This window comes from Aulonocara sp. 'chitande type north' Nkhata Bay, linkage group LG6, assembly GCF_057382095.1.
Source record: "Aulonocara sp. 'chitande type north' Nkhata Bay isolate Kocher_YH1m ecotype deep benthic linkage group LG6, A_spYH_male_GT1.1, whole genome shotgun sequence".
In the NCBI taxonomy this organism is placed as follows: domain Eukaryota; kingdom Metazoa; phylum Chordata; class Actinopteri; order Cichliformes; family Cichlidae; genus Aulonocara; species Aulonocara sp. 'chitande type north' Nkhata Bay.
In genome coordinates, this window is record NC_141349.1 from 41391741 (window position 1) to 41451761 (window position 60021).

Genomic DNA, 60021 nt, shown 5'->3' on the forward strand with positions numbered 1-60021 from the left:
AAATGGCATTTGTTCAGTATATTTACTTGTTTCTTATAAAATAATTAAAATGAAAACGGAAAAAAACCCTCTCAGTTCTAATAACATCTCCCAGAGCTGGTGGGCCATCCGTGGGTCTCGGGCCCGGGGACACGAGGCCTGTAGGGCCTCTCTCCCTCGGTCATCCACAGAAACTCAGTCAGAGCAGCGGAGGGCGGGGCGGGGCCGGGCGGGCCGAGCAGCCGCTGACTGACACAAATTAATCACAAGGTGGAAAATCAGAACAAGAAGTGCGGGGCTCGGCGTGTGCGGGACAAACACCGTGGACAAAGTGCGCGGGGCCTGCGGACTCTGAGTCTGGACACCCTCTTCGCCCCGTGAACGAGGCGACAAAATAAAGTCACGTGATCCAAAATGGGCAGTCCTCTGACGGTGCTGAAAAAAGCCATTTTCTGGCGCTGCTGCAAATTCTGTCCAAGTCCCAAATAACTGAGCCGCCCTGCGCCGCGAGGACGCGGACCCTCGGAGGAGAGACCAGGTAGGACCGCGCGTCGCGGATCGCTTTTGTTTATCGCGCTCATCGCGGCTCAGTTTGCGGAGGCGCAACGCGAGGCGCACGGTGTCACATTCGAGTCTCCCTTGTTCGCCTCCTGGTACAGCAGCCCTGTCAGTGGATTTAAGATGGCTGCTTTGTGTACCAGTGTGCTTTTCTGCGGCTCGGTGCCCCCCTCCGAGCCGCCGCTTTCGCCCGCGGTGCTGGGTTGAGGTGCGGGCTCGGACGGCGGAGCTCCGCGGGGAGGGGAAACGCTCTTTGTTGGGCTGGAGGAGATGAGCTGGTGCACGAGATGAGGCCACACAGGGGCGATCGAATAGCCCGCTGCCTGCCGTGTGCCCCTCACAGTCTGCGCTGAGCTGCTCGGCTCCTGCTCGTCCCTGAACCCAGCACCGGGATTTGTGGGCTTTCGTCGGCTCCGTTTGTTGTGGTTTCGCGAGCCGCTGACGCGGTGCAGACAATGTGTGAGGAGATCCGGGCACAATGTGGGGGATGACCTGCAGTCTCCAGCAGTAAGCGCTCATAAAAACCCCCTCACGTTCTCTGCTTCTTCTGCAGATCAGCCCAGATGGATAAAATGCAGCCTAACCGGATCAAAATCACAGATCTGAACCCACACCTCACATGCCCTCTGTGCGCCGGCTACCTGATTGATGCTACGACCATCGTAGAGTGCCTGCACTCCTGTAAGTTCCTCACATGAATGCACCACCTTACATGCATGCACACCGTTTCCATCAGACCTCTGCTCATGATGATGTTGAAGGGAGGTGAACAGGCGTGATGTTGAGTCACACACTCCACCTCAATTAGGCCTGTAGGAGGTCCACTTCAGGGACCACACTTGCACAGCAGCACATGACTGCATCTTCTGGGTTGTGTTGAAACTGCTTGTGCTGGATGTTCATGTTAAACGTGGGCAAAGTTTCAACTGACGGTCAAGGAATCCCTGTGAGCCAAAACGCCAGGCTTCACACTGACAGACCTTTCTAATCTTGGATCTGTGTGATGTCACAGAGAGGGGATATCCCTAATATGGGTTTCAGGAACCCATCAGAGCTAATCTACGGAGAGCCATCAACTCCTTATTAATGCTGCTGTTCTGAAAATTGCTGCAGGTAGCCTCAATGAATAAGAGCAAATGGAGCTAAATGGCTAAAATAGGTTCTTACACCTGCTTCGAGAACACGGGTGGGAAGCCGGTTTCATTCAGAGAGCCGTACTTACTTAAATGATACAAAGGACTACGCAGAGCTGAAGCACTGTGCGCCACATTTGCTAAACTCCACCACTTTGGTAGACATAAGGATAAGAATGAGTCCCACAACTTTCTGACAGGTTGGTCGCTCTGTGACCGTCTCGAGTACCACGACATAAAAGAATCCACTGAAAAGCTGAATCAGTGTTTCCTTTTTATTTATATTCACCATCTGAGTAATAGACTAGGCCTGGTTTAGGTTTTCTTTCCGTATGTTTGAGGCCGGTTTGAGACAGAGGGCTGGCCTCCTCTGGGACTTATTTTGCTTTTGTAAAGCCATCATTTTCTTTGTTTTTGTAAACGTGGTATCAGTTGTGTAAATGAATTTCAATGACTGCCCCTTTTCATTTAATTTTGCCTTTAAAAACACTCTCGTCATACTAGATATTCAGTCCAGGCTCATGTTCTCTGGATGCTGTTTGTTTATAAGCAATAATTAAATCAGACATTAAAAAAAAGTAATTAAGAGGTTTCCGTGTGTGGATAAGAAGGAGCTGCTTGTGGTGGTTGATGGAGACGCTATCAGGAGGCTGCTGCTCGCTTCGTGCCTGAAATCAAAATGGCAGATGCCATAAAGCTGCTCATGGTGCTGTGATGTCACTAAAATTTACAGAAAGGTATTTTACTGCAATCAAAACCCATAAAAGAAACTCTTGATCATTGTCCTTATTTCTATTGTCACAGACACGAGAACCAGCGTTAAAACAAAAACCAAAGAAAAGCCGACTGCAAGCGCAAGCGCACGGTTCCCACCCACCTGTGCAAGAGTAGCCAATCAAAAGAAAGATGGCTGGAAGGCAAACCGGCTTGTTTCAGACAGAGGAAGGGGAACTGAGGGGATGCATGAAGGCTCAGAATAGGTAGATAGGGATTATTATGAATTGTGGTTCATGCAAAGCTGCTGTAGTAGAGTCAAAGAGCTAAACTATGAAGCAGAAATGTCTCGTTTCATTGTATGGCATCAAAAGCAGTCAAGAACCTGTGTTGACACCTTATCACTGAGTAAATGAATAAAGAGAACGCCATCGGCACCAGGGAAGCGTGTCCTGGTATAGAGCGTCAGCCTGTTGCTATGCAGAAAACAGCACAAGCATAAAAACAATAATCATCATAAATTATTGTTATTTATTTACCCAGTCCTTTAGTCTCATCAGGAAGTGTCCCAAATCCTGGAAGTGACCCAGGAATGTCAGCTTAGCAGCTTTAATAAGACCTCTCTTGAATTCTCCAGATAGTAAGGAAAGGTGCTTCAATGCGTCCTTTGTTACCTCCTTTAGCAGAGGACACACCGGACCATCCTTTATGAAAGGGGAGGTGTTCACAGTTCATAGATGAGGCACCATCCAACAAACAGTCGGCGTGACTGACAGGTGCTGCAGAGCATCTATAAGTTTATACGTTTGTTTCCCAGTTCCTGACTTTATCAACTGGTGCTAATCTTGGTTGAGGTGTTGCCTCACATGAAGTACATGTCTTTATATGAGCTCTGTCAAACTAGTTTGGAAGTTTTATTAAAGATGTCAAAGTGTGTTTAAGGTTCTGGATAATTAAGCTTGAATGCCTGTTGTCGTATCGCAGCCTTTCTAATTATCATGAAATCTTTTCTTTTTGTCTTTTGGCTCGCTGGAGGAAGTGATGGATGGAGTGATTTAGACAAAGATGAGGAAAAGAAAGATTACTCTGAAATGTGTTTTATTTTATAGGTTTTATGTTCTGTTTTTTTATAATGAAGAGATATTTTTCACTGGTGGCTCTGCTTTAGATGACCTGCATGAGGCAGCGTGGTGAGAAAACAGGGGGTAGTGTGATGTGTGTTTTGTAGCAGCAGACATCCTCCATCAGGCTGGTTAGCAGTCCGGTGTGAGCGCAGATGGATTCTCTGAGCATCCAGCTTCTGTGCCTGAGTCCTTCGCACTTCTGCTTGACCTCGTCACACTGAGGTCACGGAAACAGAGGCTGGACTGCATCAACGCAGGGAATTTTCCTTTGTTAATGAATTTTAGGGCAAAGTCTGCAAACATTTAAGCATATTTTCAAAATCAGATGTCCTGTTGAACGTGCACATTACATTTTAAAGTAAATTGAATTCATATTATGCTTCCAGATGGCTGTCGAGTGGCGAGATCTTTTATTTACTTTATCGCGCACATACACCTGTGGAGATGTTGGGTTAATTTTGGGTGCTGTGGACACCAAACACACACAAACACACAGCTCTATGTAAGTGCTTTTTCACTCGAGCACTCACTGAATTTGGTTCAGGATCTTCCCAAAGGACACTTCTGTGTGCAGACTGAAGGAGTCGGGGATTGAACCACAGACCCATGGGGCCTGTTCAATCTCCTGAGCCTTAGCTGTTAAAGAGGCCTCTAATGACACAAAAACCCCTTTAAAATAGACAAACGCATAAAAGAAGCGACATTACTAAAACTGTATGCTTTGCACAGAGTCTTCATCCTGAGGGTAAAGGAGGAGAGTGTTCTGGTCTTTCTGCTGCTCGTCCTCTAACAGCTTGTTCTCTCTCCACATGTAGTTTGTAAAACATGCATCGTTGCCTTCCTCGAGACAAATAAGTTCTGTCCTCGATGTGACGTCCAGGTCCACAAGACGTGTCCACAGCTCAGCATCAGGTAATCCAGTCTGCTTCATGTCAGTTTTTTTTCCTAACCTCTCCAAATTCATGATGTTTCATATCTGACACGAATGTTTTTCTTTTCTGTTTTTCATTCCAGAGCAGACAAAACTCTGCAAGACATCGTTTATAAGCTCGTTCCGGGGTTATTCAAAGGTAATGACCACAGTTTTGGGAGGCGGCGAAGGCTTAGTCATATCTTTGTCATAGATTTCAGTTTCACGATGCGCGTGGCTTTCCCGCAGATGAGATGAAACGGAGGCGGGACTTCTACGCAGAGAATCGTGTGCTGGAACCGGGGGAAGTGGTGGAGACGTTCAACATAGCAGAGGATGAAATTATCAGTCTGTCCATACAGTTCTACGAGAGGAACAAGTGAGTCAGTCATTTCCTCCTTATTTTTATTTTACTCGAGAATAAGAGCGAGAACCGTTAATCTGTGGTCTGTCGCACTAAAAGCTACTGCTGAGAGAACAGCGAGTTCGCCTGCGTGTGTCCTCTGTTATATTTGCTCTTATTTAGCTATTTATGTGCATGTATAGATGGAGAAGATTTACTTCATCCTCAAATTTTGTCAATTATTTTTGTTACAGCAGCCAGAAGTGGAAAAACAACTTGGCTCAATAAAAACGTAGATTTAAAATAAAAAATCTATCTATAGATATCTAGATAGAGAGAGAGATACAGATATATATCACTTATTAAATATTATAATTCATGTATAATGGGCAGCTTAGTAAGTAAAATCTTCCTTTAATGAGATAAATGAGAAAAGCCTGTGAGTGGTGCAGAGGGCGTCTCAGGTCATTTGTCATCTATGGGTATGCACAGACATTTGGATGAGCTCTGTTCAGCTGAATCCAAACAGTGTGCTGATTCAAACTGAAATCATTCACCAATGAAGGAGGAAAATTCCCCCAGCAGCTCATATGGACTCAGTCAGACAGCTGCGAGTTCAATATTCAGGCCACACAAGCAGCCAGACCAGACTTCCACCGCTCTTCCTTCACAAACTGGACATTCCCTCCACATTCCTGCTTACTGCTCAAATTAATATCTGTTTGCCCAGAAGTCCCAAAACCAGGTACGGTCAGATCAGTGCAGGCTCAGCTACGTTTCACTGCAACCGAGTGGTTCTTTTTGTCCAAACACCGCATGTTCTCCACGATGACAGCTGGATGAAATGGTTTATATTTCCTCATCTAAGATTTCCATTTAGCTTTAGCTCTGAAATCCTGTGTCCTGCTCTGCAGCTCCTCCAGGGTTGCAGGCCTCGCTCCCATCAGCGCAGTCAGCTGAAGACTCTCCATTGCTGAGAGCGTAAAAAGAAGGAAAACCACACGTAGGCATGCAGAACCTGATTTGACAAGACTTTTAAAACAAGTAGTCATTTCACCTCTACATAAAACACAATCTACCACAAAATATGACTTTATCTGTGAATAACGTTGTTAAAATCAGAAATAAAATGAGTTGAGTGAACAGAACAATGCAAACAGTTATGTAGAAGTCCATAAAATACTTTAAAATACTATACAGTATTTATATGAATCCCACAGCTGTTAGTTAATATTAAAATAACAATATTATCAGAACAGTTTTTTTCTTCTCGCTTCAATGTGTTTGTAACTGGAAGCTTTTGATCATGAAGCGAACAGAAGCAGCTTCCAGCCGGGTCCCAGATTTGTCCAGGCACAATTTATCTGCAGCTCTACGTGGAGTTTTGTTTTTGTTCCACCAGCTGCAGTCTGATTCCTGCGAAAAACTCGTAAATATCATTAAAATGTAAAGAAATTTAATTATTGTTTAACTGCTTTTTAATTTCCCCCTGCAGAAATAATGAGAGGCAGCATTCAGAGATGGAAGGAGACAAGGTAAAGCAAAGATGTTTAAAAGCGGCAGCTGAAGTTAGCCGGTGTAATTATGGTTTTCTGGTCCTCATCCTGGATTAATGCATCCCTCTCTGCTCTTCTCTTTGTTCTCAGTCCAACGGTAAACGCTTCCTGCAGTGCCCGGCAGCCATGTCCGTCATGCACTTAGCGAAGTTCCTCCGCAGCAAGATGGATATACCCAACAACTATCGGGTAATTGGACACACCGCAGCCCCGCACAGTAACGTTTGCAGTATCGATTCTGCAGACAACTTCAAGGCTGAGGTGCAAAAATATAAACGCTTTGTTGTTCCACAGTAGCTGCTACAACGGCGAGGTCATATTGGGTTGCATTTGTGGGCTATAAAAGAGTTCTGGCAATCATCGCGCTGATATGTGAGCTTTCGGTGCAACGTGATAACGAGCAGACGCTTACCTGAAGTGACACTGCTCCGAAAACTGCAAAATTATTAATGCTGCTTTCATTTTTTTATGGAAGCAGTAGATCAAATGAAGTCAAAGGAAACCCACAAGCGAATTACAACCCAGCTTCACACGATTCAACTTTTTTTCGGGGTGGTCTACATGTATGTAGATCCCTTAGCTCAGATTAGCACAGTATATCTGGCTATTCAGAGCCCTGCTTTATAGGTGTGGAGGAGTTGTTCCTCACTCGTGTGGGTTTAGTATTCCAGGTATGTGCCACTTGATAATAAAGTCAGGCGGCTTGAAAGACATTTTTAAAAACACATTTTCTCCACAAAAAGCTGCTTTGATTTCTGCTTGAAGAGGAAGATGAGCCAGGCTGAAGGATTTCACACACAAGTCAAATATGTGCAACTTAATCCTATTTGTATGAAACGGTACGTGATTAAAACTGTAGAGCGACGTGGAAAAAAACAAAGCTGCGCCTCAACCTCTTTGTTTTCAGAAACACGGGTGAAGTAAACCGTCAGGAGCATAAACTGGCCTAGACACAGATTCACGTAAAGCTTGGAGTCTGTTTAAATCCAGAATTATCTTATTTGTACGCAGGGAAACAAACCTTTCGCCGTGGTCGTTTATGTCGGTACAAACTTCAAACAGCTCGCCTGGCAGAGGACGTTTTCCCCCGCTAACGTGTTAAATGGGTTTCACGGTGTGTTACAGGTGGAGGTGCTGTATGGGGACGAACCCTTAAAGGACTACTACACACTAATGGATATCGCTTACTTCTACGAGTGGAGACGAGTGAGTGAAACCTTTCATGTCTTTGACTTTGAAACAAACATCAGCAGCTTGATTTGAAATGAGGAGAGTACAAAATGTATTTATTTTTTTTTATTTTTTTAAGGGTCTGTTTGGATTCAATCAATATATATATATTTAAAAAATGCATTTAGGCTTGTAGACATGGTCGAGACAGTCTGCTGAAATACAACTCGAGTATCAGGATTAGGGCTGCCACGATTAGTCGACTAGTAACGATTACGTCGACTATTAAAATCGTCGATGACTAATTTAATAGTCGACACGTCGTTTGAAGCTTTGTAAGATCCCAAAAGACGCAGGAATAAGTAGCAGGATTTAAGAGTGTAATAACGGACTGAAACAGAAGATGGCAGCACAGCATGTACAAGGATGCCAGCTGCCGTTAAACCCCGAAGAAGAAGTAAGTAAGTAAAAGTAAAGTAAAACTTTATTTATATAGCACCTTTCAAGATAAAAATCACAAAGTGCTTCACAGAAGCTAAAACCTAAAAATAAAAATCAACTAAAAGCAAGTTTAAAAAGATGGGTTTTTAGCTGTTTTTTAAAAGCGACCACTGAGTCCACAGATCTCAGGCTCAAAGGGAGAGAGTTCCACAATCTGGGGGCCACAGTTCCAAAAGCTTTGTCGCCTTTTGTTTTCAGCCTCGTGTGCTGGACAGCAAGCAAGCCCTGGTCACATGACCTCAGGGACCTGCTGGGAATGTATGGATGCAAAAGTTCACTTATATACGTTGGTGCTTGTCCATGCAGGGCCCTGAAAGTCAAGGTCAAAACCTTAAACTGGATCCTGAATTTAACGGGGAGCCAGTGCAGCTGAATCAGCAGGGGTGTGACATGGGAAAACTTGGAGGACTTGGTCAGAAGCTTTGCAGCAGCATTCTGAACAACTTGCAGACGATCCAAAGAGGCTTTACATAAACAAGTAAACAAAGAATTACAGTAGTCCAGACGAGATGAAACAAATGCATGAATGACAATTTCTAATTCGGAGCGCGATACAATGGGACTCAGCTTAGCAATGTTTCTCAAATGATTAAAAACAGGAGCGAACCAAAGAAGCTGTGTCCCAGAATTCATAGCGCGGCCCAGCTAAGTTGTCAACAATGGCGGCAGCTAGTTAGTTTTAATATTACTCTTATTATTCTTTCTGGGTCACAAAATAAACGTTTAACATATTTTCAGGCGAGAATGTAGCTGTGTAAACCTCAAATATCGGCTCAGTTTATCAGGACACCGCATATTTTCAAAAGCGCTCCGACGTTTTCAGAGACGTCTGTTACCCACCGCTAGCTCGATAGCTAGCCGGGGGCAAGGCTCACTAGAGCCGTGAGAACACCGGACTCCCGGCAAACAGTTTTCAAACCCACCGCCGTCTTTCGCTACTCAGGTTAAACATGATATATAAGTCACTTAGATAACTTAAAAATGTTGTTGTTTGCCTTTTTTTTAAGTATTTTATTTGTTCCTGATTAAATCGGTTTGGCTGAGATTAAAGTTATAGTTTTTACACAGCTGAATAAACGTCAAGCAGATTAAACTCCATCGAAACAATCTGCAAATGTCATTAAAATTTAATAAACTCTCATCTTGTCTTTATTTTTAGTTAGCACATACCTTAAAAACTTAAAGCTGTAAGCTAATGATAGTTATATAAGAGCAGATGCTGCTGGTGCAATAAGCTGTATGTTTTACATCCAATGGATGATGATCTGATTAGTCGACTAATCGCAAAAATAATCGGTGACTAGTCGACTATCAAAATAATCGTTTGTGGCAGCCCTAATCAGGATAAGGAGGAAAGGTGATTTAAGTGACTTTGGATGTGTTGTGGTTGTTGGTGCCGGGCGGGTTGGTCTGAGTAGAAACGGCTGATCTTCTAGAATTTCCCCTCCCAGCAATCTCCAGGGTTTACAAAGAATGGTCTGAAAAACAGAAACTGCCAGCAGTCGTCTGACCTGTGGCTTTAACAGGGTGTTTTTGCCCAGAGGAGAATAAGCAGAATTGGGGGAAAAAAAGATTTCCCAGAGGTAACCGAAGCCGCTGTATCCACTGTCCTCACTTCAAAGTCACCAGACTTGTTTTGTTAATCTGGGACTTTTTGGTTTGAACAAATCCTCACTCACTACTTTCGCTAACTACTTTTACTCCCCTGTCCCGTAAGTTAAAGTTCTTGAATCCAAAGGTGTCTGGTGATTTGAGGAGAGGACTATACCAGCTTCATTTCCCCGACTGCAAGGGAAAAATTGTAGAAATGTTTTAAATGTAGTTTAAATTGTATGCATTAATCTTACAATTTAAACAAGTCTGCATCTCCCAACAAAGGGCTGTGCCGACGGCCGTCTGCTGTCTGTAATAACTGACTCTACCAAAGAGTACCTCGCATAATCCCATTTAAAAAAAAATCCAAGTAAATCCTTTGAGAAATTAAAAAAACAAGGCAGACTAAAGTCTGATGTGATGGATTACTGTCCTGAATAAACTTCAAGTCCTTACAGGCTGAACTGGTATAAACTGTAAAGCAAAACCAGGAACTGCTGGGAAGGAAACAGACGCTCCTAAAAGAACAAGCTCAAACAGGATGACTGTGTGGCCACGATGACTGTGCTTCATCAGGCTGACGTTGTTAAAACGGCTTGGGTCGAGTGGTTTGGAGAGAAAGTTAGAGAGGCAAGGCTGAGGTGGTTTGGACACGTCCAGAGGAGGGCTGGACAAAGGATGCTGAAGATGGAGCTTCCTTGAGCAGGGAAAGAGTAAGAGCACAAAGATTCATGGATGGAGGGCATGCAGAGGGGAGGCCCGGGATCAGGTGAGATGGAGGGAGATGATCTGCTGTAGTGACGCCCGAGGCAAAGCTTTTCCCAGCGACAGCAACAGTTTACTACTTTAATCAGATGCAGTGAAATCTGACTGAGCTGTTTTCAAACACATATCGCAGCCCTCCACGCTTCAAGCGACTGTGTCAGACTCGCTCACATCAAATGCTTAAGCCACCAGTTTCCCAGGTGGGGTCACAAAGCGAGCAGACACCCTCACCCCCTCGTTCCCAGTAGAGGGGAAGATCTGATGTCCAAATCTCTCTTTCAGGGTTTATTTTCCCGCACATTAAACGTTTTGGTCTTCTACCAAAGAAATGATCACTTGATGACCTCATCGAGCACAGCAACGGCATCCAGATTAAAAATTGCAACATCGCAAAAGAGGGACTTCAATTAGAGATTTGTTCTATTATGTCTTTACTAACTGTGAAACCTGCATCTCAGTTAGCATGGTTTATCCTGCTTTTCACTGCAACTAGGACCATCGTTTACAAAGTGAACTTTATGATGATTTTTAAGACAGTAAAGTCTTCAGCAAAGTGTTTCCAGAGGGAGCAAACATCTTTTTGCAACTACAGATATCACCCCCTGCTGGTCGTTAGAAAGAATGACAATCTGAGGCGTTTTTAGATATTGACGTCACTTTCTTTGAATCCAGAAGCTGTGTACATCTTTTATATACAGTCTGTAATTGTAGGCTGGAATATACAACAGTCATTTATCTGTGTTGACTGTCTTTGTGAGCAGCTGGGTGAAGCATTGCTTTGAATTTATCTTTGAAATGATCAGATCAGTCAGCCCTCTGCTGATGGAGGTAGTAAAAGATGCACTTGTTTTTTTGGGTTAGTATTTTGAGGATTTCAGCTTTTATTTCAGCTGCTGCGTCATTGATCCTGTCCTAAACAAAAGTGGTGCCCAGATTAGCAGAGTAGCTGTTGGGTTCCTAGCTATCAGAGGACAAATACCCTTTTGTTGGTTTAGTGTTTATTGTACGTGTGGGACTAGTTTAAAAATGGACTCTGTGTTTTTAAGGGATTTCTTAAGGTCCTGTACACTCCTGTAAACACATTTTCGCTCTGTCTCTCTGCGTCCGTGCAGACTGGACCCATCCCTCTGCAGTATCTGGTCAAACCCACCCGGAAACGCCGGAGGCCGTCCCAGTCTGCTGCTCAGGGCCACTCCGACGGCGTCAACACCAGCCCAACGTCGGAGAGCGACTCTCAGAGCGACAAAGTCCACAGTCCCGCTGCCGCTCAGCCGGCCCGAGCCTCCTCTCAATCCAGCCCGGCGTCCCACAACCTCTCTCCCGCCATCCAAAGCTCCAACGGTACCACTGTGACCAACAACGCTCAGCGACACGCCCTCTCCTCCAAACAGGCCGCTCGGAAGGTGACTGTCAACGGCACGAGCTCCGGGGCCAGCAAAGAGGAGGCGAGGGGGGGCGACAAAAGCGGCCTGCCTCCCACGACCTAACGCGCGCGCACACGGCGGCGAGGAGGACACTGTTTGAATTGCTTCCTTGTTTCTTTGTGCAGAGCAAAGACAGCTCGGGCCTTCGTCCTTCTGGAAATGCGGGAGGCAGATTTGTGTTATCTTCCAGCAGGACAGACTGAAACGTGCAGCCAAATAGACACTTGTATGTATGTGCGTGTGCGTGCGTGTTTATGTGTGTTAGACTAGAACAGTGCACACATACAAACTGTACAGTATGTATCAAATGTGAGCATGTGTGCGTACATATGTATAAACTTATCTTTTATACAAGATATTGTAATCGTTTTGTATTGTACACGCAGTGGGTCTGTTTCATTTCCATAAGCATCGATTTGGCCTCCGTGAAACTTGAGACAAAATGCTGAAAGGCATTGCAGTGCGGCTCACTGCTGAAGCTGGATGTAAAGACGAGGAAGAGAAACTCTTGCTTTAAACAGTCAGACGTGTCAATAACTGCTGTATAAGTGTCCAGTATAAGCAACAGCTCATCAGGTAACACATGCTCATTAAATTGTTGATGCACTTTGTTACGGTCACTTCACACAAACCGACAAGTATTTTCCCGACAGGAGAAGCATTAATATTTACAGAAGCACTACCAAGCTGTTTGTCAGCGTTCTTTCCTTCATGGCAGTCGAAGAACTCAAAAGGGATTTTTGAATATTTGGCCATGTATGTTGTAGTTCCATGCATTCCAAGCATTCCTTTGATTTTTTTTTTTTTCTTCTTTCCGTTCAACAATGATGCTTTGTTTTTGTTTTTTTCCAATTACAAAAAAGCAGCCATATGTGCATGTTTTAGGTCAATAAAATGTTTACTTACTAGGTTTTTCTGACCCGAGTGTCCTGTTTATGCTCCAAACAAATGTTTGCTTGACATCCATCCCGCCGACTCGTTCTCATCGTCCTCCTGAGAAGAATCAGACCGCCTTCCTTCATTTTAACGTGGTGTGAATTAAATGTTTGGCACAGCTGCATTATAAACAACTACAGCTGTATTTTATAATCTGAGATGTAACAGTGCTCATTAATTTTTTTTTTTTTTCAAAATATTTAGGGCGACTTCTAATTAAATTCACAACATGGTGCAAAGTGGCAGGACAGTTTTTTGTTTGTTTTGTTTGCTGTATTTAATCATTGCTTTGAATGCAGGTCCTTTCTGTGTCTGAGTGGGTACTCTGGCTTCCTCCCACAGTCCAGAGACGAGCAGTTCGTGGGGTTAGGCCAGGGGTGGGCAACTCCAGGCCTCGAGGGCCGGTGTTCCTGCAGGTTTTAGATGTGTCCTTGAACCAACACAGCTGATTTAAATGGCTAAATTACCTCCTCAACATGTCCTGAAGTTCTCCAGAGGCCTGGTAATGAACTAATCATGTGATTCAGATGTGTTGACCCAAGGTGAGATCTAAAACCTGCAGGACACCGGCCCTCGAGGCCTGGAATTGCCCACCCCTGGGTTAGGCTCACTGGTGATTATAAATTGCCCGCAGGTGTGAATGTGAGTGTGATGTCTCGTTGTGTTAACCCTGAGGTTAACAGGAGAAGATGAATGGATGGATGACAGCTGTGGAAATGAAAGCAACACTCGATCATCTCAGTATAACACAAGGTCAGTTACACTTTAGGAACGACAGTCTGTCCAGTAGGAAGGATCAACTTTTGTGAGTCTTTGTCACTATTGGTAGCAGGAGACAATGTCTGAGCATGCTCCTGGATGGACAGTGCTATTTGGTAGCATCAGATGCATAACATCTGAGAAGTACTCAGTTAAATTCAGGACTGGGGACCTGATCCCATTCTCCTGGAGTCTGATCAGAAACGTGTATGAGCAGCTTGCTGTAGGTCACTTTGTAAAGCTCTGGTAGTGCTCCTCGTGAGCAGATACCAGTCCTGCTACTGGGTTGAAGCTCTTCTACATCGCTCCTCGCATCTGTTTACTGGTATCTCCTTCATTGTCTTGAAACTGTGCTGGAGACATCAAACCCCATGATGGCTCGTTTAGATGTGCTATCATGGAGCAGCTGGAAAACCTGTGCAACCCGAATTGAGTGCAGGTACTGTCTCATGCTACAAGTAGTCAGAAGGACCCCAGCAAAATGCAAAACCAGAGAAAAATTAGGAGGGATGACCAGATGGCAGTGATCTGTGAGCCTTAAGTGGCTCATCTTGTTCTTGCCTCTTCAGTGGAATGTGTTCTAACTGGAGAAACTGATATCCTGAAGGGGCAGGACATGGGGCCAGAGCTGCTTTAGCAAAAGTCCTGTTAAACAGATTTCCCAGCTAGAGCCATGAGAATGACATTTGTATTATTATTTAAAACCTTAACAAAGACATCAGCTCAGAGTACAGACTGCCCTGTTTATTTTTACTTTACATACACCATTCAAAAGTTCAGTGGAAAGAAGAGAGTGACTTGTCTCTGTGGAGTGAGCAGTGTGGGCTAATGACTGTCACAGCCTGCCACCAACTCTAATTTCATCTCATGGACATAAAACTGGAGCTTCAAAATCAAGGCCAGCATAGCACTGCATCCCAACTTCTTCATGGAGCGCCTGCCGGGTTGTTTCCGCAGGAATCTTCGATTCGCTAAATACCCCCAGTATAAACTGCTCGCTGTTTTACCGTAAAGTCATCCTAATGTGACTGCAACAGTGTCTTTGTCATGAAAGTCGAACTGATGAAAACACTGATGGGAAACGCACCCCCCTCCACCCTCAGGACTCTGCTGGTTCATGTAGCGGAGCAGACACAATGAAGTGCTCCTTGTGCGTGCCGTCGCAGTAGGGCGGGTTGCGTGTGTGTTTGCATCCACACAACCAAACCGAGGCGTCTTTCTCTGGGACAAAGCGTAGCGGGAAGAGGCCCTGGGCTTGGGTTTTGTGGCTTCCATCACAGAAAGGCTGAAAGAAATCAAAAATTAAACGCTCATTTAAACAAGAAACAATGTGTAATGTGTAAAACTGTTTTAAATTTTTATATGCTACAGAAAAAAGCTTTCAGCGTTATAAATGGATCGGATTGTTTTGGAATTATGAAACCAATAGATCTGAAAATAATCTGAAACTTTACTCTTTAAAATGTTATAATTTATTTTTTCTTAATTTATTAAACAAAAAACAAAGCAACATTTATGTTTACGATGCTGAGAAAATGACTGAATAAAACACCCGTGAAGCTGCCATAGGCTCCAGCGTGAACCCTGAATTTGACCAACAAAAGAAAGCGAATGATTGTGTAGGGCAGGGGTGTCCAACTCCAGTCCGTGAGAGCTTCTGTCTTGTAGCTTTTAGATGCATCCCTACTCCAACAAAGCTGGATCAAATTATTGGATTACCTCTTCAGCATGCTATCACGTTTGGCAACAGCCTGGTAACAAGCCATTCATTTGATTCAGGTGTGTCGCAACAAGGATGCATCTAAAAGCGGCAGGACCTGGAGTTGGGCACCCCTGGTGTAGGGATTCACCTGCTTCCTGCTGTGCCCACAGGTGCACCACGAGTAACGCTTCCCACCAACCAGCTCCACCTTGAAAGGCTTCTTAGCTGGGATGACTGGTTCAGGAGGACGTGTGGACAGCTTGACCTGAGGAAGAGGCAAACTTCTTTTAAAATACATTAAGCCAGTTTATTAGGAATACCATCCAATGTGGTGGGGGCTTGATTTTCACTGTCTCTGTGTTAGTTTGTTTCCTCCTCATCAGCCTTGGCTTCAGCTATCCTTCCTGGGTACACTTATGCATTCACACATATAAAATCTCCACTTACATAAACAAGCAAGCTCTCATACTGATATTACTGAAGTTCATAGAAGGCTACAGGCCTTGAGGGTACATACAATACTGCTCAAAATTCATATTAAACCTACAGTTCCCCACGTGATTTCTATGTTAGTGTAAGAATGCCTGTAGACTAATTAAAATCTAACCAATGAGGCCTCTAACCTCCATTAAAGCAGCTGGAGGAGCTGCGATGTCAAACATCTGTTTTCTATTTCCAGTTTGGGGAAAATAAAAATACAAACTTGGCTCTGTGTGAGTTGGTTAGCTTAAATGTGGTACAGTTTCTCCAGTGCATTACTTTTTAATGTGTGTGAAAACAAATGGCCCGTTAACAGGGCAGCAGCAGTCTGCTTCACATTTAGAGAGGCTAACATGTGCAGCGATTACCTTGGAGACTGCCGTAGCGGCTAACCAAGGGTGCCTGAAGGTGAAACTGATCCATTTGGGCTCTAATTTGGTCACCACCGTGTTCATGTTTCCTCTGACAGCTGAAGGAAGATCAGCTTCTGACACCAGCTGACCAGCAACAATTTAAGAATCACGCGACAAACGTTGGAGACAAGTACCGCAAGCAAGGAGAGTCAAACGGAGACAGAAAAGCAAAACATAAACTCGGAGACGCAAGACAGCTAACTGAAGCTGCTAGCGTCCTCAACAGTCACGTGTTAATAGCTCAACCAATCACCGGGCACATGTCGGAGAAAGGCAGACTGAATGGAACTGATTTGGACATATGGAGGACCAAAATTGAAGTATAATGTATAGATTTATACATTATTTTACCAATATTTATAAGTCACAAGCTTTGAAAATATGAGCTATGCTGTAAGTATGTAACAAAATTTTAAAAACAGCAGAGAATAGGATGTATTTTTTACTCTCTTGAATGAAATCCTTCTGTGATTCAATGAAACACAGAAAAAGATGAAATACGACAATAACACGTACAAACAACTAAATTTCTTTAGGGACAGAAGAAAGAAGCTAACACAATCAATAATATCAATTTAACCTATATACAAAATAAAGACTAAAAAAATACATGCTACTATTAATAAATTGCGTCCCATTTTTTTTACTATTTTTTTCTTTTATTTTTTAAGTACACGTCAAAAGCAAACTAGACAATGTAAAATTAAACTAATAATAATACCAATAATTATAAAATAATCCCAAATTTTATTTGAAAATGTCAGATAAATAGTTTGCAAAATATAGTTCAGCAGATCATGTAGAGAAACTTTACACGAAATACACAATTGAGTCAAAACCTGGAGCGGAAGAGCAACTAATCTGTTTCTAAACGAAACTTTTTAAAACTATTCCTACAGAGATGCAGCTTCAGATTCCAGAAGATAGTTTATTGAAATACAGTTTCAAAAGCCTCTCCACAGGTTAACCCTTAACAAACGACTTGAACAAAGGTGCCATACACAGAAAGGCCTTCAGGGGGCGCAGGTGCTCTCCGTCTCCAACTATACTCAGGGCTTTATGTAGAAACTCTTGGGACAATATCAGCACACACACACATCTTAGACAAATACTGATCATTTGCTCTCGAAACAACCTGTGTTGTGAGACAAATGTGTAAATTTCTAAAGTATATGAAGCGTCTATGTGACCAAAAATAATGTTTTAGTACGAAATGTGTGATATTCCCATGTTTAATGTTTACTATGAGATAACTTTCCTTTGGCTGAACTGGTCTAATACACTGATTAACTGAAGATTATTGAGTAAATCATAATAATGGTACTCTTCAAAAATAATATTTCAAATAAAATGGGTCAAAGGGCAAAATATTAACGATTATACTTTCCACACAAAACACTTCAGAGTGCAGGTCAAAGTGGATATGCTAAAAAATATTTAACAAAGCTTTAGATAGAATAAACAAGGCTGACTGATTATTATTTTCTTATTTTGAGGATTAGCTCAAAGCCAAAGCAGATAAATAGAATATAGCTGCCTTTTTCAAAATTATTTCATAGTGTCAGATTTCATGTGAAACTAAACAAGCAAAATATCATATTTACCAAGTTTATTGCATTTGACCTCAAATAACAACACAGAAATTATATTTAACATACAATGCTGTTTCTATCTGACAAAAGCAGGGGCGGACCAAGAAAAATATTCTTAGGGTGGCATGGAAATCTAATGGGGTGGCAAAATCAAAACTTTTTTTAAAAAAAAAAAAAACCAAAATAAACAACACATATGCAGATTCAAATGCAGTAAGTATACACGTTTCATATAAATATAGTCTTAATTATTTTCTGTAGCCCACATGATTAAATATTTCAGTTACTTAAAACGTGATTTTATGTACTGTATAACCTTTATAATAAATAAATATATTTATAAATATATTGCTGCACCACATTTACACACACAAGTCTAACTTAAGTTTCACTGTTTTTTGTTAGACAAAAATCAAATTGTTACATGGTTAAATTTTTAAAATTGTTTGCGCTATGGTGCTAATGGTGGTGGTGGTGGGGGGGGACACTATGCAATGTATTCAGTTTTAGAATAGCCAGGCTCAAAGTGTTAATGCTATCTGTTAATAAACAACACTGTCATATGCAAAACTAGGGTGGCACTATGGGTGGCAAGAGATCATTTTAGGGTGGCACAAGCCACCCCATGCCACCCTTTTTGATCCACCCCTGGACAAAAGCAGTAATCTGACTGTGACTCAGTACCACACTGGATAAACTGAATACAGCACTGATGAAATTAGCTATTGTGATTGGTCCGTTCAATGAGTAATTCAGTGGAGTTAAAGATCTTCACACAAGAAAAAAGTCTCCATAAAAAGAAGAAAAACATTTGTAATTTTTATTTGGACAGCACCAAAAGCAGATTTACAAAAACACATAGTGCACATGGTTTAACCTTCTCCTGCCTACCCGTTACGTTTTATCATGTGCATACAAGAATACATTTTAAAGCCAACACACTAGACTTTCAAAGGTTACCAAAACTTTAGTAGAAACTCCTCTAAGGGGCCGACTCAGGAGGTCTGGAGTCACGCAGGAGGTGTTGGAAATGCTGCCTCAGGTGATGTCATTGTGACATTAACACAAAGTTTTCCCACAAAGCATTTTAATGGAATATATACTTGTCTGAAAGGTTAACATACAAAAGCAGTTTATAACAACAAAAACTCCATCTGATTTACCCAAAACAAACAAAGCAGCATTACATGATTTTAATATAAAAAAAATATGATTTTTTTAACATGATAAAACTATTGGATAACATGATTATGATGCATCATTTCCTGTAAAAAGACATCATTTAAAGATGCCTTTCAGATACTTCACTACATCCTGGTAGATGACTTTGAGGTGCGAGCCATCGCAGTATGGAGCGTTTTTGGTTTGCTTGCAGGCGCACAGCAGGACTGTCCTGTCTTTCTCGGGGGTGAAGCGAAAAGGAGAGATACTCGGAGCTTTTTTCGTGTGAGTGCCGTCGCAGAAAGGCTGAAAAAGAGGGAAAAAAAGCGGGTTGAAGACACAAACTTGAAACTTACTTTTATTAGCCTAAAAATGACAGGATGCATGTGCCGCAGACGTATGGCAGTAAGCAATCACTGTGGATGAACCCGGCTATAAGCTGCTAATAAGACAGACTGAAAGGTCTCCTGCTGTCGCTCCTCAGCTGACACATTAGGACTTTGAAACTGTGGACTGAAATTGGTTGTTGCTGGTGAGCAGTCTTCATCACCAGTGATGATCCCTGATACAGAACTGAGGTCAGTTTTAAGTAAAAGTTAACATTTTTGCTCTCTGTGAGGTTAGAGGTCACATGGTCCTCCACTGAGGGGTCCAGAGGTGCCCGAGAGACGGGCCAAATTCAACCCAGATAAATCGAAGTGATCACATCTGTGCATGGTTAGGTTTTTCATGCCGTTTAAACATCAGTCAGGTGTTTATCATAAAGGAAAGGATCACGTGTAAACCAGAGGGTCTTTTCTTTCTTTTCCTGGACACACTGAAATGAAAGCACAAAGCCCAGACACCGACGATGGATTAGAGTTAATCCAGTTTCCTTTATGTTACTGGGACCTCATCAAGCACCAGTTGGTCTCAACCAGCACGGTGCTTCTTAAAGCGTGGCTTTCAGACGGGTGGGAACGTAAACAGGAGTAAATGAGGCGAAACTTTACGTGATTGATGAGCTGCATTAGCTTTTACCCCAGATGACCCTCCAGCCCCAAGTGTCTCTGAAACCTGAGCCTCACCTGCTTCTTGCTGTGGCCACAAGCGCACCAGGCGTAGTGTTTTCCAGCAGACAGCTTCACCCTGTAGGGAAGCCGGGCGGCAGGGACTGCCTGGGTCGACTCCAGACAGCACTGAACCTGGGGCACAAAGTGAGACACAAACTTAACTTATCGTCCACACTAATGGATACCACAACATCCTGCAGTGACACATCCTGTGTGGTATAAGCCAAAACACAACTCCAGGCTCTCAGAGGGCTGTTTGAATAACAATCAGAGTGATGGAGTGCTGCCTCACATGACCCGAGGCATTCGCAATCACACAAACTCCTTCAGGTTTACTTTGAGAACACAAATTAAAAACGTATGTTAAACTTGTTTTGCTTACATCACAACATTACACTGTAATCGCTGTGATGTCACTGTTTTGGTTCCACTGGATAAAAAAACTCAAACAAATGAATAATAATGTAAAAACTTTGAATAAGTGGGTCTACATTTTTACACTCAAGCTTAACTCCACAAAGAAAAAGAGGAAGTGGGACTGGGAAGTCAGATTAGTGCTTTCTGATTATAGTTTAAGTTTTTTAACCTCTGGAGCTGAAAAATGAAGCCAACCCAGACTGTCACAAACTGCAGTTCCTCTGAAGTCCTCTAAAAGATGGACAGTCACCATGGCATCGCCTGTTTTGAAGTCTCCAGCGGAGCGGTTGCTTTCAGACGGTAAAGGTCACCAGAAATGACTAAATGTGATGGTAAATGGTAAATGGCCTGTATTTATATAGCGCTTTACTAGTCCCTAAGGATCCCAAAGCGCTTTACATATCCAGTCATCCACCCATTCACACACACATTCACACACTGGTGATGGCAGCTACATTGTAGCCACAGCCACCCTGGGGCGCACTGACAGAGGCGAGGCTGCCGGACACTGGCGCCACCGGGCCCTCTGACCACCACCAGTAGGCAACGGGTGAAGTGTCTTGCCCAAGGACACAACGACCGAGACTGTCCAAGCCGGGGCTCGAACCGGCAACCTTCCGATTGCAAGGCAAACTCCAAACTCTTGAGCCACGATCGCCCAGCGTGATGTCATCAGCATGACCTGAAACTAACCTCTGAGTCGATAAACTCAATATGAGAGAGCTTATTAAGGTCATAGAGCAAAGAGTCGCTCTCAGATAACCAGGGTCTCCCCCTGGCTTTTTGGAAAGCTGAGTTCATCTTTAGTGTCACACGCAGGCCTGATTACAGCCAGACCAGCTGAATCCAGAAATCACTTAAACAGAACCAGAAGTGAAGCAGGAGAAAAGCTCTCATAGAGCAACACATCATGCCACGATCTACAGAAACAGAAGAAACAAAGCCATTGACATGTATCAGTGTGGAAAGGGTTACAAAGCCATTTCTGACAGAGTCCAGTGAATCACAGACTCATCCAGGAGGTCACAGGAGAAACCAGAACAACATCTGTGGAACCGACTTGCCTCAGTGAAGTTTGGTATTCAACAACAAGAAAGAGACTGGGTGAAAAGGAGGGCTCCACAGAGAAAACCACTGCTGACCGAAAAAAAACATCTCGACCACCCACAAGAGTCTTGGGAAAAAAAATTGTGCGGACTGACGAGATAAAAGCAGAACTTTTTGGAAGGTTTGGGTCCTGTGACATCTGGGATAAATAGCATTTCATTAGAAATGGTAAATGGCCTGTATTTGTATAGCGCTTTACTAGTCCCTAAGGACCCCAAAGCGCTTTACAGAACCAGTCATCCACCCATTCACACACTGGTGATGGCAGCTACATTGTAGCCACAGCCACCCTGGGGCGCACTGACAGAAACCTGACGGACACTGGCGCCACCACCAGTAGGCAACGGGTGAAGTGTCTTGCCCAAGGACACAACGACCGAGACTGTCCAAGCCGGGGCTCGAACCGGCAACCTTCCGATTACAAGGCGAACTCGAGCCACAATTGCCCCATTAGAAGAACATCAAACCAACAGTCAAACACGGTGGTGGAAGTGTGAAGGTCTGGGGATGCTCTGCTGTTCCAGGACGACTCGCTGTGGCTGCTGGAAGCATGAATTCTGCTCTCTACCAGGAAATCCTGAAGGAGAATGAATGAAGCAGGACAACCATCCAAAAACCACACCAGTAGGTCCACCTCTGGGTGGTCTAGTCAAAGTCTGGCCATATATCTGATTAAGGTTATCCTAAATCATCTCATGCTGGAAACCCCCAAAAGTGTCTGAATTAAATCAATTCAGCAAAGATTGGTGGGCCAATTTAGGGGGCGGTTACTCCTTTACACAGGGCAGGTGAGTTTGGAAGAAATCCTCATTTAATAAGTGCATTTTGTTTTTACTCTCGTTATCTTTGACTAATATTAAAATGTGTTTGATCTGAAACTTTAAGTGTGACAAAAATGCGAAACACTAAGACGTCGAGAAGGGAACGACTGCTCCGCATCCATCCTGATATTTTATAACTCCAGTGCGTGCACGTGAGGGGGACCAAGCCCTCACGTGCTGTACCTGCAGGTTGACTCTCACAGAGCATCGGGGCTAAAGGTGACTGAAGGAGGGCGCGTCAGGTTGTTTGTTTGCACAGAAAAAAAAGAAGAAAGAAATCGGGAAATGTCGGCAGTCTGCTCCGTGGATGTCCCACCGTGACTCAGCATTCTTTAAATACGGCCGCAGCAGCAACGAGAGCAACACGAACAGCTGATAACACAATAATTAACACGAACACTCGGCAGGCAGACTCACTGTGGGAGAATAAGCAGCCAGGAGGAGCTGAGGTCGTCGGAAGGTCTGCGCACCTCCTCTGCGCATGGCGACTACAAACCGGGCTGTGTTCATGCTGCTGCGGGCCGCTTCTACTCCAGCTCCTGATGCTCCTTTAGAGGAAATCCGCGCACAGCTGGTTCACAAAACTTGAACCGACTTCAGTAAAAGTTACAATATGGCTGACAATGCAGCTGATTGGGCTGTAAAAGCCTCCCCGCGATGAGGACACGCCCCCTGTCTCACCGCTCCTCCTCCTCAACTTCCTCCCACGCGCTGCATCCATCGTTATATCGCTCATAGCTGCAATAAATAATAATGTACACACCAGTCGTTAATGAATGACTGACTGCTTCATTACTCAGATATCAACCCTGAATGCGTGGAAGTCCACTAGCGCATTTTTTTTTAAAAGAACACACATGAATGACTTAAACTAGTGAAGAAATCACATATGTGAAGATGACATCAAAAGCTTTTTATTTCCAAGTGAAAACGAGATTCCACATTAATGAGAGTAAATTTGTTTTTTGTTCTTTTAAAATATATACATTTCAGGGATTTTTTCTGCACTTAAATAATTTTCATTAAAAACGTGTTTTTAATGTGGGGGACATCAGTCATATAACCATAATTTATATTTTCGTTTATCTATGGGCAGAAAAAATAGAAAAAGTAAGCACGTAAGTAGTAAGCTAACACAGACTTGGATCATTCATGTTTAGTGACCCCCCACATCCTGATGGGCTTTCCTCAACTTAAAGCAAGAAAGTCAGTATTAGTAAATATTTTATTAACGTTCACAAACCATTATGTTACATGACCCTTATGAAGTCTAAAGCTTGCCTTATTAAACAGATATAAAAAAGGTTATTCAGTATGTCAAAATGACATAATAACTTTATATAATTGTTTTCACGGTCTGATAATAGCATCATGATGATGCAGTGCTTATGTTGGTGTGTATGTGCATGTTCTCCCTATAAATATGATACGTATTATGAGATTAATAAAGGATGAATCCTCACATAGACCCAATGAAAGGGGAAACATTTTCAGACTAAGAGTAATAAATAAATAAAATAAAAAAGTTTTAAAAGCCACGCAGAGGTCACCAGACTTACTTTCCAAACGTTGCCTGAGGTGAAAAAAAATTCAATATTTTTGAACAACGTAAACGTCATTAAATTGGAGCCTAAAATCACGTGGTGCTGATGAAACCACGCAAGGTTCGATTTCCGATCCCTTTTTATTTCTTGTTTGCTTTTCTGGTAAAACTTTACAGACTCGGTGTCCTTTCACAACGCCGACGATAAACAAACCTTCCCGTGAGGTCCGGTAGAGTCTCAGTGATGCTGGACATCACGACTGGTTCAGAAAGCAACAGCTTGGAGTCTTACTGGTTCAACAGATGACACCACATAAACCTGGGCCCTCATTTTACCACTGGTATTAATCAAATGGCCAACTGGGTGTAACCCCAAACTTCATACCAGGACTGCTGACCCCTTAAGAGTCAAACCCACATCCTTAGATGCTCATGCAGGGCCCTTCTGACTGCAAGCTTAGTCTAATTTTGCCATCAGGACTCATCGAACTGAGGACATGAGGCTCACAGAAACCCTAAAATCCTTTAAAGCACGTCTTGAAAGTCATTTTAATTGTCTTCCCATTTTAACATGAATAAATCAGTTCATTTCTAATAAACCTCCAAAAAAGGTGAACTTTTCATAAACTTTACAGCACGTAAGATAGAAAGCATTTTTCTTCACTTTCTGTATTTCTCATAGTGGTGTAAAGTCAATGTGTTCACTTTACCTGAAGTCGATTCCTTTACGGTGAGTAAAATACACCCACAGTTAAATCACTCGACATCCAAGAGAAAATGTCAAAGAACTCAGTAAAATACATTTATTGACAAAAAAAAGTTGTCTTAATCTGTCCTTTTAATTTTACACACAAAAATATCAAAATACTTTACAGGGATTTTAATCTGAATATTGTCAAATTTGCTTCAATCGATTCTCTCAAACAAATACACTGTACAATGACAACGTGCTTGTCCTTTTAAATTCAGTGCTCATTTCATTTCCTTTTTTTTTCTCTTCAGGGAACAATGCATTTAAAATTATGCATAGCTATTACTTGGTATTTAGCGATACATTTGAGAGACATCACTGCATTTCATGCAATTCATATCCCGATAGTTAACTTTGCCGTCCATCAGACGTCACTCGGAGCCAGGTGCTTAAATGTTGCAATACATAAAAGATACACAGTACGACATTCATAACATGAATTATCTTTACCCAAACTTCAAAGCTTAAAAGAATGAATGTGTTTTTACACAAACATATTAAAGTATACAACTCGGATCTCAAAAAAACAAACAAACAAACAAAAAAAACATTTTACAATTGGGCCAAAGCGCCCCAGTGCAACATGAGAAAGAAACTGTTTCAGAAATCCCTCGCGCCGCTCTGCAGGCGATCGTGTGGTCGCGCTGGTCATACTTGGTAAATTGCAGACCTCCCAGCAGGAGTCACGTTGGCTCATGTCTTTGTCAACATTCTCCTTCTGTCATTGCTACAGTATTTATCACCAACCATTGAGCTGCGTGAAGCTTCTGATGTCTACATGAGCTGCTAACAACATAAAATAAAATAAAATAAAAATAGATATCACATGTATGGGAGTTCATGTTCAAGACTCCAAACAGAGTGACAAATGAAGGAAGGAGGAGATTAAATAATCCCTTCATTTGAGGGCGAAAAAGGTGAAATGGTGACGAGCCTTTGTTAGTAAAACTGAGCTAAGCGGAGGTGTCGCCTCATAAAGTGGAAGGAAAAGCTTATTAGGGGAGACCAGGGACACCTGTAACACCCAACGCTAATGTATCCAATCAGAAAGCTAGGGCGACGACACGCCGGCAGGATTAACGAGCTCGTGTCCAAATTGTTGCCTTTTGTCTATTTTAATGCTGCGCAGAAAGAGGAAACGCAGATCGTTCAGTCATGCTACATTAGAGCATCATTTTGACACAGAAGGAATGAAAGCTAGAAGATGAAGTTTTAAAAGTCTTCTCAAAAAACATATCAAACGTCTAGTTTCTGCTCGTCTACACCACAGACGATAAACTGGTGCAGTTTTAATTGAAACTGCAACATATGTCATGTTTTTGATGCAACTATTTTGTGAGTTGTGAAAGAAAATGTAAAAAACCCAAAATGCCACAGCTGCCCCCGGTCGCCCTGCAGCCTCCCTGTTTCCTACATCGATTCTGTTTCTGCAGCACTTTCATTACGAGCGGTTCAAACTGCTGTGCAGATTCTCTACAAGTCCTTTTTCTCAGGTCTCTGAAGCACAAACAACTCAAAAACATTCCAACACAAAACGCACAATAGAAAATGCTTTGACACTTTAGTCACCACTATACGCTTCACACGTTTTTCCACTGTCGAAATTATCAGTCAGCTATCAAAAGTATATAAATGGGCTTAGGAAGAGTGCTTTCGTCGGACAACGCGACCCTCCGTGTACCCGCAATAAAAAAAAAACACGTTATCAAAGAAAGACGAGAAGAGAGTGAGCCTTTGGGCTCGTGGTTTCCTCTGTAAATCTAACATCATTAAGGCATTATCTATCCAGTATTGCTAAAAGAACAGCTAGTTGGTGGACATGAAAGGAATATCTATGTATGACAGTAAAAGACTGACACTTCAGGACAGGAGTGCAAAATACTCAGAAAAATCAAAAACCTGTTAGTCCCTAGCGACCTATGAAGTACCGAGCATCCTTTAGAAGGTACTGTGTTGATGGCTAATTTGCTCTGTTAGCTACTAACATGCAAAGTGCACACTTGTTTAGGAAAAAACTATTAATTTCTTACTTACAATTTCCAAATGTTTGGTTTCGTCCGCTTAATCTCGACAGCAACTAGAAGGATATAAAAGTCTTGAGAAACTCTGGTGGTGGTCTGGAACAAAACCCGGCGCTCGCCCGCAGACGATGGCGGCTTTCTGGACACGCAGGTGCTGTGTCATTTTTACATTTACATGAGTTAATACCTTAGAGCAAACACCAAGATATCTTTTTGGTGGGCATTTTATATCCAGTGAAGGCTATTGTGGTAATGAGTCTGCACAAAAGTCAACAATGAAAAATACAAAGTCTGAGGTAATAACTAGCTTAATGTCGAAATGCCACTAACCACACATCAAAAATGATTGTATGTTGACCCTTTACATAATAAGTGCCCGTGAGAGGCTTCACATATAGAAGATCTGGATGAAATTGAGTGGGGTGAACACAAAGGGAAGACACAATATCGAGGAAGACAGTTGAGGTTGCAGGAAGTGGCAGAAGTCCGCTTTTTTTTTTTTTCTTGCTTTTTTTCCTCGCTGACGCACTGAATGGAAACTCTGGAGGGAATTCATGAACAGTCAGTGCTTGGGAGGTCAGAGAAGAGAGACTCAGACCTTCGGTTCATGAACTCTGCCTTCATCAGCAGCCCCATTGGTCTAGCTAACAAATTAGTGCAATTTAAGAAGAGACCACTGTATTCATGCTCTCTGAAAGCTGCCTACACACAAAAAAAACCCTATGAGAAGAACCTCTGATATCAAGAATTTCAAAACACGAAAAACTTCACCTTGACATTAAAGTCCATCCTGTTGTACATTCATAAAAGAGGGCTTAAGATAAAGACGACAGAGAAGGAGAAAGTCCTGGAAATTTGACCTCTTCAAGGCGGCACGTCATGCCTGATGTTTTCATCGGAGCTGCTCGCGTGTTGTGGAGAAACATCAGCCATTCTTGTCTCCACCTTTCTCTCCAGTAGCCTGAAAACACAGAGAGCAGAGGGTTTCCAGCACATCTTCACCTTCATCTGAAGTATAACAGGACGTCCAGATATGGGCGAAATAAATGTGGACTTGAGGCCACTACACCCCGAGCGCGTAGCTACATGAAATTCAGAGTTTTTCAGATGCGAGCTTGTTGCGTAAGCGCCTTCACACACTGAAAAGTCTGTATGAGGTTTCGTGGTTTGATCCAGGAGCTGAATCTGTATCACGGCCGCTTTCATATGTATTTCATGATGTCAGCGGGTCAGTTCGAGTTGGGATCACGTCTGAGGAGGCAGAGAAATGATTTCAGAGAGCCGACTGACCGGAGCAGCATGGAGCTGTGTGTTAAACTGTACTATTTAACCACACGTAGTAAAGTATATACAGCACCAGTGCACGTTTTGAGCTGCACTGCTAAATGGAGTGCTTTGATTGGTCAGATCTTTTTATTCACATATGAAAAATCGAGCTTTGATATAAATGCAGAAAATTTGTGAGTGTGAATGTAGGGTAGGAATAGGACAAATATTTGTAAAGACAAAATATTCGCGCGGATTTTAAGGACTTGTGGGACGTGTTACCGAGGTGGGTGGAACATTTTAGATTTCAGCTTCTCTTCATTAGCTCCAGAGCTGGATCTAAACGGCTCCATCTTATCTTAAAGACCTCGTGGTATCGTATCACCCCAACAGAGCACTTTGCCCTCAGACTGCAGCTTACGTGTAGCTCTTTCTAAAAGGAGGATCTGAGGTAGAGCCTTCAGCTTTCAGGCACTCTTCTGAGGAACCAGCTACCAGTTTCCTATGAAGCTTGAAAAGGAAAGCGACTGGACTTCTTCAAGTTCTGCTCCGTAAATTACCTGGATGACTGAGAACCTACACAGACACAGCTCCCAGTTTGGATTTAGGAGACAGGCACCCTGTCTACTTTTAAGACCAGGCTTGAACCTTTTTGATAAAGCAGATCGTTAGAGCTGCATCAGGTGACCCTGAACCTTCCCTTAGATATGCTACAATACGCTAAGGCTGCTGGAGGACTTTCCCACGATGCACTGAGTGTTTCTCCTCTTCTGCCCATGTGTTTATATGGCACTACTTCATGTCATTAACTTTTATCTACTCTCTTGTCAATGATTGATAAAAACTCTTGGAAGTGAGCTGTTGAGTTTCTTGGTTCCTGGAGTTTTTCAGGAGGACAATCACGAGTATTACTCACTCCGGGTTTGTGAAGCGTGTTCTCCTGCAGCCCGAAGAGCCCGCCTCCTTGGCCTCCCTGCAGGGGGGAGGCTGTAGCTGAGGACAGCAGGTTGGGTGACTGGGCAATCATGGGTGAGTTGGGGGTGGAGGTGAGAGCTCCTGTCAGCGTGAGGCGCTGCAGCTCCCGCTGACACTGCTGCTGCAACATCTGGCACACCAAGGCCTGCTGCTCCTGGAGGAGGATGAGAGGAGAGCGGCTTTAAGGGACGAGCAGAGAAAAGGCGCTGATGGGGGTTTGTGTGGGGGCTGACAGTGCTGGGAGTCTGTAAACGCCGAGCAGAAGCGGCAGACCGTCACCAGGGGGCAGTGTTGGACACAATGCTACTCTTGTTCACCTGTGTGTATTTGCCGGTCATGTAGCTCCTGCTGGGAATGACAGCGTGGACAAAGAGCGTCTCTATGTTCAAACTGACTGTTAAAAACAATGAAAACTGTCCCCTGGAGCCACTGCGTGTTTGTGAGCTTTGATGGGGTTTTGCATCTTCTCCTCAATGACCTCCGCTGTTACTCCCTTTCCTGTTTGAGCCATCTGGCCTTCATCACCCTTGAGTTACATGCTTTTAGGCCTTGTAGAGGAGAGCCTCACAAGTGTTTTTCCTTTGAACTGCATTCAAGGATTTCCAGGAAATGCCAGTTTCTGTTTAAGTTTGGGGATATTTGTATAAAACAATCGTACTTTGAACAATCACGCTGCCATAACTGAGCAGCACTCCTCTGTCAGGTTTCCTGGCACCCTCATCTGCTCTGGGTTCTTTAAAGCAGCTTCCATCAAAAATAGCAGAACAGAGCACCCCGACACTTAGAAGAAGTGAAATGCTGAGGCATGTCTGGAAGAGTCCAGCTCAGGTGTCTGGGCGAGGATGCACCTGCGCTTGTCGAATTCAGGGTCAAGTAGTCTAAGCTAACTTAAGAGCAGTGGAGAGCACCCGGGGACAGGAGTGGCAGCGAGTGATTTTTACAGGGTTCCTGCCAGAAGGACAAACAGCTACAGAGGCGAGTGCACTGCCTCGCTCTGCTGTTACTGGATTGGCGTTAGTAACAGACTGATAACTGATAACACACCTTATCTCAGGGAAACCTGGAGCAGTTCACATTGACCGTACTTCATGTGTGTGAGTGGGAACTCTCACAAGTACGTTTATTTTCAAACTGCACGTGTTTTATTTTATTTTTTAAAAATTGGACATAAAAACTGTAAACAAATGTTCAGTCGTTCTGTTTCACTGTCGCCTCGTCTAACAGAAAAGTGAAAGTATCCAGTTCCCCGCTGTCTTTAGTCTATTATATCAAAGTACTTATAGTTTACAGTCAAACAGGAAACCCACTGGTTCCTATATTTACAGTGCCTGACTGGTTTGCACCCCACCAAGCTTTCCTCACTTTGCATGTCAAATAAGGGCGGCTGGTTCACTTCGACACAAAACATTATTGTTGGTACAATCTCTTTCTTAACTAACATAATTGAATCGGTTAGTATCTCTATATGAGGTCTTGCTAATGGTTAATACCACAGTATTAACCTCCCAACTTCAAAATGTGTTACAGCAAGTTCCTGAGTTACAGACAGTAATAAATTCTTTGTAAAAAGTTAGTTTTTACTGAACAGGATTTCTGAATGAGTCTAAAAATAACGCGTGAGATTGCCCCTGATGTTAGCGCTTATTCAAATAGCCCTGATTTGCTCGGTGTTCCCGTCACGACCAAACATCAGAGAGCTGCTCCGTTTCTGAGGCGTGAGCGAGAAAATATTCTGTTCCTTTTCTGATCCTAAATCAATTTAAGCCCTCGGTTAAAAGCTTTTGCAGCACAGATTTTATCGCTGTGATGGTTCAGTGAGCTAATGAAAGTGTTTATTAATGAGTCGAACCAAGCAGCAAACACCGGAAAAACTGCAGTTCCTCTAATGGCCACTTGATTTCAGCTTACACTCCCAAGTAAGTATGACCGACTTTACAGCATGCGAGTTTTTATTTAAGCATAAAGTTTGCATCTTTAGGGGAATGGCTGCTTTGACTGACAAACTGATGCAATTGGATGAAGCTGCAATAATCAGGCAAATAATATATCTTACTATGTGCTTATACGTACAAACAGACCATCCAAGAAATCTGTGGTTCAGTTTTCACCAGACGAATTCTAGCTTTACTTTGACATTTCTTTATACGTGCCATTTAATTATCAGGTACACGGGTCTGTGCCACGCGCCTCGCTAAACAAGCTTTAGCTGATATGCTTGTTTATCTGTTTCATGACATCATCACACCACGAGTCAGAAACATGTGGATAGAGAAAAATGTCAGAGAAGCTGTGAGAAAATGTAAAAATCAGAGAGAACGACAGAGCGAAGAGGCGAGTGTCCTTACAGGTGTGAAGTTCTGCGAGGTGAGGAACTGCTGCAGCTGCTGCTGCTCGAGAAGAAGCTGCTTCTGCTGCTCTGACAGGAACGGCGACCTGAAACAGATGTTGACATGTGGAAGCACACCTGTCAGAGAGCGCCACCGAGTTTAAATGTTTCTCACAGATTTAGATTTTGGGGTCAGTGGGCAGGCACACATGTTCTCGCTAATCTATTAATAAACAGTGTTTATAATCTCCAACGGAGCAAAGACGTGATCATAAATAACTGACGAAACAAATATAGTGGGTCTTTCTTCCTGCCAATCAACTTCAGCTGGCGGTGGTTCTGCTGCAGCCTCGTCACGCTCGCTGTGGCGGCACATGAACCTGCTCCTCTCCACCTGCTGCAAACCTGGGGGTGGAGTGGTCGTCCATCTCACCACAGCTCCTCAGAGCAGGAGAAGAACCACCGACAGCTGCAGTCCATGACAGTCCGCTACGTCCTACTATGGGGAAGACAAGAACGTGGCCAGCTGGTGGCAGAAACACTAAAATTTAAAAATAGGAGTGAGGGGATTCTGCGCTTCAAAAGGATAGAAAAAGAGAAGAAAAAGAAATCACTGAATGCTAAAAAAATCTGAAACAACCAAAGTTAGTTAATTCATTTAGAGGCTCTTGTTTTCTTCTTCTGTGGTTTTTACAGACAGATTTTTTACGTACGGACTCGCACTCTTGGGAAGCTGAAAGCCTTGAGCCAGCGCCAGGGGGTTGAGGGGTGGAGGTTGGGGTCGCAGGGCCGGGAGCGCGGGCTGAGGAGCGTTCTGCACAGGCGACTGGATCACTCCGTTCAGACTGCCGAGCACGCCGTTCACGGCCAGCTGAGGACTTCCCGCGATAGACGCCATGAGTCCGCCCACCACGGGCAGTGCGGAGCCGCCGGCCTGAGCGATCGCCCCCAAACCGTCGTTCAACCCTCGATTCAAGCCGTTCAGCAGCGGCTGCCCGAAGGAGGCGGGGCTCTGCTGAGGAGGGGGGGTGCTCTGGAAGGAAAGAGACGAGCTGCTTCGGGACGGACTACCGGAGTGCAGCTCCTGGAACAAACACAAGAGAGCAAGCGAGCAGCTTTTTACTGAGTTTACCGTAAAATTGAGAAAATCTACAAAGAGGCTTAAAAAAGACAAATATACTTGCTAATGGTGCCTGACGGGATTGCACGGTGATTTTGAGACACGAAAGGAACTAAAGTTTCTCACCTCAGACGAGGTAACAAAGGAGGTGTCATTCAGGAAGCAGCTTTTGGGCAGGGGACTCTTATTGGTGCTCAGGGGGTCTAAGGAATGAGAGCCACAATCACAGGGTGAAAACTACCAGGTTTGCACTGAACACCATTTTCTGTACTATCAAAACTGTTCCTACGGTTAATTAACATCAATAAATCATCCGTGTGAGCGGGTGGGGCTGCAAAGGGAGGATGAAGGAATGCAGCTTAAAAAAATAAAAGAAGGCGATGGGATTTATGTGCCCTGAAGTTCGCTTATGAAAGTGGACAGAGGAGCTTAATCTGACCTTGGGTGGATGACAGGAAGTTGATCTGGGCGGACGTGTGCATGGAGCCCTGGGTGGAGTGAAGCTGTGGAGGGAAAGGCACGGCCAGCTCCGTGTTGAGCAGCTGCAGTCGCTCCTTCTTGGCCGTCAGGCTGAGGATCTGGTCCTGGAGCCGCTGGTTCTCCTGCTGCAGGGAGTGCAGCGACTGGAGCATCTCCATAACTGAGGGGACAAGAGGACACGCCACACTTCAGTCCAGTGTTTCCCACCATCTTCAAAGAGGCACACACTATTTTAAATTAATTATTAAATAATGGAGCTGGTGATGCTAGTCTGCATTCTGCGCTGCAGCCTCTGTGAGCTCAGTGCAGAATTTGGTTACGGTGGTCTTCCTGCTCAAAGATCTGCACAGTAAAAGAGGGACGACTGCCCTCAACAGGCACATTTTAAACTGAGAGTTTCTGGAGAGGCAGCTGAAACATATCAGACCCTCCCTGGCCTCTGTGATCACCTCCACTGATTCTCTCACTCTGTGGAAGATTTCTCTCTCTGCCATCTGGGGCTCCAGCAGGTGATCGCGCTCTTTTTTCTATTCAGCTATAATGCACCACGTGGGAAACGGCACCACAATACCACAACGCCCCAGCAGCGCATTTCACTATCAGAGTTCAGTATCGCCTCAACATAGCATCAATGTATGACTCACAAATGTCGTCAGATTCCCGGAGAGATGGCTGAAATTATCGGTCCGGATGTGAAAAACAATTGAGCAGGGACCAAGGACGCAAAAAAAGTCCCAGCACTTTATTTTATTTTTTTATTTACAATATAGTAACTCAGGCATAATGCAGCACACACTTACGTAGGTCAGATTGTGGGCGCTACAAAGGTTCCCCGCGCGAGTCTAAATCAGGCATCGCTCGTTTTCAACAGTCCAGCCTGAGGCTGAGCCTTCAGCTTCCAGGCCCCTCTCCTGAGGAACCAGCTCCCAGTTTGGGCTCTGGAGAATGACTCCCTCTCAACTTCAAACTTTTAGTTTTGATAGTTAGAGCTGCATCCAGTGAACCTGAACCATCCCTCAGTCATGCTATTTTAGGCTCAGGCTGCTGGAAGACTTCCCATGATGCACTGGGACTCCCACTTCTCTCTTTCGCTCGCTATTGCATGTCAGTGGGTTTTGAGTTCTCTCGCTTCCTGACCCCATTTTGTAAGTATTTCTGGGTTAGGAACTCCAGCTGTCATCATTACTGTAAGCATTATTACGATTACTGCCTGAGAAGTTTTAGGATTGGCTCGGGTTGGTTGTTTTATCATTTTTAGCGGGCGATGGGTGGATCGGCACGAAAGGGATCCAGGAATATCAGTTAAAATTGGACCTTTCACATCACAAACACAGATGAACACTGGAGGAGTTCTGCTCTCGGTATTATTATCATAATTATTGTATTTACTGTAACAACCAGCTGGTGGTGCTCAAACAAAAAATAAGTACTAGCATTGGATGTTTCCTGCCTCTCTGCTCTCCTCTCACCCCAGCCGGTGGGGGCAGATGGCCGCCCACCCAGAGACCGTTTCTGTCAGCAAGCGCTTGATCAGATTAAACTCGCTTTGCTGGAAGAGCTGCTCAATACAATCAAGGGCACAGAGCAGTTGATGGGCGTACAGTTTTCATGTATTGCGAACAGTTAAACTTGCACATCGACCCAAAGCAAACCTTCTGTTTTTGTGTAGTTAAACATCAACACGCCGATTTACTGGACGTACTGGGATAAACTAGTCACGGCTAAACGATCGGAGATATGTTTGACAAGAGTGGACCCAGCAACCTGCACTGTGCTTTTTTTTAAAGTCCTGCACTGTCTCACAGGTGTTTCCAATTATTCTGGCAGTTCGGGCCCCCGCTTGGGTTGAAGTCGGGCAGAGTTATGCTGGAAAATATTAGAGGTCACAAAACAAAGGCTGGGTCCTGAAACATGCCACATTTTGAGCCTTTTGCACTCAAGTTAAGTCACTTATTTTTATACAACACTTTGCTGTTTAAGTAGAAATGAGTGTGTTTATTTTGAGAGTATGTCACAAGTTACTAGTTAGGCTCAAAAAAAGAAACGCACACAGAAAAATCTGCAAAATAAATGTTACGCTTTCTCATGCAGATAAATATAATTAAGGTGAGGACTGTGGGGGTATTTCCTTTTAGAGAAATACACCTAGCTGAGCGCGATGAGACCAAAAAGAGAAGAGCAGCAACCATGGAAATAAAAAGCCGTGTGCATGCAAGCGTGAGCCAAAAGCACTGACAGTGCTGGGTGTAGGAAGAAAAAAAATGAGCAAATAATAGATTTGAAAGCAAGTGTCAGCTGATGATGTCCCTGGAGAAAAAGTGAGTCAGAGCAAAAGGCGGTGAGCAATCTGGCTCAGCGGAGAGACGAGCAGAAATACAACGGCAGAAACAAAGCAGCTGCTGGAGCAGCTTTCAGAACCGAGAGCACATCTGATCTCTTGCTGAGCTTTTTTTTGTCCTCACACAGGTACATTCATCATCTGACGACAGCACGAGGCACACACAGAGGCCGGCAGCGTCTACGTGTAAGGTTCCCAACATTTCTGGCTTAAAATGAAGTGAAAGGTTCAAGCAAAGAGTCCTTTCTGTTTCTCAGATCTGTTTTTGAAGGATTCTGAGAGGCTCAAAGATCTTAGCACTGAGCAAAGTAGTACTAAAACAACCCTGCAGTTCCTCTGATGGCCACTTGAGGCTCCTGTGTTAAAATGCCCAGTTTACATCTCACTGCAGGAAATGGTCTGTAGACATGGTCCATAACAGCTTCATGCTGGAAGAAACATTTTCTTAAGTCACCTGGTTTGATTTTTTTTAATTGATAAAGTTGGTGGCGTGGCTACTCTGACTGGCCAACAACCGATTCTTACAAATAATACGACTGGCCGTGCGGCTAACTGTACAGCACGCCACACGCCATGTTAACAGACCACTCAAAGAAGCACACGCCTCACAAGTCTGTGCTCCAGCCTGCTGAGTAAAGTTCGAATATTTTACGCACTCCTGCAGTTTATGAGGCAACTTGTACATATCACTCTGTTTATGTCCGTCCTTTATGCACAGAATACACTTGCTGGCCACTTCATTAGGTACACCAGTTCAGCAACTCGATGCATTAAGGTCAAGGCGAGCAGCTGAGGTTCAACCTGAGCATCAGCATGGGGAAGAAATGTGATTAAGGTGACTTTGTTGATACCAGGCAGGCTGGCCTGAGTATTTCAGACTGCTGATCTTCCCTCATAAGCATCTCCAGGGTTCACAAAGACTGATAAAGAAAAGGAAAATATCTGTCCAGCAGCTCCCTGGGAGAAAATGCTTTGTTTACACCAGAGGTCAAAGGAGAACGACCAGACTGCTTTGAGTTGACAGGGAGGCAACAGTAACTCAAATAACTCCTGGTTACAACCAAAGCATGCAGAAGAGCACCTCGGTTGCTCTTCTGCACCTCAGAAAATTAGAAAAACGATTCCTGCTCTGATGAGTCTCGATATTTGCTGTGAATTCAGACGGTAGTCTCAGACTTTGGCGTGAACAACATGAAAATAGGGATCTATCCATGGTTCAGTAACTGAGAACTGTTCTTGACCATGTCCATCCTTTTATGAGCACAGCGATCCCGGTACCGGTCCGTGAGTTGTTTCGTACCGCGCCGCGAGAGTTGAGGCTCGGGTGTGAAATTTACGGTTTTCGGGGTTTTTATCGTTAACTTGGTTTCCCCGGGTCTTTTCCCGTGTTGTAGTTGTGTGTCTTATTTTGAAAGAAATATTTACGTGTTACCATAGCGACCAGAGAGCATTAAGGGGCAGAGAGGAGGATGTTACTCTCAGTGTTGTTGGCGCATTTCAGGAGGACGCTGCTCATAAAGTTACACAGTGAATTCGTGTTTATTATTAGTTTTTTAGTATTTTTTATTTTGTTGTATTTCTCCGCGACACCTTAAAGGCCAGTCCGTGAAAATATTGTTGGACATTAAACCTTTGGGATGTGGTGGAAAGGCTGATTCTCATCATGGATGTGCAGCAACTGCATGAAGTTATCCTGTGAATATGGACCAAAATCTCTGTTTGCATGGCACCTCGCTGAATCTTTGCTACGAAACAAGTTCTGAAGGCAAAAAGGGGTCGAACACAGTACCAGCACAGTAACTGCAGGTCCATCAAGTATATTTGCCATTTCATTCATCTTATAAACACTTTTCAATATCTAGTCCCACTGGCCTTACTTACTGTTGACTCCCATCTCTCCGTTGCTGTGTTTCTCCAGCAGCAGATCAATGTGAGAGCTGGCTGGAGGGACGTTCTCAGGACGGGCTCTGACTCCGGCGCCCAGCCCGTCCCTCTGGTCGAACAGAAGAGGAAGACAGCTCATCGGAGACCTGGGCGTGGAAGAGGATAAAGTCAACAGGAAGTCAGAAGCGACACGTCACAGCTTCTGCAGCCAAGCTGGGAAACTACCAATCATCCTCTGTGGCTGTGGTTTGTGTTTTTATCCACATAGACGCTTTGATTGTTAACCAGCTGGTATTTTCCTGTTGCTGGTAATAAAAATGACAAAGGGAAAAATCAACCAAGTGATGATTTGAACAGATGAATGATGCGTCACCAGTGGTTTGTGCATCTCTACTTGCTGACTCATTTCAGTCAGTAAATCTGAAGTGTAAGAATGATGTATTGTTTTCAGGATTTGACACTAAAAAATAACAATAAAGACAAAAAAGCAAAGACTCACTGCGAGGAAAGACTCTCTCTCGGTGAGTTCCCCTGACATGGGAAGCGACAGTCATCGAGGTCAGACTCTGAGAAAAGGAACAGACATTAATTTCATGTGCGCTCACATTTACTGAAAGGCAGCGTCATCAAAGCGCCGTGTTTACTGCGCAACAACAGCACGTTTAATGTTGGATTTCTGAAAGAGGATTTGAGCCAGAGCAAGGTTTTTTTGTGAAGCTTATCTAAAGCCAACATTCGTTTCTCAAGAAGTGCTTCCTGTCACCTGGCAGTGAGGTCTGGGCTTGGCTCAGTAGTGGCGGCAGTGTCAGGGCTGTGGAGAGACAGCTGGTGAAAGGCTGAGTGGAGGTCAGGCTGTAGGAGGCGCTGGAACCTGGATTCACCTATAAGACAGCGAACGTCAACATCTGGCTGACAAAGAAAGCATGGAGATAATCACGAAAGGATTTTAGTTAAAAAAAAACTACTCAAAACTAATCTTATTGTGAAGAAAACATCCATCTACTGGAAACGTAACACACATCTATCAAAAATAACTCGAGAATGAATTGTGCTTCCAGATTCTTCATGACTTCCACATCTGTCCGCTCATCATTGTTTATGAACACACTCACTTTCTTTCAGCTTGTCCCAGCCGTCATAGGCTACAGGGTACCTGCACAGGTCAACCAGACACACTCGCATTCACACATACGTGCACATTAGAACCCAACATGCATGTCTCTGGACGCGAGGTGAAAGTATCCGCACCGCTGTGCATGATTACGCTGCTGCACTCAGTTTTGGTACAACACTCCACTTCTTTTCTTATAAAGCAGACACACCCTGTTCCACCCTGAACTGTGTATTTCAGTTCGAGCCAAGACAACTAAAAGAGAGACTTTGATGACAACTAAGGGAGTACAAGTGAAGACGTGTGGAAGGACTTTGGTGTCTGTCTGCAGCTGCTTTTGTCTCAGGATCATTCGGGGGCTCTTGCGGTCGGCTTTTGGTGCCGGGTGTCAGCTTTGACTCTGCAGCACCACCTCTCTTTACCCCAGTTGCACCCAGTGACTGTAATGAGTCATTGACCTGCACCCACAGAGATGCTGCAGTGGAGGCAGGCTGGCACCAGCTCTACAAGTAAAAACACCTGCTAGTCAGAGGCTAACTCCTCCGTTGCTGCTTACTGTAAATCGTGATTATGAATTTTCCTATAATCCTCAGGCCTGAAACTTCATGTGTCATTTAATTTTGTTGAAATGTTGTTTGCTGACACAGACGCAAACAGCACACGTCCTCTCTTTGTGACGTACCTGTGTGTTTGACACAGCGTTGACTGGTGGAAGAGACAGCGAGGAGTGGGATGGAAGGAGTCCTGAGGAGAGAGGGGTGCTACACATGCCCCCTCCCAGGGACAAGGAGGTGCTACACACCCCTCCACCCAGGGAAAGGGGGGTACTGCAGACACCCCCGCCCAGTGTGAGAGGGTCCTTGAGACTGGAGTAGATGCCTGAGAGACATAAAAGAAAGAAAGGAATAAGGTGTTTGTCGTTTTCATCTTAGAAGTCGTATGACTGCAGAAAGAGGAACACGTGAGCCAATCAAATGGAAAGTAGGGCAGGAAATGCACTACAGACACGTGCGGCGCACACAAAAACACCATGTAGGACAATATCACTGCCTCGCACAGATTACACAAACGTTCTGGAAGAGATTTAACAAATATTTTAAAAGTGGTGCCAAGAAACAGTCGACTTATTCCGTTCATTCTTAATTCCAGGAGTTTTTTTCGCTGCGCTTCTGATACAGAGATAAGCTGCTGCGTGCAATGGAAACGCACCAAAGTGCAAAGAGATAGCGCTTCAGTTTTTTTCCTTCACCACACACAGGAAGCTAGAGGGCTACCGCACACGCCCACTCGCTCAGACTCACCAGAGCCGAGCAGCGAGTTGCCGCGGCCTGTAGAAAAACTACCAGTGGAGGACGAGGAGGAGGAGAAAGAAGAGGAAGTGGAAGAGGTGGCGGTGGGAGGCAGCGTCGAGGAGAAGGTGGGGTGGGGGATGGAGGACGGGCTCGGATAGAGCGACGAGGTTAAGGCTAGGGGAGGCGGCGCTGTGTGGTGATGGTGGTGGTGGTGCTCCTCCTCCCCCCTCCTCTCTCGGTTCTTGCTCCCCCGCGGGCGCCCCGGGCCGTGGCGGCTCTTCTTGTTGCCACGGTGCCTCCTCTCTCGAGGCAGCGGCGGTGGAAGCGTGACTTTGTCCTCCGGGTCGGCCTCCTCCAGGATGGGCGGCGTGCTCAGCTGGGATGGCTTGCAGAGGGATTTGGAGGGTTTGTAGTCGCTCGACGAGGAGATCTTTCGGATCTTGCTGCTGCTGCCGAGCCCCGACGACGACGTGATGCGCATGATGGACCCGAAGGTGGAGATGGTGACTTTGTTCTCGAAAGGGCTGGAGTTGCCTTCTGGCCTGTCGTGACCTTGCGACCCTGCTAGCGGGCCCTCAGCGGGGGTCAGTGCTGGTGGCTTGTGGTATTTACAGTCCTCCTCCTCCTCTTCCTCCTCCTCGTCTTTTTCCTCTTCCTTTACATCCTCCTCCTCCTCCTCCTCCTCCTCCGCCTGGACTGCCGGTCTCCTGTGACGCTCCTTGCGCTCCTCTCCGCTGTGGTCGTCACCTCCTCGGTCATGTTCACGCTCCAGGCGGGAAGAAGATAAGAACTGATGAAACTCCTGAGCAGACGACAGGGAACCACCTGAAGGAGAAAAACAAAGAGTTAAAGTCAGACACAAACGGCCACACGACCTCCCTCCGTCTCCAGGGTTCAACAGAACCCAGTAAGAGAGGAGAAGCTAACTGGTCATGCACAGGGCAATGACGGTGCTGCCACCAATCCCAGTTAGAAGTTTACCTGTGAAACAAACTGGCTTAAGTGAAAGCTTCACTAATGACAGTGTTTTTTAGTACGAGGCCACTGAAAGAAAACCAACTGGTGCAGGACTCTACAGAGCGAGCGTTTCTCTCATATTCGAGACAGAAATGGATCCGTGCTGAACGTAAATTGAATTTAGGGGCACGTGTGTGGATGAAAAACCCAGCGAGCTTCTGTTTTTCTCAACAACACAACAGCAGCCAAGATGATGCAATCACCCCTGTTACAGTGGGGCAAAAAAGTATTTAGTCAGCCACCGATTGTGCAAGTTCCCCCACTTAAAATGATGACAGAGGTCAGTAATTTGCACCAGAGGTACACTTCAACTGTGAGAGACAGAATGTGAAAAAAAAATCCATGAATCCACATGGTAGGATTTGTAAAGAATTTATTCGTAAATTAGGGTGGAAAATAAGTATTTGGTCACCTCAAACATGGAAAATCTCTGGCTCTCACAGACCTGTAACGTCTTCTGTAAGAAGCTTTTCTGTCCCCCACTCGTTACCTGTATGAATGGCACCTGTTTGAACTCATCATCTGTATAAAAGACACCTGTCCACAGCCTCAAACAGTCAGACTCCAAACTCCGCCATGGCCAAGACCAAAGAGCTTTCGAAGGACACCAGGAAAAGTATTGTAGACCTGCACCAGACTGGGAAGAGTGAATCTACAATAGGCAAGCAGCTTGGTGTGAAAAAATCAACTGTGGGAGCAATCATCAGAAAATGGAAGACATACAAGACCACTGATAATCTCCCTCGATCTGGGGCTCCACGCAAGATCTCATCCCGTGGGGTCAAAATGATCATGAGAACGGTGAGCAAAGATCCCAGAACCACACGGGGGGACCTGGTGAATGACCTGCAGAGAGCTGGGACCAAAGTAACAAAGGTCACCATCAGTAACACACTACAACGGCAGGGAATCAAATCCCGCAGTGCCAGACGTGTTCCGCTGCTGAAGCCAGTGCATGTCCAGGCCCGTCTGAAGTTTGCCAGAGAGCACATGGATGATACAGCAGAGGATTGGGAGAATGTCATGTGGTCAGATGAAACCAAAGTAGAACTTTTTGGTATAAACTCAACTCGTCGTGTTTGGAGGAAGAAGAATACTGAGTTGCATCCCAAGAACACCATACCTACTGTGAAGCATGGGGGTGGAAACATCATGCTATGGGGCTGTTTTTCTGCCAAGGGGACAGGACGACTGATCCGTGTTAAGGACAGAATGAATGGGGCCATGTATCGTGAGATTTTGAGCCAAAACCTCCTTCCATCAGTGAGAACTTTGAAGATGAAACGAGGCTGGGTCTTCCAACATGACAATGATCCAAAACACACCGCCCGGGCAACAAAGGAGTGGCTCCGTAAGAAGCATTTGAAAGTCCTGGAGTGGCCTAGCCAGTCTCCAGACCTCAACCCCATAGAAAATCTGTGGCGGGAGTTGAAAGTCGGTGTTGCTCGGCGACAGCCCCAAAACATCACTGCTCTCGAGAAGATCTGCATGGAGGAATGGGCCAAAATACCAGCTACTGTGTGTGCAAACCTGGTAAAGACCTATAGTAAACCTTTGACCTCTGTTATTGCCAACAAAGGTTATGTTACAAAGTATTGAGTTGTATTTTTGTTATTGACCAAATACTTATTTTCCACCCTGATTTACGAATAAATTCTTTACAAATCCTACCATGTGGATTCATGGATTTTTTTTTCACATTCTGTCTCTCACAGTTGAAGTGTACCTCTGGTGCAAATTACTGACCTCTGTCATCATTTTAAGTGGGGGAACTTGCACAATCGGTGGCTGACTAAATACTTTTTTGCCCCACTGTACATCTTAAAGTGGAGCAGCAGCCTCTCCTCCCACAGAGGCAGCCAGCAGAAGTCCTGCATAACTCCACCTCATCCACAAGTTCCCAGCCGCTCTGTTCGTCCTACAGAACCACAGCACGGCTGGATGAAGATCAAACTAAAACTCTATTTGCTTTACGTTTGTTGGTCTGTATTTGCCGGGGACGATGTAGAGCAGGCAGGAAGACGACGTGGGGCACACTCAAACTTTTACTACAAATGATACTGTAATTATAAAATATCATTCGGCTAGTGTATACAAATAATTCAAACTGTGCTGTCGATGTACCGGGCTGCATGGGCATCGATCACATCTGAACTCGAGAAGAAATCGAGCGCTGACCCTTCATGTGGTACCTGTGTTGAATGGACTGGAGGAGCAGGACGATGAGGAGCAGCTCTTGCCGGTGCTTCCGGTCTTCTTGCTCCGATGACTGTGACCGTGCGAGCTCAGCTTCTTGGACTTTCCCTCGCCGTCCTTGCTGCTGTGGTGACTTGAGGAAATCTGTCCCAACACAGACGGGTCAAAACCATTAAAGCACTGACTGAGACATCGCGGCGTCTCTCAATCACTGTGTGGTGTCCTCGGATACCTTTTCTATGCCGCTGGATGTCACAGCGGAGCTCAGGTTGTCGCTCGACTTTTTGTGGCGCTCCTTTTGCCGAATCTTGTCTTTATGACTCTGAAAAAAACAACAACACACACATACAAATACACAAGCTTGAGCCTAGAATCAAGGCTGCAGAGTCAACACTGGCACATTACACAAACGCAGCGAGTGGAATATAAGCGAATCACATTTGCTACAGTCAACCAGCTTCAACAACAATGTCTGCAGGGATACGCTAACAGCACAGTCAAATCCGTTTGTGCATCACTGTAACTGCATTTGATGAAGATTATTCTGAATAAAAGCGTCTGGCTTTCTGTCACAGCAAAAACTACTGATTTATTTTTTTATATCAGAATATCCCACACAGCCTTTTTTATCATATCAGACTAAAATCAATGATTACAAGCGAGCCTGCGATCAGTATGACTCAGTGCCACTAGCTAAATGATAAGAAATACTGGTCTCTTCTATCTGCTACTGGCTTAAAAGCAGGGTGTTAGATTCAGTTTCACAGTGGGTTATACTGAAAATGGCATCATGTAGCGCCAGACGTTGACTGAAAATATATGCTTCACACAGCCGTCTCACACGCGCTACTGTGTCAGTCTAAAACCTACAACCGAAAAAGTGCAAACAAGTGTATTCCTGCAAAATTCTGTTCATAGCAACAAGACAACCGCACAGCCAACTTTTAACAGCCTGAATCCGCCAGCTGCCGCCAACATCTACGCGACACTAGATCATATATCTAACCAGTCCAAGGTTGCCATAAAACCGAGCTTTCTGCAACAAAACCTGCTTTTACAGCTCAGCTGAGATTTGACTGGAAGAAACACGCTTTTCTTCTTCATCTCTTTTTCAGTTCAACAACTGCGTGAAGCGTCCGCTCCCTGACTGTGGAGCCATATCTCTGCCAGAACATCAAAACGATAACAACGATGACATTCTTTGAAGACCGGAATTGTCTGGTGGCGAAAAAATATGCGGGTCTCTTTTTACACTTGACAAAGAGCTGCTCAGCTGGAACCGTGTGCCGTCAGCACTATCTTTCCTGTCTGCTGAATTCTCTGCTAGCTAGTCTGTTAGCTTGCAGGGGCTTTGAAGGTGCACCTGTCTGCTTAGTTTTGCATGCGTGTGATGGGGTCACGTGCACGTGAGCACCGCACCTTCACAGAGTTAACTCGGCCCAGAGAGATCATGATGTTATTTCATGATATGTATTTTATAATATGGTTTTTTATGTCTTTATGACCAGAGGCAGGGTACGCCTAAATGCGTTAGCTTTTGTTTAGCCAGGCTGTACCTCCAGGTATCTCTCTGAGCTCATAGTTTGTATTCAGATTAGAGTTTGACGTCAAGGGGTCGAGCTTATCACTGCCTGAAATGATGACACCCGGAAATCGGGAGTGATGACTGAACGTTCCCCAGGAGCCAACAGATGGAAGCTGTGAGGTTGAAAGCGTAGGACAACTGGTGTGTCTGGTGTATGTCTGTGTGAGGCGTGCTTACACAGTGTAGCTCAGCTTGCTCACGCCCATGCAATAAAATCTAAATTAGCTCTCTGCTTATTTGATGATTTTATCAGGAAGAAAATGCATTAAAATTCATCCTTTTCTTCTTTGCCAATTCTGCTGTTATTCAATCGTTTCAAAATAAAAGAGTCTGTGTGCCAAGCTGGTCTGGATCAGACTGGCTGGTCTTATTAATCTGACGATGAATAGACAAAGTCTATTTTTAACTCTTACTTTTGGTTTTGTAGTGTACAGTTATCCACTAATATTAGCAAGCTGCAGACACAAACTGCGCAAATACATCCTGTTAATCCTGTTAATTAGTGCTACAAAATTATTAAATCCTAGCATTTCCCAGTTCCAAACAGTAAAACCTTATTATTTGTCTGATAATTCAGTAAAATGCTCCAAAATGATTTCTTTCTAATCACAATCACAACAACATGTCACCTAAAGTCACTTCATATTGTAAAAAGACCCTATAGTAATACAGGGAATACCACAGCAATAGATGACCCCCTATGAGCAAGCACTTGGCAATAGTGGGGAGGAAAAACGCCCTTTCAACAGGAAGGAACATCTGGGTGACGTAAGCTCGGGGAAGGGCAGCCATCGACCAAACGATGCCAACAGAACAAAAATAGTCAGCAGGTGTCTAGTTAGCGGCTCTAGTTAGCTGAGGTGAGGCCTAGCTTGCAGCCAGCGCCTACATGGCGCCTGACTGGTTGTGCCACAATTTTCTCCAGCTAAACAAAAACAAAACTGAGGTAATAGTCTTTGGCGCCAAAGAAAAACGATTACAGGTCACCAGAGAACTTCAATCTATAGATCTAAAAACCACAAACCAGGCGAGAAATTTGGGTGTAGTGATGGATGCAGACCTAAACTTAGAAAAACACATTAAGACAATAACAAAGTCAGCTTACTATCACCTCAAGAATATATCAAGGATAAAAGATCTGATGTCTCAACAGGACCTGGAAAAACTAGTCCATGCATTCATCTTTAGTAGGCTTGATTACTGTAACAGCATCTTTACAGGTCTGCCTAAAAAATCAGTCAGACAACTACAGCTCATTCAGAACTCTGCTGCTCGAGTCCTCACTAAGACCAAAAAAGTGGACCACATCAGTCCAGCTCTGAGGTCCTTACACTGGCTGCCTGTCCGTCAGAGGATAGACTTTAAAGTTCTGATGCTGGCCTATAAAGCTCTGAATGGTTTAGGACCAAAATACATCAATGACCTCCTGACCCAGTATGAACCATCCAGATCCCTCAGGTCATCTGGATCCGGTCTTTTATCAGTTCCCAGAGTCAGAACCAGACACGGAGAAGCTGCATTCAGCTTTTATGCTCCTTATATCTGGAACAAACTCCCAGAAAACCTCAGATCAGCTGAAACACTCAGTTTATTTAAATCCAGGTTGAAGACTCACCTGTTCTCAGCTGCATTTGAATAAAGCACCAAATCCACACTTTAAGCTTAAATTTCAAAACTTACATTTAACTACTGATTTTATCTACTGTTCTGATTTTATCTGTTTTGATTTTATATACTGTTGTTTGTTTGTTAGTTAGTTAGTTAGTTAGTTTATTTGCTTGTTTTATTCAATTTTAAATCATGCTTTTTATTTGTTCTTGTTTCTAATGTCTCTGTAAAGCACTTTGAATCACCTTGTTGTTGAATTGTGCTATACAAATAAACTTGCCTTGCCTTGCCTTACATCTGACTGAGTCCCTTTTTTAACAGCCTCAAGTGGACATTAGAGGAACTGCAGCTTTTGGTAGTTTTCAGCTCTGGAGACTGCCTTCTGATCTGACCACAGCTGTGCTTACCTTCCTCTGTCTGTGGTGGTGGTGCTGTTTTTCCTGTGACGGAGAGCTGGAGCGCCCCCTGGAATGACTGAAGGAGCTACTTGTATTTTCACTAGAACGCAACTTCTTCTGCTGTAAAGTCCAAAAGAAGGAACAGCAAACAAAAAGTTAACAGCTGCTAATTTCAAAGCAACAGTTTGACATTTAAAAGGTTCTCTACAAGCACTTCCAATGACTTAACAGGAGGTTTATCTCCTGAATTATTTATTTTGGTTGGGCGTATTCCAAGAATCATTTAGCTGCCTTGAGCTGAGTTAGAGGAAAAAAACAGCCGGGCACAGAAGCCCTTATCAATCATGTTAGCTGTTAACTGTGCAGTGCAGTAAGAAAGGCTTTTCTGGGGTACAATGTCATTGTGTTCTTTACCATTTTGTTGTAGTGATGCTTGCAGTAGCCACAATACTTCACGTTATCAGCTTCTGGTCCTTCCTCCTCACACAGCAGACCAGCCATCTGAGCACTACAGCGCAGGGTGTCGGAGGGTCGGAAAGGAGATGAAACACGAGAGCCAAGTTAGCACACGTGCACGGACTGAGACGGCAACACCTGGCCGAGTCACCTGAGAGCTTCAGTCACCGATCGTCGCCAGATTGATCGAATGTCACATTAAAATCTGAGCCTGTCAGTGTCTCGGGATTTACTTCTAAATAAATCATCTTTCTCTTGTAGTAGGAAACAAAATAAAGGCAAAAAGCAAGATGAGCAGCATGAAAGGTAAAAGACTGTAAATGAAGAAAAACCAACTGTAGCCCAGAATGTCTGTGTGAGTAAACTAAGGCTGTAGCCAAATACACATAACATATGAGCACGTATTCAATCTTGGCAATTGGAGACGGAATTTCTTTTCTATTCTTGGCCTTATTTTCAAAAATGATATGACACAGGAAACAAGACAAACGTTAACCTGCTTCGATTAGCACACAAAGTAATCACCATTCATGATATCCAAGTTAGGGTGTGAGGCGGGGTCCCTGCGAACGGGTTGCTAACGCAGACAGACGACCATTCACACTCACGTCATTCCTATGGCCAATTTAGCGTCACCAGCTAATATGCATCTCTCTGGACTGTGGAAAGAAGCTTGAGTGCCCAAAAAGGCTAGGACCTCCTTGGTGTTTGCCAACCAGCACAGTCCTGCCCACAATATTAATCATATGCTGAGCAAAAAAAAGTGCCACCAGTGGAGATGTGCCCTAAACTTGCATTCTTTCTAACGGGCAGCAGGGGGCGACCCTTCAGCCTGCAAAAAAAGAGTCCAGTGGTGCAAAATCTATGAAGAGATTACTCGGTGGATCGCCTGATCTGTGACTTCAATAAAGACTTTACTGATGACTTTATGGTCTCACCTGATAGTTTTAGGTCGTATTGAAAATAACACAGTGCTGTTTTTTATGATTTCTTTTTTAAACTTCGTCATAGTTTTTTCAGGTTGTTTCTTTTCCAGGTTTAAACATGGTTAACGGTAACAGTCGGCTAACTAAAAATAACCCTTAATAAAAGTTTTTGCCCTTGAACTGCTTCTTATCACACTCGGTCCTCACACACTGTTCATTCATGTTGATGTCCCCACACTTTCACATAGGCGCACACACACGCACACGCACACACACACACACACACACACACACACACACACACACACACACAATTTAACACTGACCAGGTGACGTGGAACGCTTGTCTGCAGCCCTGTCTGTTGCAGGTCATGCACGCGCCGCAGGCGGCCTTGCTCTCCCTCCCGTGGTCCTCGCAGATATAACAAGTCTGTTGAAAGAGCACAAACGGAGAGTACAGGAGATGCAGGGACTCAAACACATCAGTCATCATTATTATTATCAACAACAGGTGCCGGATTGCTTTTCCATCTGTCGCACAAGCAAAGCAAGCCGTCCCGTCTGACGGCCATTAAAATGAACTATTGTGATTGCGGCGCAGCAGAGATGAAACACTCCTCGACTCGAGTCCAGCTGCAGCTGCAGTGCAGATGATTAGGAAGTTTTTCTTGTCAAGACAACAGATGAGGTTTTCAAACAGAGCACAGCTTCTACAGAGAAACTGTTGACCAGATGTTTGGGGATGTTGTAAAGAAAGTTGACACAGATCGGCCTGCAAACTGCTCTGAATCTGCTTCGAAACAGACGCTACGCTTGGAGTTTTCAGCCTCCCGTTAATCTTTTTCTTTGCACCAAAGTGAGGTGGTTTCTAACGAACTTCAGGGTGCCACGGAGCATACGCTGACACGACAAAAGACTCATATCAGCCCGTCTCCAAAAGACATGTAAGCATACACACTCGAGCCTCCAAAAGCAAACAATCGCATGCACGAACACACACGCCGCTTTTGTACTTCTTGTTCAGCTTTCCTCAGCGAGCAGGCCCGACTGGTGGGGGGTAGAAGAGGCCTAGCAACAGGTGCGGGACAAAGGAACAGCAGGCTCTTTACCTTTTCACTTCGGCCCTCTCTGTTTCACCTTTTTCTCTCCCTTTCTCCTTCTCTCCATATCCTACTCAGCTCTCTGTTTCCCTTCAGAGGATGTCTGCTGTGCAATGAAAGGCCGGAGACATAACTGCACCGGGCATGTAAAAGGAAGAGTGGCTTCTTGAGTTTTCAGTGTCCATTGTAACGTTGTCTAGGAATGCGGGCAGCAAAGTCTGAATGAATGGCCCTGACGGGGGAAGGCTGCATGCAATTTACTGTAGCTGACACAGTAATATGAAACCGGGCCCTCAAACACTCACACATGTACATTTATATGCAGGCATGCACACACACACACACAGAGCATCTAAACGACGCACAATGCAAGATGCTCAGTCCATGAATCAAATATTGATTTCTTTGTAATGTGCTTTGCTTTGAAAGGCTTGCTCTGCTGCACACACTGCAGATGTCTTCTGAACAGTTTTTGTAACTTTGAAAACAACTGCAGTTTCGTGCAATCAAACAACCAAGATGTGATACAAGTTCAGACTTTCATCTTTAATTCAAGGAAGTTAACAAAAGTATTGCATAAGCTCTTGAGGAATTGCATACATTTTTATTGACATTCATCAATTTTCAGAGGATCAAAATTAATTGGACAAATGACAAATTTACAAGTGTTGCAGCTGTTCATTGATCCAGCGAAACGTGGCTGCAAGTAAAGGAGGCCCTGAAAAATAAACCTATCTAAGAGGTAGCAAAAGCTTTAGGAGTGGTCAAAGCAACAATCTGGTGCTTTCTTATTAAAACAGGAATGCAATGGCCAGCTCAGCAACACCAAGCAGCCTGAAAGACCACAGAAGACTAAAGTGGACAAGAAAAACTTCAGACCAAGTCAAGAGCAGGAAGGCCAGATTAAATTTCCCAGGAAACATCTGAAAGAGCCGGCACAGTTCTGGAAAAATTCTTTGGACACATGAAACCAAGAAGAACTTGTACCAGAACGATGGGAGGAGAAAAGAACTCAGAAAGAGAGAAACAGCTCATGATCTGAAGCATATCACATCATCTGTCAAACACGATGGCGGAAGTGTTATGACACTGGCACATACGGCTGCCAGTGGAACCGGGTCACGGGTGTTTATTAATGACGTGACTGCTGATAGAAGCAGCAGGGTGACGTGAAGCGTACAGGGCTGCACTCTCTGCTCAGAAAGCACTTTGCAAAGACAGCAAAATGCAAAAGCAACTCAAGAAATGGGTCATTCTTTGATGGCCAAGTCAGCCACCTGATCTTAACCCAGCAGAGCAGCTTTCCATTTACTGAAGGTAAAACTGAAGCAGAGAGACCCACAAGCAAGCAGCAAGTGAAGGTGGCTGCAGTAAAGGCCTAGCAGAATACCTCAAGGATGTCCACGGATTACACACTTTCATCCAAGTGTAAAAAATTATGCAAAATATTTGCAACAGCCCTTAATGTGAAGATGAAGGTCTGCACTTTAATCACATACACCACTGTGGTGGTGCACAGGGCCAAAGATCCCTTCACTTTTACTTTTGTCTCAATTTTCCATTTGAAAATATAATTTAACTTCAAAGGCAAGTTTATTCTTTTTAATGAATCCACAAAGCCAGTGAGTAACTGGCTTCCTGTAATCCTGTAATATTCCTGTAATCCTCAATACGGACCAAAAGACCCGATTATGGTTTCTGCCAGTATCGGGAAGCCCTAATAAGAGAGTAAAGTTACCAGAGAGCTGATGCATGTTGAAGCTGTACCCGCCTGAAACTAGTCTGTGGTTAAACTGTTTGTGTGCAAAGTAAAAAAGAAAGAAAAACATCATTAGCAGAAAATTTCAAAAGCTAGCGTGAGTCTATGTGTGACACGTCCTCTTATCTTTGAATCTTAACAGCCGATCTGCAGCATTCATTAATTATACATGAAGAACACAGAAAACAAACCTGAGCCGAGTAAAGCAAAACTACCATCACTCTTTCTGTGGTAAGAGATATTTAACAATATAAAACGATGCAAAAAGAAAACACTTTAAACATCCATCTTCATTCAACAAAGGATGAAGATGTCAAAAAGCACCACTGACACCAGGCTCCACCCTCCCTGCACTTTCTGTTCCCTTTTAGACTCATCTTCACTACCTTGCAGCTTCAGCGTTACACCCGCCCCCCTCTCAGTCACACACACTATCTTTAATTCCTCTCCTCTCCACTGCACACCTCCAACAGCTCCCTACAGTCATTACAGGTCACAGTGTCATCTGCAAACATTGTAGTTCACAGAGACAACACTCCTACAACAGATGACTGTTTGGGCTATTAATGTATCACTACTGAAACACTGTAACAACTGTGAGGCATGAAACAGCAGTGCAGAGTGACATCAGCACACAATCACAGTTTACATCTTTCACATACCGCAAAGAGCGATTTAACCCATTCATTAACTAATCAGCGGACAAACAGGCACAGATATCAGCTAAACAGGTACAACTACTTTGTATATAAATAAAACTGCTACTTTGTAACAGCCTGATTGTTTCTTTTTTACCTTTTTTAACTTCTAAATACTGAAAACAACTTCTAAGTATGTTTTCAAGCTTTTTTTAATGTGTGAAACAGTCAGCTAATAAGACTGATCAGATAAAGAAGCTCCTTTCACGAGCTTGTAATAAGCAGAGGAAACGTTTTGCCTTCAAAAGTATAAGACAAACTTTTATGTTTTCACTTTATATTTACTCTGCTATAATCTTGGAGTACTTAGTTGACTTAGATGCCAAAAGTATGAATGAAATGAAATGAAAATGTGCTGTCAGAATTAAAAATGGTGGCCTCACATTCAAAATGACCTTTCTGTGTGACTCAGCATCCGGCGCTGTCGCTGCTCGTCGTCTCTCAAACCCGGGCTTTAAATTTTAAATCTGTAAATGATTCGACTGCATTCTGTTTGTCTTTGCGTAACAGTTTTGAAAACAGGAGAGCGGCTCGGCAATCTAACACGTTTTTCATTTTCTATTTAAAATTATTAAATGTATTTTTTTTTTTAAATCCTTGAATTAAAGCTTATTGAAGAATATTTTTTAATTATTCACATTTTTTTAACTGGTAAAAGTTCAAACCATGAGAAGCTTTTCGTGTTCTTTTTCTATCATCAGTCAAAACTCCAAGAGGAATAAATACTTTTTGATGTGAAAACCAGAAAAACTTTACTTTCACAAATCACTTCAGGGTATTTTTGAATCTTTGCACTTATGGTAAATGTGCTTTGCTGTTTACTAAACATGCCACATCTACTACAGCTCGAAATCTCCCACATTTCCCAGAAAGGCTTTCAGCAGCCTCCAGAGAACAGGCGTGACCTTGCCACGCTGAGCTCCGGGTTAGTACAGGACGTGTAGGTGGAGAGAAGAACGGGGATGTGAAGCAAAACTGGTTTTCCCGTTAAGGAGGAAAGCAGTCGTGCAGTCTCCCACGTGTCGTCTGCTGCATTGCATCATGACTCGTCGAACTTGGTGCTGAGGACGGAGATGACACTTTTTCTCTTTTCCCTCTGTGTGACTGCTCATTCTGAAAGTACTCTCTATGTTTTTGATGACTGCTGACACACCGTGTGACACATGTTGCATAACCTGTTTAGCAGCGTTTCATATATGTAAACACGGATGCAGCTTTCTGTGTATTTATACATTTTACTGTTGAGGATTTTCAGTATTACTGATTACTGGTGCTGACTTCTTCTACCTGTTTAAAGTGTTTGTTTATCAAACGCAGGTTTGTGGGGTCACCTTGTGCCAGTTTCAGGGGTGCGGTGCAGGTGTGCAGCTTTACACGTTATCATAGGTAAGAGGATGTGTTTACATTTTTCTCTGTGATCGGATGAGAAGCTGGAGACCCTAAATCAAACTGTATCAGAAAACCTTTTAAATCTTATTTTGGGTTATTGACAAACTTTTGTTTGTTTGTTTTAATTAAAATTTGCCTGGTGATACAGGTTTTAGATCCTGGTAACAATGGAAATTATTAGTTATTCTCTCCATTAATTTAGATTGGAGCTTTGGGGATTACAAATTACTTCATATGCAGAGGTAAAAAAACCTCGTTTAAATCTTTAAATCAGCAAACACTTGCTGATGGGGCTCTGGGATTGCTTTGTATTAACCTCCTAAGACCTGAACTCTTTCATGGCATGCATTTTTAATTTCTCTTTGCTATTTGGGCTGATTGGGACCTGATGGATGTAAAAACAAAGAATTATCTTTTTACCTGATTTTGCCCTACGAGGGCCTCATATCCACATATGAGGACATTCGTTTTAAATGTTGTTAGAACAATGGCAGGAATAGCTCAGTAGGTAGGGTGGTTGCCCCATGATCGGAAGGTTGGGGGTTCGACTTCACTCAACGGCTACCCTGAGATACCCCTGAGCAAGGTACCGTCCCTACACACTGCTCCCCGGGCGCTGCACTGGTGGCTGCCCACTGCTTCACTGGGTGAATGGGTTAAATGCAGAGGAACTATTTCCCTATGGGGACTAACATGCACACTTTACTTTACACTTTTTTTTTGGCAGTATAATGTCCTCGTAAGTGGATATCAGGCCTTTGTAGAGCAACATTTAGCATTGTGGTCTGGACAACCCAAAATGTGATGTCCACACACGTGGATGCCAGGTCCTAGGAGGTTAATGTTATGCATTTAACTATGACGTCTGGCCCTTTAGTTGCTTCCCCCGAGAGAAGCCCACCTTCACTGAGCAGCATCTTTTAGCCCCACTGTCATCTGCAGTCTTATTAACTGCTCATCTCGATCTAATCTGGATTAAAGTGGCTTGGATGTTTAAGTTGGACCCATATTTAAATGTGCCTTTCAGTCTCAGACTGAACCTGAAGCTGCGCTTGGTAAGACCCGGTTTTACTGGCAGGATCGGAAAGAAATGGGAGTGGCCCCCCCGGATGACCTTTTCTGTGACGTCTTCTACACCATTTTGGAAACCTTGGATCTGTCGTCTTCTATCAGGGCTGTTCAGACCCAATACAGAAGCTCCTACAGTTTCTAAGCATTTAGATAGTTTTGAACGCTGGGAAAGGTCATGAAGTGTTATTCTCTGCTGATCAAGAACTTGGCTCAGGAAGGTTTTCCAGATCTCAGGAAGAACATGGGAGATGATTTAAGTCTGACATGAGACAAGAGATTGTTAATATAAATATTATTAGCAAAATGAAAATGATCAAGGGATGGATGATGAGACTTTGTTGTTATTCTTAGCTTCTTAGATATTCTTATTTATACTTGGATAAAAAGATATACTGAACTGCTGGTGAACTATAAGAAGGAGAAATTCACTCTATGCCTCAAAGTCAGGTAATAAAATTATCGAGTTTTATTACCTGAAGAGTTCTGGACTAGATTATGTGAAATTAAGATATGCTAAGGATTCATAGGCAGTCCAAGACTATTTGTTTTAGGCGATGAGACAGACTTAGTGGGAGATGACAGAGAGATTAAGCATCTGGTCCAGACTAGCATCGTGGAAGTAGTAGAGGTGGCCAGAGCTGAAGCATTGGAAAAGATGTCAGAGAGGACTTAAAGATGAATAATTATTTTAGAAATGGAACGAATATATTGTTTCCTTTGGAGGACACTTGGTTTGGGGTCGTATGGTGTGAAGAGTTCTTTGTTACCTGTTTAGCTGCAGGTACAAACAACGTAAAAATCCGTGTGCTGAATGTGTTCGCAGCCATTTTTGAGTTATGAACAAGGAAACGATTTTACCGAAGGATTGAAATGTCACCACTTTATAAGAGCACAACAACAACAACACACCCTCACAAACAAACAAACAAACAAACAAACAAACAAACAAACAAACTCCAAAGTAAACCCTTAGTTCTACTTTCAGATTAGGCTTCAAACTTTCCTGTTTGATGAAGCTTATCTTTGGGGCTGGATCTGATCTCTCTGTGCTCCTCTTTTCTCTCGCGCCTCTAACTTCCTGTAGACTAGTCCAACTTTCCCGCTCAAACAGCGTGCATCCCTACCTTGTTGTATCTCTCGTGTGGGACATACTGCAGGATGATAGGCTCCATGGTGAGGACGTTGGCGAACTGCACCTCGGGGATGTAGAGTGCGCACACGACGTGGGCCCAGCCTGATTGGAGGAGAGATTGGCAGCGGATCAACGATATGACAAGACTCGGAATGACTCGAGTGGAAATGCGCACTCGGTTATGCCCTCGGAAAGAGTGAGCGGGAACATGATGATATTTACCTCCGCTGTCTGTCCTCTTGAGGGCGCCATCTTTGTGGGGACACAGCTCACACCTCTGAGGAGACACGGGAGAGAGCGGAGCTTGTTGGAGTGGATATCTGTCTGACCATGACTCCAAACGTTAGGGCAGATACAGGAAACAGTGGGTCAGTCTATTCGATGCAGTTCTAAGCTAACATAATATAGAGGAAGTAACAGTTCAGAGGCTTTATTTTGCGCCTATGACATCAGCTTTTCTGTATATCTCTGCCTCAGTTTATGGCTTTTATTGCGCTTCTTGTAATAAAATGTGTTGTCATCAAGCTTTTTAATTTATAGTTCACTTCATCTGTCGCTACTCAGCTCCACTCTGCAGGAAGCGCATGTGCACGTGAGCTGTAACCACCTCCACACACAGGAGGAGGACAGCTGATAGGTGGGCTCAAGGCTTTATTGTTGGGTCTTTACCTTTGAGTACTGAGCACCTTGAGGCGACCGCTGTTGTGATTTGCGCCATATAAATAAAACTGAATTGAATTGAAAAATTAAGAGTAACATGTTGTCGTGTCCTATGATTTTGCTCACTTTTTTAACAAGCCCTGCCCTTATTTGGTGTCTATATATATGTAAAGAAGGAATCAAACAGCTCTTGCTGTCCACAGACTGTAAAAAGGAGAATCAGGAGAATCCAGAGTCAGCTGATAATTGTGACACATCAAAGTTAAAATCCGTTTTAACTAGGGCTGAACGATATATCGCATTTGCGATAATATCGCGACATGATCAAGTGCAATTTTCTAACCGCAAAGGCTGCGATTATACTCTGGACATGTCCAAATTCATGGGCTGCATCCTCCTGAGGCCGCATTTGTAGACCGATTACGTCACAGCGACGCGCCGAAGGCTGTCCAAATTACTACCATATCCCAGAATTCATAGCGCGGCCCAGCCAAACTCCAGTTTCCAGCAATGGCGGCCACTACTAAGTTTTAAAATTACTCATACTAATCTTTCTGGGTCACAAAATAAACTTTTAACATATTTTCAGGCGAGAAAGTAGTTGTGTAAACATCAAATATCTGCTCGGTTTATCAAGATATCCCATATTTGCAAAAGTGCTTCGACGTTTTCAGAGGCGTCTGCTACCCACCAGCTCGACAGCTAGCCGGGAGCTCGAGGGTTACTGATGCGGCCGAGAACGGCACAACTCCCGGCACATCATTTTCAGATCACCGCGGAGTTTCGCTGCTCGGGTTAAACGTAATATATAAGTCACTTAGACAACCTAAAAATGTTATTGTTGGGCTTTTTTCAGTGTTTTGTTTGTTCGTGAGTAAATCGGTTTGGCTGAGATTAAAGTTATTAGATTAGATAAAATAAAACTTTATTAATCCCCCGGGTGGGTTCCTCCTTGGTTTTCACACAGCTGACTAAACGTCAAACAGAAAACTTATTAAACAGAAGTATGAGACAGTCGAGAATTTACACCAGTGTCTGGTTATATTTTAGATAGCAAGAAGCAGACGGCCGAGTTTATTAAACTCCACCGAGACAGCGGTGACGCTAATCAGAACTAGACCGTCCAATTTCACGCCTTTAAACTTTAAAGGCGTGTTTGTGTGTGTGTTTATACAATTGCTATTATGTTTGCACTTTATGTGTAATGTTACTGACTGCAGAGATCAGTAAGATGTGTGTATTTTTTATTTATTAGTTTTATTTATTTAATATTATTTTTTAATTGAATGACTGTCTAGTAGTTCACAGATGTCGAAAAACTGAGTGTGGTAAAGCCACTGATTTTGTTTATGTATATTTCTGCAATCTGCACATTGTACTGACTTTCATTTTAATGTTTACACCAGGGTTCCTTGTCAGCACTTTATGCTCAGATGTTTGTAAGCTAAAAATAAACTATTGTGTATGTTCAAATATACTGTTGTGATTGAAGAAGTTAAATAAAAATGTCAGTCATCAATTCATGCATCACCTCATGTCATCATAACAGAGGTCTGTCTTCCAGGAAAGAACAGTTTAAAATTAATGTAATATAGTATTGGCCATACTATAAGATGTATTGCTTGTCTTTGTTTAATAATACAGAAGACAAAGACCTTAAAAAATAATCGCATATCGCATCGCAATCGCAATATTGGGGCAAAAAATCGCAATTAGATTATTTTCCATAATCGTTCAGCCCTAGTTTTAACTCTTGCAGATGCAAAGACAGTTTCTATTTTATCCTCTACGATCTTCTTCTTTCTCCCCTCGCCAGCCCATCTGGTCATGGCAGATGGCCCCGCCCCTCCCTGAGCCTGGTTCTGTTGGAGGTCTGTTCCTGTCAAAAGGGAGTTCTTCCTTCCCACCGTCGCCAAATGCTGCTCGTACGGGATCATCTGTTAGCTGTGGGGTTTTCGCTCTTATATTATACGGTTGTTACCGTGTAGTATAAAGAACCTTGCTGTGGGAAGTGTTGTGAGTTGATGTTATATGAAAAAAAATGAATTGAAATGAATAGACTAAAATCAGACTAGTCCAAAAAAACCATGAAGGGAGAAAAAGTCCTCACTGAAAGTTATTATTTAATAATAAACACAGTTTCAGTTAATGTGTACATTTCTTTTATGTTCGATTTTACTTAAGAAAGGTAGGAAAGCAATGTTTAAATCACGCCTGAGGCTGCTTCACACATAAACACAGAGGAATCCAGCTTATTCGTTTAACTCAGCTTTAGGGCATCAGTATGGGACAAGCTGGCTCAGTACACCTGAGGCAGACTGCTTGTAGGTGAAGGTGAAGCAGGAATGAATGAATAAATTGTGTCATTCGTGTTGGCGTACTCACCACACGTGCCGCCCGCTCCTGTGACTCACACTTCCGACAGAACCACGGGCCAGTTGGCACCTGCACGATGCCGTAGCATGCTGCGACAAACACACAAGCACGGGAGTGTCAAACTGGACCGGCACGACCCACGGTAACACACCTGTCTTTTAATGTAAACTACAGGTACAAATGAAAACATGCACATTTAATGAGTCATTCATTCATTCACAGGACAGATGTTGAACAGCCCGAGGGTCAACAATTTGTACCTTTAACAGTGTTTAAAAGTTTCACGTTTTCTGGAAATAATATTTCACTTTTTATGATTGAAACGACTTGCCAAGCTCTATAAATACTTTAATAAATACTAGTAAAGCTGGCAGTACCTGTCCAAGAATACTACTCAAGATAATACTGACTTGACACTTGGCACAGCCATCCTGCTTTAACAGATGAATAGAAAATGATTTCAAGCTGATTTTATGTTTTAACTTTTCTCTTTCTAAGTTTAACATCTCTCCCTGTCAGTGGTGAGAGGTGCTGCTGTCATCCTGATCGGATTAACCTTATAATCCTATTTCATTCCACTTTGACATAAAGCTTTAATTTGACTGGGACAGCCCTGAAATCAGCCTCCTGCATCAGCACCTCTCTGGATCAGAATCTTCTGCACTTTTTCAGTTTGGGCACAAATTTCTTTTTGTCTTTTTGGCACATTTGTGCACCAACACCGTCACAGCATCACTGAGATCAGAGGGCTGATCCTCACTCAGAGTAGCCATCCTGCGTGAGGTCCCACTTCAAATCGCTCGAATACAACAAAGCAAGTGGACACGCGCTGCTGTCCGAACGAACACGGCCTCGCGAACGCGTCGCAGCGTGCCGCACGGTCCGCGACGCACGGACCTCGAGGCGCCATCCGGGCTCGGTGTCACGCCGCTCGGCCCTGCGCGATCAATCAAGTGTGCGGAGAGGAAGCAACAACAGCACGCTTACCTACCCGCCCCTCCCGCACGAACACAGAACACGCACGTAGGCAGGGAGGACCAACGCCTCCGGCCGCAAGCTAGAGCCGCTCACACGCTAACAGCAGCTAATGTTACCTTGGTGAACGGCGACGCTGCAGCCGTGTCCATCACAGTACACCAGCGGATTCTCAGCCCAGCCTCGCTCGTCGGAACACACGCAGCAACCTCCGACCATTTCCCGCATGCTGCTCCCATATGAAGAAATAGATTTCCCCTCCCGGCAACGGCTCAGACCCAGGCCAGGCCTGTCAGGCGGTCGTCCCGCATCTTAACGCCGCTCTAGGCATGGTCACGGGCCGCCCACGTCGTGCAGTTTTAGTGCAGCGGAGAGCCGAAATCTCTGCGTTTGTGGTGCTTCTAGTAGATTTTCCGTGATGTCCTCCCCGTCCCATACATAAGTGCGCATGCTCAGATCTTCGCCGGAGTAAAAGTCACAGCAAAGGTAGCAAGTTATTGTTGAGCAGGAAGCGCCTTTTCAGCGCGTGTTTTCAGGCAGTGACGACTCGATTTCCACGAACCAGACGCCCGCACGGCCTCCTGCCCCGGTCCACTGTGTTCTTTACACGAACCCCGCGCATCACGTCGGCCCAAACCGCTGTATGCGCCCGGCATCAACCGCGTCTCAACCGCGTCTCAACAGCGCCATCTGCAGGACATCTTGGGGGTGGCTAACAGCAGGAATTACAAGCTATTTCACCATCCGGCGTCCGGACCTAAAATAAATAATGAAACATTAATAATAAGATAACAAAAGATGCGAGATTCCCGTGTGACAGCGGCCAAAACAGGTCAACACAATATCATAAAATATTAAAAGACAAAAATGGTCATAATGGGAAAAAACACGCAAAAGAAAGGAGCTCAATTAAATAGAATAAAATATAAACTTTCATTAAAAAAAAGGGAGCTCAATAAGCGCAAACCTACATATAACAAAATAGAAGACAAAGTAAAAAGTCAAGTATAATACAAACAGGAGCTCAGTAAATAAATGTACCATTTGAAATTCATAATGTAATGACAACGTTTTATTTTTGCTCATTTGCTTTTTTAAAAATTATTATTTACTAAAAATGAGTACCAAAATAAATACATAAATAAATAATAACAATAATGGATAATGACAGTAATGACAATTTAATTACTAAATAAACCTGATTACATAGAAATAAAATAAAAAAAGACAGAGAGAGAAACACAAACCCAAATGTTTCGTAAACAACGCTAATCACATCTCAGTTTGTAGCTCATCACAACTATTACACAAGTTTAACACTTTGACAGATAAGCATCTACTTTCTGTTATTGGTACCG

At 43.8% G+C, this 60021-nt stretch overlaps 3 protein-coding genes across 5 annotated transcripts; 1 reads left to right on the forward strand and 2 right to left on the reverse strand.

Annotated features, from left to right (window-relative positions):
* Positions 1-248: 248 nt before the first annotated feature.
* Positions 249-12949, forward strand: LOC147328560 (polycomb complex protein BMI-1-like). Its single transcript, XM_086297014.1, has 9 exons — positions 249-517; positions 1091-1218; positions 4324-4420; positions 4523-4578; positions 4668-4797; positions 6257-6296; positions 6408-6506; positions 7443-7523; positions 11459-12949. Exons 2-9 carry the CDS (start codon positions 1101-1103, stop codon positions 11831-11833), a joined length of 996 nt encoding a protein of 331 aa, XP_086153140.1. The 5' UTR covers positions 249-517; positions 1091-1100; the 3' UTR covers positions 11834-12949.
* Positions 12950-14188: 1239 nt separating this feature from the next.
* Positions 14189-22814, reverse strand: LOC147328561 (uncharacterized). 3 transcript variants are annotated; one of them, XM_086297017.1, is made up of 4 exons: positions 22628-22814; positions 19881-19997; positions 15316-15432; positions 14189-14750 (listed from the first exon to the last, which is right to left on the reverse strand). In XM_086297017.1, exons 1-4 carry the CDS (start codon positions 22718-22720, stop codon positions 14565-14567), a joined length of 513 nt encoding a protein of 170 aa, XP_086153143.1. In that variant the 5' UTR covers positions 22721-22814; the 3' UTR covers positions 14189-14564. The 3 variants fall into 3 exon arrangements, with proteins under 3 accessions (XP_086153143.1, XP_086153142.1, XP_086153141.1); XM_086297016.1 differs by lacking the exons at positions 19881-19997; positions 22628-22814 and adding an exon at positions 16016-16305; XM_086297015.1 differs by lacking the exons at positions 14189-14750; positions 15316-15432 and adding an exon at positions 16099-19119.
* A 1719-nt stretch (positions 22815-24533) lies between these two features.
* On the reverse strand, positions 24534-59337 carry LOC147328562 (protein AF-17-like). Its single transcript, XM_086297018.1, has 20 exons — positions 58783-59337; positions 57698-57777; positions 54875-54929; positions 54645-54754; positions 47830-47933; positions 46536-46629; positions 46131-46241; positions 42763-42852; positions 42527-42674; positions 39327-40142; positions 38708-38904; positions 37678-37795; positions 37414-37480; positions 36912-37060; positions 32652-32852; positions 32339-32415; positions 31806-32176; positions 31112-31199; positions 28708-28920; positions 24534-27486 (listed from the first exon to the last, which is right to left on the reverse strand). The coding sequence occupies exons 1-20, from the start codon at positions 58889-58891 to the stop codon at positions 27451-27453; spliced, it is 3234 nt and encodes a 1077-aa protein (XP_086153144.1). The 5' UTR covers positions 58892-59337; the 3' UTR covers positions 24534-27450.
* Between the last annotated feature and the right edge of the window lie 684 nt (positions 59338-60021).

What these genes read in the sequence shown, in the direction of transcription:
- LOC147328561 (XM_086297017.1), bottom strand. Translation starts at nt 22,720, where the DNA reads ATGAACACAGCCCGGTTTGTAGTCGCCATGCGCAGAGGAGGTGCGCAG. An exon ending in TGGCTGCTTATTCTCCCACA is followed by an intron (nt 19,998 to 22,627) that starts GTGAGTCTGCCT and finishes TTTGTGCCCCAG; the next exon opens with GTTCAGTGCTGTCTGGAGTC. An exon ending in GTGGGCACAGCAGGAAGCAG is followed by an intron (nt 14,751 to 15,315) that starts GTGAATCCCTAC and finishes GATTTCTTTCAG; the next exon opens with CCTTTCTGTGATGGAAGCCA.
- LOC147328562 (XM_086297018.1), bottom strand. Translation starts at nt 58,891, where the DNA reads ATGCGGGAAATGGTCGGAGGTTGCTGCGTGTGTTCCGACGAGCGAGGC. An exon ending in CAGCGTCGCCGTTCACCAAG is followed by an intron (nt 57,778 to 58,782) that starts GTAACATTAGCT and finishes TGTTTGTCGCAG; the next exon opens with CATGCTACGGCATCGTGCAG. An exon ending in AGCCCAGACCTCACTGCCAG is followed by an intron (nt 37,481 to 37,677) that starts GTGACAGGAAGC and finishes TCCTTTTCTCAG; the next exon opens with AGTCTGACCTCGATGACTGT.
- LOC147328560 (XM_086297014.1), top strand. Translation starts at nt 1,101, where the DNA reads ATGGATAAAATGCAGCCTAACCGGATCAAAATCACAGATCTGAACCCA. An exon ending in CAGTTCTACGAGAGGAACAA is followed by an intron (nt 4,798 to 6,256) that starts GTGAGTCAGTCA and finishes TTCCCCCTGCAG; the next exon opens with AAATAATGAGAGGCAGCATT. An exon ending in CAGAGATGGAAGGAGACAAG is followed by an intron (nt 6,297 to 6,407) that starts GTAAAGCAAAGA and finishes CTTTGTTCTCAG; the next exon opens with TCCAACGGTAAACGCTTCCT.